Source organism: Poromitra crassiceps, assembly GCF_964638095.1.
Source record: "Poromitra crassiceps genome assembly, chromosome: 6".
Classification (NCBI taxonomy): domain Eukaryota; kingdom Metazoa; phylum Chordata; class Actinopteri; order Beryciformes; family Melamphaidae; genus Poromitra; species Poromitra crassiceps.
This window is the reverse complement of record NC_139627.1, coordinates 42690737-42762161: the sequence shown is the minus strand read 5'-3', so window position 1 is coordinate 42762161 and position 71425 is coordinate 42690737. Positions and strand designations below refer to the sequence as shown.

Here is a 71425-nt window from a genome sequence, read left to right as displayed (position 1 = left end):
GCTGTGCAGTGGAGACAGGTCAGTGAGGCTGTTTAGAGTGGTGTGTGATGCTGTGCAGGGGAGACAGGTCAGTGAGGCTGTTTAAAGTGGTGTGTGCTGTGCAGGGGAGACAGGTCAGTGAGGCTGTTTAGAGTGGTGTGTGATGCTGTGCAGGGGAGACAGGTCAGTGAGGCTGTTTAAAGTGGAGGGTGATGCTGTGCAGGGGAGACAGGTCAGTGAGGCTGTTTAGAGTGGTGTGTGATGCTGTGCAGGGGAGACAGGTCAGTGAGGCTGTTTAGAGTGGTGTGTGATGCTGTGCAGTGGAGACAGGTCAGTGAGGCTGTTTAAAGTGGAGGGTGATGCTGTGCAGTGGAGACAGGTCAGTGAGGCTGTTTAAAGTGGAGGGTGATGCTGTGCAGTGGAGACAGGTCAGTGAGGCTGTTTAAAGTGGAGGGTGATGCTGTGCAGGGGAGACAGGTCAGTGAGGCTGTTTAAAGTGGAGGGTGATGCTGTGCAGTGGAGACAGGTCAGTGAGGCTGTTTAAAGTGGTGTGTGATGCTGTGCAGTGGAGACAGGTCAGTGAGGCTGTTTAAAGTGGTGTGTGATGCTGTGCAGTGGAGACAGGTCAGTGAGGCTGTTTAAAGTGGTGTGTGATGCTGTGCAGTGGAGACAGGTCAGTGAGGCTGTTTAAAGTGGAGGGTGATGCTGTGCAGTGGAGACAGGTCAGTGAGGCTGTTTAAAGTGGTGTGTGATGCTGTGCAGTGGAGACAGGTCAGTGAGGCTGTTTAAAGTGGAGGGTGATGCTGTGCAGTGGAGACAGGTCAGTGAGGCTGTTTAAAGTGGTGTGTGATGCTGTGCAGTGGAGACAGGTCAGTGAGGCTGTTTAAAGTGGAGGGTGATGCTGTGCAGGGGAGACAGGTCAGTGAGGCTGTTTAAAGTGGAGGGTGATGCTGTGCAGTGGAGACAGGTCAGTGAGGCTGTTTAAAGTGGTGTGTGATGCTGTGCAGTGGAGACAGGTCAGTGAGGCTGTTTAAAGTGGTGTGTGATGCTGTGCAGTGGAGACAGGTCAGTGAGGCTGTTTAAAGTGGAGGGTGATGCTGTGCAGTGGAGACAGGTCAGTGAGGCTGTTTAAAGTGGTGTGTGCTGTGCAGTGGAGACAGGTCAGTGAGGCTGTTTAAAGTGGTGTGTGATGCTGTGCAGGGGAGACAGGTCAGTGAGGCTGTTTAAAGTGGTGTGTGATGCTGTGCAGTGGAGACAGGTCAGTGAGGCTGTTTAGAGTGGTGTGTGATGCTGTGCAGGGGAGACAGGTCAGTGAGGCTGTTTAGAGTGGTGTGTGATGCTGTGCACTGGAGACAGGTCAGTGAGGCTGTTTAGAGTGGTGTGTGATGCTGTGCAGTGGAGACAGGTCAGTGAGGCTGTTTAGAGTGGTGTGTGATGCTGTGCAGGGGAGACAGGTCAGTGAGGCTGTTTAAAGTGGTGTGTGATGCTGTGCAGGGGAGACAGGCGAGCGAAGTGTGTTATGGAACACACAGCAGAGACCGTTGCCTAGCAGACCAGACTTCATAGAAGTCATGAAAGTAAATAAATCAGTTCCTGCAGGTAGGCGCAGGTATTACGGCCCTTTATAGAGTGCCATTAAAGTTATCTCAGTGCTGCACTGGGATCAGTTTGGAGAGGAGCTTTGGAGTTTAGTTCATAAGGAATACTGAGTTCGGGTTAGACTTTTTAATTTAAAAGTCATTATATTGTTAACATCCTTTAAATTACATCTACTCCTTCTCCCTCATTATAAATTCCAGTCTATGAGCATGCAAACATGTACGTTATATCAGTTTTTCTGCTTGACGCAAGATGTCTCCTATCCATTCTCAGTGTATGTGCACTGGAGACTTCAAGTTCCACTCTCAGCAGATGAATGTGAACAGCCTTCTAGTCTTACACTCACACACACACCCATACATTCATTCATCAGTTCATATTCCACACTGACACCTTTAAAGACCGCAATGGAAATAAGCTTCTAGCTTTATTGCATTTATATCCTTTTGATAATGGTGTGTCTATGTATGTATTGTATATATGTTTTCATTATCAATAAAGATGTCAATCAATCAATCAAAAAAGTGTCAAACGGCACAGACATCATTCATCACCGAGAAGCTCAAGCAATCAACTGAAGGAACAAGAAGAAAAACATGTTTGACTTTAAGGGGTCTTTAATAAAAGGTTTTAATCCAAAATCGTTGGATGCCGTTGAATAGTCAATGTTTATTGGTTTTGCTGGGGAGTTTCAGTATGATGAGAGTCCTGAGGAAAACATGACCTTCTGTTTAAAGGGCCTGGGTGCTGATCCGTTACTCCTGTCAATAAGCACTCCGAAGCTGATCAGCTCTCGTGTGAAAAGGCACATCATCGCTGCGCTCCACAGCTCCCAATTACAGCCTCGCCTAAGCAGATGACGAGTTGACTGAAGCAGAAAGCGATGGGGACGCTTCCCGTTAAGCTCCATTTCTCAATCACTCAACTTGTCATCTACTGAGAGAGGAGCGCCCATGAGCTGCGAGGCAGGAGAGAAGATGACGGGATGGATGATGATGTTTCTCGACTGGTGTGAGTGAGCTCATTAATCACATCTCCTCTGGCTGGAAATGACAGAGCCAGAAGACATTAAGAAACATCTGAATTAGAGTTCGACTTTTTGAAGGGCAAAGCTAATATTTTGGGGCTGCAGCTGTCAATATCTTCTCATTAAAGTCTTTAGAATGAATTATGTTCATGAAAAAAAGCTGCAAGCAGCCTCGATAGGTATTATTCACACAGCAGTGATGTCATGATCACTGATGATGTCGCAATGGCTATGATGTGATAGGATAGTAGAGGTTGATTGTGTTCGTGTGGGTCTTCTTCTTCTTCTAATAGCTTTCCAGCAGACTGGATGCCTTGCGGCACATCGCTGCCTCTCAGAATATTCCACAAATTCCACCACCTCGCTCTCCTCTTCAACTGCCATGTTCCCGGACCTCTCAGCCCTCGTGCCAGCGCGCTGACCTCCCTCGCTGCTCAACGGCTCCCACTTTGAATCCTGCTCGACAGCCTTCGGTCACACCCTAAATGTGGGTCGGAATCCACCGAATTATAGATTTATGACATCACTGATCATGTCACAAGCATTTCCCAGCATTCGCTGTGAATACCTAATTCAATTTTATATACTACTACAACAATAAATAGCATTTTCCCAAGAATTCCCACACACACACACACACAGCGGTGTGGACCTGTTTTTGGGCTGTGTCAAGACAGCAACAATTACCAAGACTAGCAACGGAAATACCACAATTGACTTTGAGAATAAAGGTATTCAAATTCTCACCTTTGGAGAAAAGAGTATTATTCAACGAACGAAACAGCAAACCTTGACTGACCAAACGTTACAATAAGGATATAATAATTTCAATAAATAATGAAAATAGGAAAGAATGTATAGTTTCTTCTTTATCAAAGTTTTCATAACATAACCTCTCAGCTCAGTAAACTGTCTGGGCACTTCTCATTTGAATGTGCGTTTGTTTAAAGTCACTTGGTGTCCCGTTTGAGTGGCGTTTGGCGTGTTTAAGCATCGTGATCTGCTTGAAGGTCCAAACACCGCCCAGCCGGGAAACTAGAGGCCATCTCACAAAGCAACACTCCTATATTACTTACAGACAACAGCACGGCTGTATCTATTATTTGCCTTTACCCACTTAGTCTGTGGAAAATCCCCTCATTTAATATTCCTCCAACTGCCTTCACTGCTTCCCTTCACTGCTCTCTGGATGGGCGGAGCCGTAGAGCTAATATAGGCCCGTCAGATCACTGCTCTCTGGATGGGCGGAGCCGTAGAGCCAGTCAGATCACCTGTGGCAAATCCTTTTGCTGCAAACCATGGAGCACAAGCTGGCTGGCCTCCTCTGGGTTCTTCACCCTTATCACTGTTTTGCTGTGTAAATGATTAGTAAGTTTTCCTTTATTTGACTTTGCTTTGGTAATTTATGATTATTTGTTGCACTGCTTAAGTTCCTTTAATTGTAGAGTTATTCCTTCATTTTGGATATTATATAATTAGTAATTGGTTGGATTGTTTGGATTTACTTGTTACTTTTGTTGAATCACCATGGATTGACTTATGTTCTTCTTTTTCTCTATTACCAGCAAACCAGCAACAACATATGGTGTATAAATAAAAGACTGGTGTTGGAATCCAAGCCTCTGCTGTATTCTGTCCTGGCCGACAGGCCATTGTGTTGGGCCCCACCTGGAACCAGGCCTTAGACCTGTGCTGCACCCACCCTCACCACCATTCCTTATAGAAACATTTTACATAGTCATTATATCCACATTACTAATGATTATTTATCAAAAATCTCATTGTGTAAATATTTTGTGAAAGCACCAGCATTAGTCATCCCTACAATATTGTCGCAATATCAATCGATATTGATATAAATCGAGGTATTTGGTCAAAAATATTGTGAGATTTGATTTTGTCCATATCGCCTAGTCTTACCTGTGATATGTCACATGTGGCTAAAAGAATAGAAAATAGAAAATATAGATATAAATTATATTGTGTATCATTCAGCCTAAAAATACAGAGATATGATTTTTAGGCCATATCACCCTGCCCTCTGCTGTTCAATCCTTGCATCAGACTGTGGCTTCAGAAATGTTTACAAATACAAGCTGGAAATTGTAGGATTCCACCTGTGATGCTTCTTTATCATCAGTAGTTTGAACACTGTAAGCAAATAAGCTGATGAAGAAGACTGGGTGAAGTCTCTCTGACTCGGTTCGATTCCCGATCGAGGAGAAATGTTGTTCCTCAAACCGGTCTCCCATCTGGCTGGAAACACCCACCCAAGCCTCAGACATTTGAATGGCAAGAGCCAGAGGAAATAGTGAAAACCGCTGAGAAAACCAGTATTAAGAGGTCTGACCTCGTGGTATAGAGGGTTAACTTGCTGCCCCGCAGTATCGGGGCTGCAATCTCTTGAGGTCGTGGGTTCGAGTCTCAGGCAGTTTTGACAGCCAGAGGAAAGAGACAAAGGCGCCCAGAGATTAGCTATGTCCAAGTCCAAACAAGTCTATGTAACTATTTCTAAATCGACTAAAAGCTAAAATATAGCCTTTTCTAGATTTTGTCCTATAGCCAGACACTTCAAAAGTCATACAGTGAGAAATACAGCATCAGTGGCAGTGCCTTTGTGGTTCAATGTCTACGTCAGCTGCCTCCAGAGGGAGAGGTTGTGTGTCCTCAGCTGGAATGTGTACAGACTGAACTTATGTCTGTTTTTTGAGGGAGCAAAGTATTTGTATTTGAATAAAAGTGTAAATAGGTGTACAAATCTTCTTTTAGCTTTTATTACACTTCTAATTAATTTGAGGATATTAATTATATATATTTTTTAGATAATTTTTGGGGCATTTCGCCTTTATTTATTTTTATATAGGACAGTAGGCAGACAGGAAAGGTTCGAGTCGGCCGTGCGAAGGGCCGAGCCTTCGTGGTATGCGTACTAGCAGGACGCACGAGGATATTTAAGTGTTAAAATAAATGTTCTTCAATAAACTATACTGCAAATTTTTCTGAGACTTTATGACACAACTCGCCCCCCCACACACACACACCAGCTTTATGTTGATTGACAGCTGAAACATTTCTAAATCCAGACAGGTCAAACTTTTTACAGCGGGATTTTTGCCAAACAGCATTCTCTCTCTCTCTCTCACTGTCTCTCTATGTCGCTCACTCAAAGGAAAGCCAGGCTACCTTCAGGTAGCCTGGGTAAACCCAGCCTCCACGTGACCTCTATGTGCTATCAGTCACGAAGAAACTTATGCTACAGGCATAGCCTGTGACGTCATGTTGAAGGCTGGGTTTACCCAGGCTAACCTTCAGGTACAGTCAATTAAATTCAGCTTAGGGTGTGTAGTTTACCATGTAAGCTTCAGTCCTCCCACAGTAACCCTGGTACAAATCCAGCATGCAGGATTTTGTTGCATGTTCTTCTCTCTTCCTCTCTCTCTCTCTGTCTCTCCCACAAGCATAAAATGTCTGAAATAAAAAAAACATAAAGGAAGAGCTTTAAGAGACTTTATGACACCCCCCCCCCCCCCCACACACACACACCAGCTTTATGTTGATTGACAGCTGAAGTGTAACACAAAACCATAAAACCAGGTCAAACTTTTTACAGTGGGATTTTTGTCAAACTCCGTTCTCTCTCTCTCACACACTGTCTCTCTATGTTGCTCACTCAAAGGAAAGCCAGGCTACCTTCAGGTGAAACCAGGAAATTGTTATACTGTATTGTTGCTTTTAATCAATTTAGAAAGGTGATCTAGAGTCTAAATTGATGTTTGGAATTCCAGAAATTAATCTCTTGCCATAACTGAGTCTACTTAACTATTTCTAAATTGACTAAAAGCTAAAATATACAGTAGCCTTTTCCAGATTTTGACATAGCCAGGCACTTCAAAAGTCATATAGAGAAAAATACTGCATCAGTGGCACTGCCTTTGTGGTTCACTGTCTATGTCAGCTGCCTTCAGAGGGAGAGGTTGTGAGTTCTAATCTGGGATGTGCACAGACTGAACTTTCATCTGTGGTTTTTTAGGCAGCAAAGTTATTTGTATTTGAATTAAAGTGGAAATAGGCATAACAATATTCTTTTAGTTTTTATTACACTTCACTCAATTAATTTGAGGATATTAAAGGCTAAAGACAGGACGGTGCTGTAATATCCATCCGTCCATCGGGAATCAAACCGATAGCCCACCTGTCAGGTAGCAACACAGACACAGTGACTCAGCCTGCTGAGCTATGAGCTGTTTGGAGCTCACCTTCTGAATTCTACACATTGTGTTCACACTGACAACAACACAGCATAAATAGTGAGATAGATTGGAATTGAACAAGTGAGCAGCTGTTTATCTGACTGAGCTAGAGTCAGAGAATGATGAGACTCCTACATCAGCTTATTTCTATCAGTGTTCAAACTACTGATGATAAAAAAAAATAGCAACACTGGTGCTGTCTGAGGCAGGGTTGGAACAAAGAACCTTTGGATATCACACAACATACACATTTTTATCTGAGTGAGCTATAGCCCAATTCCTCTTACAATGCTTTCATATTGTAGCTTTAAACCTTGATCTGTGACTGTGGAAGTAGATCTGACAGGAAGGAGATAACAGAGGAATATGAGCGTGCGATTTGAAAAAGAAAGTTGCGCTTCACAATTAGGAAGTTCTTTACTTCGGACTTAAGAGCCTGAAAATCTTCTGTAAATATCCTGCAGTCTCTTTTTTAAAGATGATTTTTGGGGGGCATTTCTGCCTTTATTTAGATAGGACAGTAGGCAGACAGGAAAGGTGCTCCTGCAGTCTTTGATATGTCACCTGGACCAGATCTTTCCAGGTACTAAATCGGCTGGGATCCTGTAGATCTGGATGCTGATTGATCTGTGTGAGGCCACCAAACAGGTTTCCTCAAGTCAGGGAGTGGTGTGTGTGTGTGTGGTGAACAGGCCATTGTTCAGAGGGCAAAAGCTCTGTTCCATCTGTGAGCTTCTGTCAGCTGTTTTTACTCTGGTGGTTTTGGCTCCAGTTTGGATCTTCTTATCAGTTTCTCATCTTGCTGCTGATTCCTCTGATCCATGTCCACTGCCAAGGCTATAAAGACCATGTGCTAAAACTGAGGGACTGCTGGTTACACTTCAAGCCATGGCAATGTTTCAAGGGTGTAGTTGATGTGCAGATGATTGAATGGCAAATGATGACGGTTTTATGATGGCTTTTAGACACTTAACAAAAATATTTTCTCTAGTGGCAAATAAATAAGAAGTTACCCTGGCCCAGCAATCAAATCACCTGGCCTAATGGACAAGGTGTATGATTTTGGATCAGAAGACCGAGGGTTTTAGTCCCTTTGTGGTAAACTTTCTAGTTCAGCAATTCCAGAAGTTTCTTTTAGAGCTTCAGGCATTATACTCTGATTGGTAGTAGGCCTAGTTGTCAGTTTGTGACATGGTTTTTCTACGAAAAAGGTGCACATAATGCTTAAAGCTGGGGGAGCGCGAGACGAGAGAGACAAACAACATTACATCATATTTGTCTGTCATGCATTCAAATTAAAGTAACTAGCCTGTTTTGAAAATGTAAGGAGAGAAAGTAGATATTTGTGTTAAATTGTATGGAGTAAAAGTAAAAAGTTGTCAGAAAAATAAATACTCAGTAAAGTACAGATACTTGAAAATCCTACTCAAGTACAGTAACAAAGTATAGTGTACTTAGTTACTTCCCATCTCTGGGTTTAGGCATGAGGAGTGATGATTGGTTAGGTTAATATCAGGGTAAGAAAAAGCCCACAATGGAAAGAAGCCTTTTGATTGATTGACTTTATTCATAGTTATAGAGACAAGATCCAAGGGATAGCATGTAAAAGTGTAAACACTCCAACATGGTCCCTGATGTTTTATTGTGTTCTCAACCTCAATTTTTTTTTTTAATGTACTGTATGTATTCCTGCTGGGCAGTTGTATATGTATCTTTTTATCAATTACCAAATAAATTCAATCAATCAACCATTCAAAGGGCTTATTTCCATTGTGTACTTTTTCTTACCCTGATATTAACCTAACCAATCATCACTCCTCATTCCTAAACCTAACCAATCATCACTCATCACGCCTAAAACCCAACTAATCATCACGCCTAAACCTAACCAATCACTCCTCATGCCTAAACCTTTGCATGTGAAAGTTTTTGCCATTGCCTTGTGGTCACTTGTGTATATATATACATACCAAATCTATGTCTATCTATATCTATTTATATTCTTTGGCCAAATTAATTAAAAAACTTCATTTATTTTGAATGTGCTAACATGCTGCATGCCATATCTGGTTTTATTTGGGGGGGGGGGGGACTCATGAAAATCGACTATTTTCTTAGCACCCCCACATAATGGTCTAGCCTCCCCCAAGCCCCCCCCCTGGAGTTGTGCCTGTTGCTTTAATTTTATTGCCCAAAATTGTAGTTTGTAGTTTGAGTAGTTAAACTACACAAAAAATACCAAAAATTAGTTTAACTACTTGACTCACACCAATGCACTTAGAAAATGTATAACTATCTGGGTGACGGGTGACTCACCCGGCTGGCTTCCCATAGACCCCTTGAGTGAGATCCCAGGTATATCGTTTACAAGAACATAAGAACCTTAGGTGGCTGGCGGCACCACTTCGTAATGTTGATTATATTTTTTGTTTTGTTTTTCATTTCTTTCCCCTGTGTCTGAGCCCGTTTGTCTGTTTTGTCTTGTTTGTTTCTATAAAAATTTAAAATGTGAAAATAAAATAAAATAAACTACTTGACTCACTACGCAAATATGAATGTAGTTGAACTACCAGCAAACTACTGAAAAATGTAGTTAAACTACGTAGTTCAACTACATGTAGTTCACTACTCCCCAACACTGCTTATGGGTTGGCCTACAAACATGTCATTCCTGTGGTACTCTATATGATTCTACAATACAATAAATATGAACTCAAACAAGCCGCATTATAGTCATCACACTGAGTGGGCGATATCCGATTTTTTATAAACGCCCATATCGGTAAACCTTCATCTGAATGCAGCTGCATGAACTCATTGAAATGCGGAGGATTTGCAGTATGTTTCCAGATGCTCCATAGACCTCAAACAGCGGATGCATCCCTCGCAAAGTCCAAATCAGTCAAAGCTCTTCCCAGTGGTTTTGTATTCAAGATCAGCTATGACGGTTCCAGTCCTGTTAATCTGCTCCATCAACCAGCACCACCAGCGTGCCCCATACTGAGACCATTACTCCCCGTCCACCCACTCAATGCTTTTGGAACAAATAAATACGACAAGTTTATACAAAACATATGATTCCAACAACCCAAATCTGAATGTCCTTCAGTTCTTTTTTGTTTATTACCGTTAAAAAGCTTCACAGCGAAATGCTCTCTTCCTCTTTGCACATGAGACACCCATTAAGGCCAGTGGCAAACATGAGACGCATTTCATAACAGGTTTTATATCACGGTGCAGAGACAAGACATCAGCTTAGCACTGAGGAACATGAAAACAGACGGCTAACAAAGTACAAAACACATGTGAGGTTCAAAAAGGACTTTGGACAGATTAAAGAACTGAAAGAAAAAAATACATATGATTGTATAAATAAAGTGTGCGTCTGCATGTGTGAGTTGACGTTGAGCAGGATGGAGCTGCTGCCTTAAAGTGCTGTTGGAGATATGGCAATTAACGAGTTCAGCACACAATGACCCCAACAATGTGGAAAAGAGGAATGGGAAAGTGGGAATTTTCCATTTATTATACATCACACCAGGAGCATTCAAGTACGTGACCAGCTTTATTTAAAGGGCCATTTTGCCTATTTTCAACCAGCTTGTGTATCATTACAAAATCGGTAGTATAAATGTTCAACTTCCCTCCATCTCGCAGAACTTCCTGGTCCAAAAATGTCATAATGATGTCATTTGCTCCAGGAAGTTGTGTGAATAAAGGTAGAGAGAGCAATAATGATATTGATGTTGATGGTGACAGTAATGGTGACACCATGGCAAAACTGCTCTGAATGACATCATTATGACATCATTTGGACCAGGAAGTTCTGTGAATGAAGGGGGAGCTCTCAGTCCAGGCAAGACAGAGGAAAGTGAAAGATTGTTCATTTGCATATATACTACTGATTTTGTAATGATATAAAGCTGGTTGAAAATAAGCAAAGTGGCCCTTTAAAACTTCCGTCAGAATTCAGAGGTTTGGGGAGGATCTGGAAGGCATCGTGAGCCTTGTGAGGCAAGAGTGTGTGAGGTCATTTGAGGTTGAGCAGGATAGACCTGAGGTTGAGGCAGAGGAACGTGTGTGTGTGGCTGGTTTGGTGTTGGAGCTCCTGGATCTGCAGGTGGAGGGAGGAGGTCTCAAACAGACAACGGTTCTTCCTGAACAAAATGACAGAAGACAACACATTAACAACCACCTGTTAGTCCAAGGACATGACATTAGAAATGTAGATGGCAGACAGAGGGCCTTTTTGGCTGAATCTAGGGCCATATGAAATTGGTTTTATTTTTTTCCCAAATCTGTTTTCTTTTCCCCAATTCAATTTTTTCCATTTGAATTTGAATTTAGGGGTTAGGATTTATTTTTATTTTTATGACTTTGTTCTCTCAAACAGCCATCCAAAGTGAAAACAAAGCTGTGAAGTGATGTAAGATTCATCTCACCCCAATGAAAAACAGAATTATTTCTTTAGACCTATTTTACAATTATGAAACCATTTAGCTTACTACAATAATTAAGTTTACTTTTGATTTTGATAATTAGGTCTACATTTGATCAATTTCAGACAAATTATGGAAAATTCTACAATATCCCATGTTTTATAGTTGATTCCATTTTTATTACCAAATTCCATGATTCCATCAATTTTTTCCATTTTGTGAAAATCATATGCCCCTAGCTGAATTTTGCATAAGGGTATAAAGTGTTTTTTATTGACCCAAAATATAGTCTGTGGCCCCTATCGTTGCATCGGCGTTGTTTCTAGGCCGAGCGCCTGGCGCAGCGCAAATCAGTGGGCGTGGACCAGCGCACTTGATATCGTCGTGCTGGCGCTAAACGCAGCCTAAAGCATTACAACCACGCCTTTTAAGCGTAAAATTATGCACCGTCATGCTCATTGGATAAGTGCAATAAACGAATCGCACGCTTGCCTTTTTAGCTCCAATTCCAGTGGTCCCGCAAAACCTGACGAAAGCCAAGCGCTCTGCCCCCCCCCCCCCTCCCTTCATCCAGTCTGTCTGTCTCCATTATAGGCTATTATTCCATATTATTATGCTTCTCAAACCAATCTAACTGCAGTTTAAATACTGCAAGCATGTAAATACGCTACACTATAGCAAGATCAAAGTGAAAAGAATGTTCTAAAGGCATCAGCTAGAAAAATATAGCCTATCCCTATATGATGAGATTAATTTTATATTGGTGAAAGTTTGTCCAGAACGATATCGTTTTCTCTCCCCTGCTGCAGGTAGAATGATGCACATAAATATACCCTACATTATGTAAAGTCATTGCATAAATGTGTTTTTATTGTAAAACTAAATGTGAAGTAGGGCCAAGTTATTGGAGCGGACATCACAGTATAGCACATGACAGTAGAAAGCGTTCCGCAGCGCGTTCCGCTGTCACTTATCTAAATCACGTTAAATCGACAAGAGATATATATAGGCCCAGGAGGACATGTATGTTTCACATAGGGTGGTGTATTCATTTCGATGTTTCATTTGGTCCAATATTGAAATGTGTACAATTGCAGGTTGTGTTACCATTACACATTAATTTAGATCGACCTTTTATATCTATTTAGCCTCATTTGGTTGCTATTTAGTAGCGAAATGGAGAAGCACAATGCATGCTGGGACAGGCCAGACAACTTACAACTTATTTTTCCTATATGGGAAGTGTGTTGTGCCTGTCTAAGCGAGGGAGTCAGAGAGAGAGAGAGAAGGGTGACAGAGAAGAGGCAGAAGAGCACTGGCGCACTGAATAGGCCTGGTTTCAGAGAGAGACAGAGAAGGGTGACAGGGGAGAGGCAGAAGAGCACTGGCGCACTGAATAGGCCTGGTTTTCAAAGGCGCAAAGCGCTAAATTTACGCCAGGTGCGAAGATATCAGTACGCCGAGATTTAAGGCCGACACGCCCACTTTGGCCCATTCTGGGACTGCGCCAAGCCCATTCGGCCTAAAGCGCATTTGGCAGCGTAAAGCCATATTGATATCGTCCCAAAACAGGCGCAAGGCATGTTTTTTTGCGGTTAAGGCCCGTTTTAGCGCCGAAGGCCTGTGGGAGAATAGGGCCCTGTATACCTTGCTTCATAAAACCACCTGCTGACCAGCTGTCAGCCTTGAGCAATTTTCATTACAGGGGGTATTATGTGTGAACATACCTCTCGATTACAAAAATGTGATGAGCAAATCTTTTAATTAACCCTATTAGACAATACTAGGGGTCGACCGATATCAGTTTTTCAGGGCCGATACCGATATCGATTATTGGTAATCAAAATGACCGATAGCCGATATTTGGAACCGATATACATTTGCAGTAAAAATACAAATCTTGGTGTCAAAATTTTAAATAACACAACTCGTTGTGGAAATGCATTTTCCTCAGTTTATCTAACTGCAATATTAATTGAAAATATTCACATTAAAGTGTTGATCTGTGTGTGTGTGTGTGTGTGTGTGTGTGTGTGTGTGTGTGTGTGTGTGTGTGTGTGTGTGTGTGTGTCACAACCTATAACCTGTTCCCATTTCCATGTGTATGCTCACTCTAGTGGAGACTTGGGAACATCAACTGTGGAGACAAGGGTGTATTCACACCTCTAGGTCGTTTGGCTTTGGTTGGATTCAGGGGCTTAATCTATACAATTGTTGCATTTGTGCCTTGGTTTGTTTGTGTTCACACAGCCACAAATCAAACCGGTAAATACAGTAAGAAAGCAACACATCTGACTACAGTGTGTAGGCTCCAATAAAACAGGACAGGTTGCTGATATGGGATGGGATTCATGGCTTCTGTTCAGATATGAAAGACGACATGTTTCCAACCATATAAAGTTAGTCAGACTTTTCTAGTAGAACAATGTAGCCTACTATATCTTATACTGAAGTAGAACCATACTGTAACTGTAGTAGCCTAGGCTACATTACAGGTTCATTTGAACAAAACATTAATTAGAGCAGCTTATGGAATTTATAAATGTCCTTTGTAGCAGTGTAGAGACTAAATATCTGCAAATGACATCTCAAAGACAGGATGCTGTTGAGAAATATTTGAGGCTGTCTTCAATTCTGCTAAAACAGCATTGGAGAGTTTTATGCTGTTGGTATCCTATTTTATGGTTAAGTAGCCTATATTTGCATGCCTACTCATGGCTGCAGACAGTAGTGTCACGAGCAGAGCCGTGATCCCAGTCTCATCTCTCTCTCTCACACAGCTGCAGATGGTTAAGTGACGTTAACGAGCAGGCAACTTTGTGCAAGCCGTGTGCCGTGTGCTCTCTCGTCTCTCTCTCTCTCCCTCTCTTTATCTATCTCTCCCTCTCTCTCTGCCTCGCGCAAATGCGGGACATCCTCTCAATTTGCGGGACGTGTGAAAAGTGTTGAAAATGCGGCGCAGTCCAGCACAAAGCGGGACAGATGGTCACTTATCACTGCAAGAAAGTGCATTCGGCGGATTTCAACTCACGCTTCTATCAAACCTACCATATCTCCACGCTTAATTTGCACTGCATGCCATGCAGCCAGGGAGCGCTTCATACGAATCATCTACTAATAAGAATGATAGATCAGACGATTGTGGTGTTTATGCAATGTCAGCCTAGATAACTATGATGTTTATTCACTTTATTGCAAGCTTGGCAGCCTGCTGCGGACTGCGGACTGTCAGTCAGTCCGCTGCGCTGCACAGACCCACACGGCACGCTGTTGAATGAAGGCACAAGGCAGCTCGGATTTCATCTGAGAAGCCCTCTGATAGGCTAATACTCACCAATCAGATAGCGCTGTGGGCAGGACATTTGCACAGCAGCAACACAGAGAAACACACAGGCTGTTAGAGCTGCATTCTGAGCCAATAGCGCATTTTTTAATTAATTTATTATATCGGCAAACAGCCAATGAAAATGCCGATACAGATAATCGGCAAAATGCTGAATATCGGCCATAATAATCGGCCAAACCGATAATCGGTCGACCCCTAGACAATACTGACCAAAAATCCAGATATTTTGTTAATAAAATGTCCAATCATAGTCCAATCACGTAGGAGGAATAGCGCATCGATTTTGCATGCACGTCAGCTAATCAGGGTCAGCAGTTTCACGGCAGAACGCATAGATACAGTCGCTCTGTGTGGGAACGCCCACAAAATGTTACTTCCGGTAGCGTTGTGTATATCACAATATATCACAATGATCTGACAGACCAGCAGAAGGCCCCGCAGATCCACAAGAAGTCCTTGAGGCACCCGGAGTCTCAGTGCATCCCCAATCGCCATCTCAGTCAACATGGTGAGTTCAAATAACATCACAAATAACATACGCAAGCACCTATGTCCCCTGTCTGCCTGGGCTGGGGTAGCAGCTAAATGCTAGCTGTGCTGCCTGGGGAAAACGGGAGGATTTCCCCCACGCTTTCCTCTATGACGAGACACCGCCTGAAAGTATAAAAGCAGCGGTCACAGTCAGTGACCAAGGAGTGGCAGGTCACCAGCTATGTGCTCCACCTGTGATCATGTAACCAGAGTTACAATGCGTAACCTTCATTATATTTCTCACAGGCTCCGCCCAGTAGCTCCATCTGCCTACTGGGGTGGAGCCCGATCAGTACACCTCTGATGCAACAACAGCACCACAACACTGCCGAGTCACCACAACACTGTAGAGTCACCACATTACTGCCGAGTCATCATAACACTAGTCTCGCTTTCCAGACTCTCACTCTTACAGCCATCCACCGAAAGTACCATGCAGGCTGGCTTCATTGCACAATCCACATCAATCGTTTCAGCATGTAGCAACGATCTAGCGGCTAGCGCTGCTGCTGTTGTTATTGTTGTTTCAAAGAGGCGCATGCATTTGAGATCGGCAGATTCAACACGCACAGCAGCGGAGGCATTTGAGATCGGCAGATTCAACACGCACAGCAGCGGAGGCATTTGAGATCCACAGATTTGACACGGAGGGAGCGGAAAGGAAATCTGTATATGGTAGAGCTTGGAGGGAGCGGAATGGGATTTCCATCCGGCACAGAGTTGAAAAAACGTAACAAAACACAATATATTAGCTTTTTTAAATCACAATAATATTGTATCATAAGTATCATGATAATATCGTATTGTGCGGATTCTGGTGATTCCCACCCCTAAAGTATATATGGCCTGCATTTATATAGCGCTTTTATCCAAAGCGCTTTACAATCAGTAGGTAGTCTACATTCACCCATTCATACACCGATGGCGGCAGGCTGCCACGCAGGGTGCCTACACACCATCGGGAGCAATTTGGGGTTCAGTATCTTGCCCAAGGACACTTCGACATGCAGACTGGAGGAGGCGGGAATCGAACCACCGACCTCTTTGATCCAAAGCGACTAGTGGACAACCCGCTCTACCTCCTGAGCTACAGCCGCCCGTATATATGCCGCCGTATATATGCAGTCACTTGGCAAATGTCACATTTGTCGAGAAATATTATCTAGATCCTTGAATATTATTTGTGTGTGTGTGTGTGTGTGTGTGTGTGTGTGTGTGTGTGTGTGTGTGTGTGTGCGCGCGTGTGTGTGTGCGCGTGCATCTACCTAATGCTGGAGAGTTTCTGGAGGAGGATGGAGAGCTTGTCCAGTGATGGGAGCTCTAGACGAGGGTTCTTCAGGAGCTGGGAGGCCGCGTAGAAAAACTCCTCGCAGCTACATGCCTCCAGGAAGGCAGCTAGGAAGCCCCCACACACACACACACACACACACACACACACACACACACACACAAGCACACACACAAGCACACACACACACACAAAAATGAGCGCATTTTAGTACATTTTCTATTTAAAAAGGCCATACTTATTTCAGACTATTTCTTAACTGGATTTTAAGATTTCAGCAAGAAATTCAATATGTTGTCTGCTGATAGTTTCACTGCAATATGACCGTTAACTAGACCAATATGCACATATCAGTATCGACAATCGGACAGTTCGGAATCGGAGGAGTTGGAAAATATTGGCGTATCAGATATCGACAAAAAGAAAACAAATCTATTATATAAATCTCCAGCAGCCCAGCACTGCCTGAGAGGCTCGCTAACCTTTGGAAAATAAATGTGTGGATAAAAGTATAATCTTGTCCAGAAAATAGAACTGCTGCGAAACAAATGTACATGTTGAGATAAATCGCCAGCCTGCTGAGCCAGCTCACTGGCAAACTGCTAGACTTTATTTATTTTTGGAGGTATTTTGGTCACTTCATCCCCTTCATACGTGAATACGACATGAGTCGTATATTCACAACATGTTAAGTGGAAACTTTCTGATAGTTTCCAGTTCACGACTTGTGACGTGTCTTTCTTAAGTCTCATATTTTTTCCTCTGTCATTATGCCTTCGCATTTCCTGCATTAACGTAGAGCCGCTCACTAGCTAGCGTTAGCTAAGTAGTTAGCCTCGGTGGCTTCTAGTCAATTGCGCATGCTCTCACGTCATGACCACTTGAATGCCAAGCATGTCGCGTACAGTGTACGCCGTACACGACTTCCGGTCTCGTAAACACGAGTTCACGACTTCGAAATGAAGGCCGCATTTATTTGACAGGACAGTAGTAGGACAGGAAAGATAGGGAGAGAGAAGAGGGACATGACATGCGGCAAAGGGCCACGGCTCGGATTCGAACCCGTCCGGCCGCGGGAAGATAAGCATTTATGGTACGTGCTCTGCCAGGTGAGCCCTGGGGCGCCCCAACTGCCAGACTTTATTTTAAAATGGTACAATTCTTCTCAGTTGCTTAACGTAGCCCTGAAAGCTGCTGAGATGACTGGATTTATAGGCTGCCTTTACTCTCACTATTTACCTTGATTTATACCAGTGCCTCCCACCACATGACTCCTATGAAATCCACATGTGAGCAGTAATGGCTTGTCCGAGCTAGCATCAATCATTGGGAGCGGGGCGGGGCGGGGCGAGGGTGAATGTTAGAGGCGGTCAGAATGGCGGACTTGGATAAAAAAAAAAACCCCACCTCCACAGCCCCCCTCTGGATCTTTAACACATTAAGTGCCAGAGACGGACTAATTCGTCTTACATAATCCAGCGCTTAAGTGCCAAGGACGGACTAACTCGTCTTACATAAAGATTTTTTTTTTTTGACAGTGGGACATCAATCAACCCCTTTTACATCTTCGAGATAAGTATTTGCAGCAAGAGCATGTGTGTAATCTATTTTACCGACCACTAAGTGGCGACAGAGACCGAGAGAAGTCACAGCCACGGGACCCAAAAGCCACAAAAGCAGCCGCCTCGCCCGGACACACACACACAGAACGGACAGAGATCCCTTCCCCCCAGAGCCGCGCAGCAACGCGCGAACACACACACACACACACACACACACACACACACACACACACACACACACACACACACACACACCGCGGAAGCAAGCCATTCAAGGAAATGGCGACGCGATTTTACAGTAATCCATATCCATTTCAGACTCGTCTTGCCCGACAGGCAAGCAGGCAGGCAGGCACGCAGACAGACAGGCAGGCAGCACAACGCGCTTCTGACACGCCCGCTGAAGCCAGGAGGAAGGAGGAGAAGACACACGGAGGGAGGAGTTTGAATGAGAGGGGTGTTTCCTGTTGTTATGGAGGAAATTACTGTTCAAAACTATTGTTTAGAATGTCTGACGGTCTTACTGATGCCAAAAATGAATGGTTAAAGTGACTGTTTCACAAAAAGCCATTTATCTCTGAATAAATTTCCAGACGCTGAAACCATGCTGTACTCAACGGCTAATATCTACATAACTACTAACTCTGCAAACTAACTCTTTTAGACAGAGAAAGCACACATTCTATTAGTTATTTTTAGATGATTGATGTTCATGAATTCTTAACAGAAAATAATCCTCGGCTGTTCTAAAATGAGCCAGAATCGTCAAAAACACCCCTGGCACAACTTACCTACAGGAATGAAAACATGGCTGGCACCCAATGTGTTAATAGGAGGCCAAACGAGGCGCTGGAGCTGGACGAGGAGCAGAGCATAGCTGCAGTCTGTTCCCACGGAAAGCCCAGGCCATGGCAAGGTTACGAGCCGTATCATTGAAGGCTTGGCGTGCGCCGATACACAGCAGAGCCATGTGCCAGAGGCGGCCGTGCCAGGGGGGGGGGGGGGGGGTGTCTTGGATGTGTTTCTAGGGGACTATATGTCCGTTAGGCCGGCTGATTACTGGGTTTTACGGGCCAGTAATGAGGGGAGAGGGGAGAGGGGAGAGAGAGGGGGGGAGAGTCACACCTGAAGGTCACCCATAAAAAAGAGAGAGGGAAAAAGGTTGTACACAACGTTCACACGCTCATACTGTCCGCACTCATACTGTCATAACTAGGCTGCATGGATAATGTACAGGCACACGCCACTTTCATGGGTAATGTTCAGTCACACATGCAGTTGGCTGCCTGAGGTTATTATAGTCTTGCATTTTTCATAAATTTTAATTTTAATTTCGTTTTGACTTTAGTTTTTATTAGTCTCAGTGGTAGTTTGAGTCTCTCTTTTTTTAATATGGGCTATTTGTCATGGGCAAGATTAAAAAAGGTCAGAAAAACTACTATTATTAATAAAAACTCAACACAACAATAACCATTAAACAATATATAATGTATATTAACTTAAGACAGATGAACAAACTTAAAACAAAAGACTATAAAAGATGTGTGTCAGTCAGTGTGTCATTAACCAGAATCCAGCCAAAATGCTAAAATACTAATACTACTGTAGGCTTATGTATGAAATATTAACACTACTGTAGGCTTATGTATGAAATACATACTAAGACTACTGTAGGCTTATGTATGAAATAAATACTAATACTACTGTAGGCTTATGTATGAAATATTAATACTACTGTAGGCTTATGTATGAAATATTAACACTACTGTAGGCTTATGTATGAAATACATACTAAGACTACTGTAGGCTTATGTATGAAATATTAATACTACTGTAGGCTTATGTATGAAATATGAATACTACTGTAGGCTTATGTATGAAATACATACTAAGACTACTGTAGGTTTATGTATGAAATAAATACTAATACTACTGTAGGCTTATGTATGAAATACATACTAATACTAGTGTAGGCTTATGTATGAAATACATACTAATACTAGTGTAGGCTTATGTATGAAATACATTGACAAAATACTAATACTACTGTAGGCTTATGTATGAAATACTAAAACTACTGTAGGCTTATGTATGAAATACTAAAACTACTGTAGGCTTATGTATGAAATACTAAAACTACTGTAGGCTTATGTATGAAATACTAAAACTACTATAGGCGTATGTATGAAATACTAAAGCTACTGTAGGCTTATGTATGAAATACTAAAACTACTGTAGGCTTATGTATGAAATATATTGACAAAACATTAATACTACTGTAGGCTTATGTATGAAATACTAAAACTACTGTAGGCTTATGTATGAAATACATTGACAAAGTCAAAAACTACAGACATTTTCTCTATAATTTTACCTAGTTGGAATAGTTTCTAGCTGAAACAGTTTCAGTTAGTTATTGTTTTTTGTAAAGCCTCTAATTTGTTTGATTTCAGCTCACAATCTTTTTTAACATCTAGTTTTCGTTATTTCATTCGTTTTGGTTAGTTTTCATAAACGATAAACTCGCACACACGCAAGTTCCCCCTCAACAGCGGTATGTTTTACTGGCCCTGACCACTGTCTGGTGTGCAGTGGGTCTGTTAACTACCAAACTCCTTCATAGAGATTCAGCTTCCAAGGTCACATATGGACCTACTTTCTGTCTGAATGTATATTTGTGTGCCGGCCTCTCTCTGTCCCCGCCCTGTGTTAAGTCCCAGGCCAGAGAGAGGTGCCTTTTTTTCCTGGGGTGTCACTGTAAAGAACCCCCCCGTAAATCACGGTGCGGACGAGGACCGCTCACCCCTCTGCTCCCTACTGTTTGAAGTCTCCCTCAAGGCCAACATACTCCTTTACGGAACCTCCAGGAAACAGATGGCTGTCCGTCTGTGTTTGTCGAGCCACATGTGTGTCAAATCTCCTGCACATAAAAAGGATGAGACTACCCATCAGATCACAGGCCAGTGGTGCTGAAACCTCTTTTTGGCTCCAGGTTACATTTTTCCTTTAACAGCCTGAGGGGGGGCTTTCTGTGAAGCAGGTAAGGTGTAAATGGGGACCAGTCGCAAGCCAAGAAGCTATGCCAGTAATGTTCATGGAGTTATGTCAGACATGGCCCACCCTTTCCACAACGATACCATGGTCATTTTGAAAGGATTCCCATGCAGGTCTGTCAAAGTATGGAAAATGAAATTGAATTTTTTTTGTAAAATCTGGAAAAATTAATGAAACCCATTGTTGGTCTGGTACACATAGACTGTAGTTTTACGTCACTTCCATGTCACTGCACTATTAATTGAGTTCTAGTGAAGGTTAGTCTCACATAGCTAGACCTATCCTCACCAGTGTTGGGGGTAACTCATTACAAAAGTAACATATTACATGTAATATATTACTTTTAGCAGTAACTCAGTAATATAACTTATTACTTATAGGATTTCAGTAATATTATACCAGTTACTTTGTCAAGTAACTCAAGTTACAAATTGAGTTACATTTGATTAAATCAAAGCACATATTTCAAAAAGATACAATCATTTCCTAATCAAACTGTGTGTTTTTATGCAAATAACCACTATAGATGACAATAAGAAAGGAAAATAATAACATTTAGAATTTTGGACTGTTTACACTGATTTCAAGGTGGTTGAAATTATTTTTCGGGATGGTTCCGGGGCGGTAATGTCATTCTGCTGCTGCTGTTATTTTGGTGAAAGTAATGCAAAAGTAGTGTAATAAGTAATGAGTTACTCTACACAGAAAGTAATATTGTAAAGTAACTTATTACTTTCAAATGAAAGTAACTAGTAATATGTAGTATATTACATTTTGAAAGTAACTTGCCCAACACTGATCCTCACACTGTTTTAGCGCTGGAGAAAGGTCTGGCTGAACCCATATCATTCCGTTATATTATTTCATGGCATGGTGAGTACACGGGTCACAGCATGTACCGTACATGTGAGTGTTTCTGGTGCTGTTGGAATGTGTCTTTTGGGCGGGGATAGGCAGCTGTTCCATAGACTGCCATTGTAGCGCTAAGCTAAGTAGCAGAGAGAGCTCTACCGCTGATTCTCTGCACGCAGAGTGAAAATGAAGGCATGTACATTCTAGTTTTAATATCGGCAATATGGCAAATGGCCTAAACTCTCCTTTTAAATAATACAAGGTAAGGTACAGCCACTGTAGCTGGGTTTGCATTCAAGTATGATATAGCAAATAGCAGAGCTGAGTGAACACAGCAAAATGTGTCATTCTTCAGTAGTTTTTTCTTTATTTTTTGTGACCTGTCAAATGTTTGCGTAACATTCATTTGATAGTATGTTAACTTGTCAATGGAGCTGCTCTAGGATTTCTTTTCATTTAATGGCATCACCAAGAAGTCTTCCGTCTCTAATTTCTTAGTTGGGTAGACTCGTCCGTATTCACAGAAATAGGAGGATAACATGAGTGGTGTTTTTCTTTTTCTGTTACTCTTAGGTGAGGTTATATTTTTGCTGAGAATGATTGACCACACACACACACACACACACACACACACACACACACACACACACACACACACACACACACACACACACACACACACACACACACACACACTATTCTATCCTGTTTTATCCTCAGCTACCTTTCCTATTGAGTCTTATCTTATCCTATTCTTTGTTGTCCTGTTATGCGATGATTAAGCAAGCAGAAGCACTGGCCAATCAGAGAGCTTCACTCACCCTAATGCTAACCATGGTTTAAGAGTTCATTTTCCAAAGAGTCGTTTTAGCAGGAATGCGTCTTTAGCAGAAACAAATGTTTGTCCTAACTAGGAACCGACTCATTTTTTTTTGGACTACAGAAGGTCCACGTTTTATTTTATTGACTAAAAAAGTATGCGGCTTCCATGTGTGTGGCTCGATGCTTTGGTCTTTCCTACGTTTCATCTCCCTGTGTGTTGTGTTTTGTGTGGTTGTGTGATATCAGATTTTGATGTAGGGAGGGCCAGAGTTCAGTTAACATTCACATGGAATCATCACACAAACACTCTCACCAGCATCTGTGTCCCTGTTCCTGGGATCCTTGTGTGTGTGTGTGTGTGTGTGTGTGTGTGTGTGTGTGTCCATCCGTGCGTGTGTGTGTGTCCGTCCGTGCGTGTGTGTGTGTGTATCTGTCTGTGCATGCGTGTCTTTTAAGTTTGAATTCCTATGCAAATCTGAAGAATGGAACATGAAGCAATTAAGGCAGGGGTTCCCAAACTTCAGAACGCCGCGGCCCACTCTGAAATCTGAAAATCTTCCGGGGCCCACCCAACTCTGATCAACACACGAGACTAAGATGATGTATTGCCCTATAACGCTATATTTTTTGTGAACTTGGACATACGGCAAATTAATAATCCATACACATACAAAGATTCAGGCAAAATAGCCACACACACACACACACACACACACACTCATCAGAAGTAGGCTATTTGTGTACATAAACAAACTCACACAGATTCATAGTTTCTTTGATGTGTGTATTCACCAGGGTGGGAATTACAGAGGCCATGGATGGCATGGCCTCCGTTGCCCCTCCCACTGGCCGTGATGCCCTGAGATCCCTAAGGCCACCTTGGCAGTGCCCTGCTACCAGCCTGCTACTGTCAGTTGCTTTAAAATCAGTGGTCTCAGTTTAATGTAGCCTGCCAAGTCAAGTCTATTTGTACAGCCCTAATTCACAAGCATGTCTCAGAGGGCTTCACAGAGAATATGTCTAGCTAAATCTAGCTGACACAACAATAACAATTACAGTAAAAATAATAATAACATGGTTGAACAATCTTATGATAGAGAGAGACAGAGGGAAAGGGGAAAAGGGGGGAGAGAAAGTGGGGGAGGAGAGAGCAGGGAAAGGGGGGAGGTGGGGAGGGAGAGAGGTCAGAGGTCATCCTTTGCCCTATGCAAAGGATGTGTTGGCTCATTTTAACACACATTTCAGAGAAATCGCTCTTCACGATATCAATAGAGCAATGGCCGCCTGTGTGCCCTGGCATGTGGGCATGTGAGCCATAAGCACCGCCCACTTCAAACCCTTCAGCAGCAAACAGTGATAACGGGGAAATGGCAATATTTAGGATTTGGGTTGAAACTAATGTCTCATACTTTTTGAGGCTTACAATTGTGCACATAAGACCCTAAATGACATAGTTAGAAGGTTTGTGTGGATTTTGGTTGCCAGGGTCTTTAAAATAACATTTCAACAAACCGACAATTACAAAAGAAATGCCATGATGTAAACAAACTCATTTAAAGGGTTAGAATTCTGAGTAGGGATGAAATGTTGATCCACATGATGAGGGCTGAACCTACTGATGCATTCCAGGCATTTCACACATTCAACTGTACACAATGTGTGCAAGCCTTTTTTCAGTTAAGGTCATTTTACCAGGGCACAAAGGTTAAACACCCCTTTAACACGTTCACTGCCATTGACTTTGATTTTTTTTTTTTTGACGGTGCTACGTGGATCAATGCCCCCCGCGTCTCCTATGGAGATATTGGAAGTATTGAATGTGTATAATCTATTTTACCGACCAGCTAGGTGGCGACGGTCCTCTCCCGACAGAGAGAAAGTCAACCAAAAGCAGCCGCCTCCCGCGGCTGCTTCCTCCATTCTCAAGGAAATGGCTTGGCGATTTTACAGTCAGAAACGAACGAGCCTCATTCTCATACTGTAGGCGGGGACGCTTTCGCGCTGCTGCGGTGGGGGGTTCCAGAAATGGACTGGGTGGGCAGCATAAAGCCTAGAGTCGCACGGGGCTTCATCGGGGCTCTCAAACCCAAGAGACGAGTGAGACCTATCCACACTCGCTGCCAGGGAGGGAGGCTGCTCAAACTCGCTGCCAGGGAGGGAGGCTGCTCAAACTCGCAGCAGCAGCAGCAGCAGCAGAGCACTCGCTTGTGACAAACGCAGGCTGAAAGCCACTAGACACGCCCACGGAGGGAGGAGTTGAAGGAGAGGGCGTTCGGAACTATATTGTTTGGATGTCTGATCTCTCACTGATGCCAAAAATAAATGGTTAAAGTGACTGTTCTGCCTGTTTGATTGAATTTCACAAAACTGCGATTATCTCAGCTTTCACTCTCAGACGCTAAAACCATGCTGTACTCAACGGCTAATATCTACATAACTACTAACTCTACAAACTAACTCTTTTAGACAGAGAAAGCACACATTCTATTAGTACTTTTGTGAACTTTGTGTTGACAAACTCCAAGCAGAAAAGAATCCTCGGCTCTTGTAAAATGAGCCAGAATCCTCAAAAAACGGCTTGGCAAAAGCTACCTACAGCAAAAAAAAAAACGGCTGGCAGTCAATGTGTTAATAAATAATACATACATATTTGGGAAACCCCCCAAATATTTATACTTTAAGACTAAAATATCTCCAAAACTAAAGACATGTTGTTGAGTTAGCTAACTGCTAGTCTCAACGCCAGACCCATGAGAGTTCTTACGCTGATACACTACGTTACTGCATGCTGCAGACAGATCTCTCTCTGGGTCTGATACACTACATTACTGCCTGCTGCTGGAATCTGGATCAGAACATGGATCGGTGACGTCAGTCCGATATTCGATATGTGAATTATGTCAGTATATTCGACACCTGATCCTGATATCCCCTCTCTAGTCTGATTCTACTTACGGGACTGTTGTGTGAGCTGCATCAGAATGTCTATGTGTGTGTGTGGGGCTCCTCGGCCGGCCCGCAACATCCACAGCAGCACACACACTCCTCCATACTGGACGAACAGACTTCGACTCTCCTCACACACCAGCTCGCTGCGGAGGCTGTCCATCACCTGGGCCAGAACATCAGCTACACACCAGACAGACAGACAGACAGACAGACAGACAGACACACACACAAGTTTTGGTTGCTTCAAGTTGAGTCTTAACGTTCTCACAGTGGAATAGTCTTTTAAAGTGAGAAACAGAGTTTGCTAGGTTGTTACATTGTATAGGTCTGGTTCGTCTCACATTGCCGAATATCAAGCGGACTTATAGAGAGGCAAAGTGACCGCCTACTTCCTGCTTCAGCACTGTATCAGAGATTTTCATCCGCCATTTATTTTCCCATAGACATTTTGTAAAATGCTTATAAAAATAGTTTTACTTGTTCAAACCAAATGGTTCAGATGTATTTAGAAACAGGAGAGACCACATAACATTTAACTCAAAACGACCAAAAACGCAAAAAAGTTGCGGATTTAAAGAAAATATATTTTTTAGTTTTGGTCAGAGTGAAATGTTCTATGGTCTCTCCCGATTCTAAATATACCCGAACCATTTGGTTTGACCAAGCACAACTATTTTTATGAGCATTTTTACGAAATGTCTATGGGAAAATAAATTGCGGAAGAAAATCTCTGGTACAGTGCTGAAGCAGGAAGTGACGTTCACTTTGCCTCTCTGTAGGACAGATGTTTTGGTGGGAGTACAAAAAAGCAAAGGAGAACGGCACTCAAGAGGTTTCACATTGTAATTCTCTGTGATGGGTCGAACGTACTTCTGCTCTGGCTTAAGATCTATAGTGTTTCCACTACCATTGCCTTGGGACCGGATCCCCCGCCCCCCTGAAGGGGGTGTTTCAAATAAATAAGATATTCGTCAATATTGCGATATTCAATATAACCGAAAATCAGCCCGAGCCTAATTGGTCACCTGACAATAGAGTGAACTGGGGTGGGGCATATATCAATGATTTAATTTTCAATTGAATGGGGTCATTAGACAGTCATCATCTCCATTGTTCAGTCAACAAGGTTTGGTTTCTGGTTATTTCCCCACATCTCAACTGCTCATCCCCTATCCCCAACACATGCTATGGACATGCTAATTTGGCTATCCACATCTTTTGTTTTGCAAAAAACAAACAAAAAAAACAAACATCTCAACTGTGCTGTTACACATCAAGTAATGTTTTTCCAAAATAACCTCAATTTCTATTTTTGCACAAAATATATAAATTCAAGCCATTTCAATGACCCATGCCTATTTTCAAAAACGTTCAAGGGCTTGATCCCCCCCCCCCCTCCCCTCAAATTCACAAACCGATGGGAACCCTGCCCTCTCTTTTGGCCATAAAACATGCCGTTCTTCTCTGGTCCACTCTCAATCTGCTCCAAAACCCATTTGGCCTGTCAGAATACAAACGTTAGTCTGTGATCATCTCCGCTACAACTTCTGGGAAACTGTTTATCAAATGCCCAGATGGGCCGCTTTTATTCAACCTGACGTGCGATAAAAGCGTTCTTTTCTTGTGTTGGAGGCAGTCTGGTTAGTTCTGTCTGGAAATGGTACCCATGCCCTGCAAATGTGCAGTACGGGGGAAGAATCATCTCTCCATTATGCTCAATCCAGTTTCACGTCAATCCACAGAAGGTGGGTGAGCCAAGATGGCAAGCGGACTGACAGAAGAGTTTATAGAGAGATATACTGAGAGAGAGCCCTAAAGGGTTATGGGCAGTTTGAAGGCCATTCATTTTATCAGTGGAAAGCCTCATGGGATCTGTCAGGATATGTAGGCTCCACCCACTGACGGTGTTCAGATTTAGGGCTATAGGGAACGGAACTTGGATCCAGCTAAAAGCTCCAAGCCCGATGCTGGCTCTGATAAGCCACGCCCTGTCCTGGCTCTGATAAGCCACGCCCTGTCCTGGCTCTGATAAGCCACGCCCTGTCCTGGCTCTGATAAGCCACGCCCTGTCCTGTCCTGGCTCTGATAAGCCACGCCCTGTCCTGGCTCTGATAAGCCACGCCCTGTCCTGTCCTGGCTCTGATAAGCCACGCCCTGTCCTGGCTCTGATAAGCCACGCCCTGTCCTGGCTCTGATAAGCCACGCCCTGTCCTGGCTCTGATAAGCCACGCCCTGTCCTGGCTGTGATAAGCTGACATCTTCGCTGTCCAGCACTACTCCATCATCAGCTGTGACAGATGGTGTAGTACACAGGCCAAGTCAGTGCAATACATGCACATTTCAGCTTTGTTTGACCCTGTTTTGCAGTTCGAAAACCCATCTATATCAGACTAGATTAGCAGTTAAATGGAAATATGAATTTATTAAGTTTCAACTGCATGCATACAGTGGGTTTTCCATTTCGCCCGATTGCGATTGGCTTTTGTTGTTGTGCGAGAAGTCAGAGTATACACACACGCACATCTCTTCTTCAGGTGCTGATCTGAAATATCGTTTTAATGTAGGATAGAGTAAGCAAAATATTGGGAGCTGCCACAGTGTCGCGAGTCTTTCTGAATTGCACGATTGCCAGTTTTTTTAACAGTGTGATTGTCCCAGGACTGATTGAGATTATGCATTTTACCCAGACTTTCTACTACCAGTGGAGCATCATGTAAAAGTGCAAAGCAAGTATAAATAGTAAAATCAGTATCAGAATCAGTATCCCTGAACCCCTCCCTACAACCAGTGTAGTATTGATCAAGTCTACAATAAATGTTATATATATATATATATAAAGATCCAGAGATCAAGGACGCCTGTGTTTGTTTGTGTGTGTGCACTGTGTATACATGCACTATTAATACCTTGTGTGATGGTGCGGAGGATGATGAGGGTGGAGAGCATGCGGGTGTGAGGACAGGGGCTCCGATAAAGAGGCCAGCTCCTGGGGGGTCCACCCCCACCTTCAGCCCAAGACCTCCTGGGGGGTCCACCCCCACTTTCAGCCAAAGACCTGGGCAGAGTGTCTGGATCTTCACACTCTGACTTGGCTGGGGACTTGGATACCTCCTCCCCTATACGTCTAAGGGTGGAGGACAATGCTACATGCTGTACACAAGCAAGCAAGCAAACACACACACACACACACACATGCACAATGGTGATGGCATAAAATACGTTAACTGTGCCTGCAGTGAGTTACTATTGTTATATAACTGTCAAAAATAAGAGTGATATGCCTACAAGGATCTTCGTAAAATACCAGTGTACAAAATACCACAAGTTGATGTTTTACTGTTCTAAGAGGCTTTTATCTGCTGGGGCCTTCTCCAAACAAATAAAGGAGCTTATAAATCAGCGCAGAGTGAACTGCAGCTACTATGGGAGATTTATCTGTTTCCAAAGCTGTGCAGAGAGTGTGGTTTTTCTAACTCACTATCTCCCTCCCTCCAAAGTCTCCAGCGCCTCCATAGGGACCCGAGCCTCTGGATTTATCTCACTGTGTTTATGCCTCCTGGCCTGGTGCTGGTGCTTTTTGCCTTTTCAAACTGAGCACATGTTGCAGCAATAAGGGAGCATGTGATTTCAGTTGAACATCAAGCGTGTCAGCGGGCCCACATGACATGAGCTGACAAACAAACATGGAGGGGCCAAGCTCCCTGCAGCAGGCCTGCAGGAGAGGTGATGGGGGTTAGGACCGCCGGGCCGGAGACTAGGGGCCGGAGCTATCGGGTGTTGTCATATAGTGCTTGGTTTTCCCTTTTTTACAGTCTATAGTTTTCACACAACCTGAGAGAATAAGTAATGATAATTAATGTTGATGCATAACGAATAATGTTGGATTACTATTTAAAATTTTCCGAAGAAAAACGAAGCATTCGAAATACTGTTTTGATAATCCCCAAAGTATAAGCGGGTTATTGCCGTTACCTCCTAAATACAGAGGAGATTATTCATTATGCTGAGCTGTTGTCAAGGCAAAGGGCAGCTACTTTAAAGAATCTAAAATATCAGATAGTTTTGACGACTTGTGACGTATCTTGTGACATTTTCACAAAATCGGATTCATGACAGCACACACGGCATATAACTGTGCAATGTCTGAAATATATCTGTATTTAAGCCTTTGTCTACAACGTCCACTTTTTCAGAATGTACATTCTTTCATATATATGTACTTTAATTTTGCTAATGTCTAAATGTACCCGTTTGCCTTGCCTGTTTTAACGTTCTTCTTTTCTTCTTTCGCTCGGAGCCATGTCATGTTACTGCTGAGTTGATGAAAGCATTTCCTGCTGCTACTCATTCCTATTAAAAGTGTTCCACTGACAAACTAACAGAAGGCATTTATTTTGAAGGACTTAAAGAGAAATGCATGTTTATCCACCATTTCAGCTGTGACTTTTGACACAACCATATCGATGCTGCAACTCATGACAAGCGCGTCATTAAAGACACCTTCAAGTGGGAAGCCCTGTTATCGAGGCTCGCATCTCTGCATGCCTCAAAGACATCGGTGCCTGGATGTCTGCCCACCACCTCAAGCTCAATCTTGGTAAGACAGAGCTACTCTTCCTCCCAGGGAAAGACTGCCCTCTCACTGACCTCTCCATCTCCATTGACGACACTACTGTGTTACCCTCTCAAACAGCTAGAACCTCAGGGTGATCCTTGACAACCAGCTGTCCAGCTCGGCCTGCATCGCAGCGACTGCCCGCTCCTGTAGGTTCTTCCTGTACAACATCTGCAAAATCCGTCCGTTTCTCACGAGGGAAGAGACACAACTCCTGGTCTAGGGCACTTGTCATCTCCCGCCTGGACTACTGCAACATCCTTCTGGCTGGGCTACCTGCCTCGGCCATCTGATAGCTACAGCTCATGTCAGTCCCCTCTTCTGGGACCTTCACTGGCTTCCCATCTCGGAATACGGCACGAATCAAATTCAAGACACTGGTACTGGCCTACAGGGCGGTCCACCAGACAGCTCCTCCCTATCTGCAATCTATGGTTGGTCTATGGTTTCCAAACCTCACACCGCTCCCTCCGCTCCTCCACCCGTCCAGATCGTCTCGCCCCTCCTCTGCAAAAGTCGCTCGTCCCGATCGCGACTCTTCTCGTTCCTGCCGCCACAATGGTGGAACGAGCTCCTTCCTTTGGTCAGGATGGCTGAATCTCTGCCCCTCTTTCGGCGGAGACTAAACACACACAGGCTCCACCTGGGCCCGTCTTGAACTAACATCTTTCTCCCTCTTCTAAAAAAAAAATGCTTATTCCTTTTCAAACTGCTTTGAAACTGCTCAAAGTGCTACTCTATCTATTCCATCAAAAGGTCTTAGCTGTCATTGACTGGGTTGCATAGTTGATTTCTCTACTGATGACAAAATGTGATATTGTAAGTCACTTTGGATAAAAACGTCTGCTAAATGACATATTGTAATATAATGTTATAATGTAAACCGGCTTTTTGTATGGAAAAAGGCCATAGGGGTTAGGGACTGGAGACTAGGGGCTGGGAGCTATCTATGAGTTGGAGCCAGGGAATAGGAGATGTGTTAGTGGCTGACTCTAGCGGCTAAGGATTGGAGATTGCAATATTTTCAATGCATTTACGTTCAGTCATGTGAAGAAAAGTTTTGTATGCCAGTACTCACACACACAATCATGAGAACAAGACAGTATCAACGGGGAACTTGAACCTGTGTCAGTCAGTGACAAAGGACACGCGCACGCACGCACGCACGCGCACACACACACACACACACACACACACACACACACACACACACACACACACACACACACACACACACACACACACACACACACACACACACACACACACACACACACACACACACACACACACACACACACACACACACACTTATCAAAGCCAAAAAGAAGGGCAGCCTGCCCTGATGTCTAGACTCTGTCCAGGCAGGCAGGCAGACAGGCAGACAGGCAGACAGACAGGCAGACAGACAGACAGGCAGGCAGACAGACAGACAGACAGGCAGACAGACAGACAGACAGACATGCAGACAGACAGGCAGACAGACAGGGTGTGTGGCTTCCACACATGTCGGCCATCTTGCTGTGAGGGGAGATAGAGTGATAGTGATAGAGTGGATATGTCCTGCTTAAAATAGATGTGTACCATGGTCAGAAATTAGCGGGGGGCTCGGGGCAAAATGCCCATAAATCTTTTTTTAATTGCCCTTGGGATTGGAATGATGGGGGCTTTTAAATGGGCCTGTAAAATAAAGTTACCTTTCTGTATTTTAAAGTTACAAGAAAAAGGACAAATTAAGTGACTTTTCACACAGTGACAGCGAGGATGACAACAGTTTGTGTTGGGGGGTCTTTGTTTTGTGCTGTACGACTGTACTAGCAGTGTATATTGTCCCACATTTTAATGCTGTAATCGTTCACATATTGCTTTTATCATGCTCTCACAATTGTATCATTGTTAGACACTGCACATTTATTAGCTCTGCCAACGGAGTTGGCCAGGACGTCATGTTTTTGCCCCCGTTTGCCTATCTGTCCGTCCGTCCGTCCGTTTGTTTGTTTGTCGGCAGGATATCTCATATAATTATGAACAGATTTACACACATTTTCTCTTTTTTTTAAGTAGGTCATGGGCTAAGTTAAGAAATTATTAACTTTCCACGCCCACTAGCTAAAAGGGGGCATGACAATAGGTGTGACCGGTCACAAAAAGGCACCTAAAGGTGGGCAGAGGTATGCACTCTAACCAGTGCCCTCTAGTTGACCCCCCCCCCACACACACACATACACTTTTTTAAATGTACAAACTTCACATTGTCTGACTGTCTGTCTATGTTCTGCTGCTTAATGCTGGATTCCATACTTGTTTGGCACCTTTTCATTAACCCATTTCCACTTAATATGTCAAGAGTTTTGGAATTGCCAGTTGAGTGATACAGATGCTCTATGATGTATCATGTAACTACTCAATGTCCCCTAATGGACTGTGTACCTGTGTGCTGCTGTCCATGTGTCTCAGAGCCCAGTGGACGAGGCGCAGGAGGCTGAGGAGGAGCTCGGCTTCTGAACAAGGAGTCCGATGAAGCTGATCTGCCAACAACGGCAACACCTGAGGAAGCAAGTAGAATAACACTTCAATCAATCCATCAATCAGCCAGCTTTATTATCAGAATCAGAGTCCATTAAAAACATACATACAACATTATAAACACACAAACACAATAACATCCCTAAAAAATAAAGAGGAAAACCATTGCTACTTGCTATAAAAGGCAATTATACCAATGTTTCCATGATATGTGACTGGTATCTCACAGCACTAAACAGGAGAATGATAGTGACATTCTGAGAATCATTCAAACGGCAAATTAACTTATACATGAGATTTCTCAACATGGCCTGGAAATCGCCTTGCATTGCAAGTCACTCGCACTACTCCACCTGGGTTTGTTAAGAACAATCTGCATACAGTCATAATAGTTAGAGAATTTTAGCAAAATGCTTGGACCATCTGTGAAAAAATTTACTACCAATAGCTTTCTTCACCAATGTGTTCTTATAGGTGTCTAGAATCACCTCTCAATTAGTGCAAACCCAAATCCTCGTGGAAAATCCTGGAGAGCCAATCAAAGTTAAGGTGCCCCGAGGGCTTGGGTGAAAAATATGATAAAAATTAAAAGTCTAAAATGAACTTGTGGGGTGTCTAACTAGGGGTTTTCAGGGGTGCTGAATCCATTCCAAACATTATTTTTGAGTAAAAATGTCTCCCTGACCATATGATATTGGTATATTGGTTATTGTTATGTAAAGCATAGTGTATAATCAATCAGGATTTTCCACGAGGATTTGAGTTTGCACTAATTGAGAGGTGATTCTAGACACCTATAAGAACACATTGGTGAAGAAAGCTATTGGTAGTAAATTTTTTCACAGATGGTCCAAGCATTTTGCTAAAATTCTCTAACTATAAGAAACCTGAAGCTTGTGGACCCTCGCCTTTTTAAACTTCACCCACAAGGGGGCAGTATAAAGCAGTATAAAGGAGTACAATAAGCTCCAAAAAGATTAATCTGAACATAAATAGAATCTCCTTACCAACATGTTAGCTTGTGCATATAATATACAATACATGCATCATTCATCATCAGACATTATTTGTGATTTTGATCTTAGGAGACCAGACAGGAGTTAAAATAGAATCAAAGTCAAACTCCAAACCCTAGAACAAGCCACCTTGAGGCATCTCTCGTTGAGCAAGATCTCCGGAGGCAAACGCTGGCCTACATCAGTCCCTGCTGCTGGTGAGAACTTCTGTCCATCGAGCACCCAGTCCAACAGCAGGGCCAGGAGCTTTAGGGGGGCGGGCGTTGAGCTACCCTGAGGGGAGAGGGGTGAGAAATCTATTAGCGTTTATACTCACCAGCTAGTTTGGTCATCATTTTATTAACAGATCTACACATGAAAAACGTATTCCCTCACACATGCTATGCTATCTATCCCGCACGCGCATGAGCACAAAGTGTCCATTTAAGGTAGGGCCCTATAGTTTCTCACAATTCACGAATGGACTAAGAGCTATGACACAGCTTCCATAGACAGAATTAAGCAAAAATTAAGAAAATATATATCTTAAAAATACATTAGAAAATAAAACCTCGATGCTTAGGCCTGGTGGAGGGGCGGGGACAATGTTGGCACAGTGGGCCACTGGGCTTGCATTATATGTTCAATCTTTACATTCACATACCAACTCAGCTATTGTTGATGTGCCCTTGAGCAAGGCACTAAGCCCCAGTAGCCAGAAGACTGGGTGTACCAGGTAGCTCCCAGGGGCCAAACTCACCGAATGCGAGCACACTCAAAAGTCGAGTTGCATTAAGGTGCAGGGCCACACAAAGTCACAAGGGTTATAGAAGAAGTAGGCCAGCTCCCAGGGGCCGCCAGCAAAATACTGTAGTTGTACTGTCTGGGAAGCATGGGTATTGATGTGTGAATGTGAAGTGGGGGAAAACAGCTTGCAGCTCAGTCAGCTTTCTCTGAATAAAGGTTCCAAAAAAATCACAAAAATCAAATGGCTACTGTAACATTAGCTACCAAGTTTAGCATCATCACATGGCTATTGTTACATTGCCACTGAGGTTAGCATCTGTCATGTTAGTGACCGAACTTAGCATCTGTAACATTAGCCACCGAGCTTAGCATCTGTAACATTAGCCACCAAGCTTAGCATCTGTAACGTTAGCCATCGAGCTTAGCATCTGTAACATTAGCCACCAAGCTTAGCATCTGTAACGTTAGCCATCGAGCTTAGCATCTGTAACGTTAGCCACTGAGCTTAGCATCATTACAATCCATCATCATCAACACCACCGACGACAGCAATAATGATAACAACAACACAATACCAAACTAGGCTCTACCATGCCAGCTGGCAGAGGGCTGGGTTGTGGAGTGTTGCACTAATTTTTCCAGCCTGGGTATGTGTGAATTGTGTTTGTGTTTGTCAATGTGTGTGTGTGTGTGTGTGTGTGTGTGTGTGTGTGTGTGTGTGTGTGTGTGTGTGTGTGTGAGGGGGGGGGCGGGGGGGCAGGCTAAATGATGTGTGCAGCGCTTTCTCAACACACACATTAAGAATAAATGAGGCCATGTAGCCCTAATTAGAGCAAATCCCACTGATTAGAATAATAGTCAAACACAAGCACCCATCACACTCAAATTACACACACACAGACACACCAAGCTCCAACATTCAGTTCTGAAAAATGAGGCCAACATGGAAGTACCAAGAACTGCAGTTCCTCGAATGGCCACTTGAAGCTGGCTCCAAAAGGGAGTCATTACCCATTCTCCACAATGTTAAAGCAGCTGTGAGGAACTTTCATTTTGTGTTGATTTTAGCGGCCCCTCTGGGAAAAAAAGCGGTAGTGTTCTCCCAGAACGAAGATTGGCATTTCCTGAACACCGAGTCTCCTCCCCCTGTGACCAGGTCGGCTGCGGCTTCTTCTCCCCCGCTGTTTAATTTACTGCAGAAGCACCAGGCAGGAAGCTCAGGCTTTTACAGTGAAGCCGCAGAACTGACACTGAATGCTGTAGTTCCGCGAATGGCCACTTGAGGCTGGCTCCAAAAGGGAGTCATTCTCCGTTCACCCCCATGTTAAAATGCCCATCTTTAAAACAGGATTAAACATGTTTACAGCCTGGTCCAAAACACGGTTTGGGTCTATAGAGCTAATTTCACCTTTCATAACAACTGTACCGGCCGGGGTGAATTTTTATATAACTCACCTGCTTAGAGTAAAATAGATGATCGAAAAGACTATGTTTTGGGCGTGATCGACAGCTCACCTGTCCATGATCACACAGCTTGCCGATCATGGACCAATAGCAGGTGGAGCTACGGCTCTGGAAAACCCCTGGTCTGTGCCATCTTGCGTGAGCTGCGCAAGAACCACAAGATGGCGACGCCCACACTAGGCTTCAAAACGGGAACCCTAAAACTAATGGGTGACGTCATGCTGACTCTGTCCATATTTTTAGACAGTCAAAGGACGTGCACACAACCCACGCACACGCACAGGCATTTAGAAAAACTATATAGAAATTGCCGATCTCCTCGCTGATGGTGTCATTTGCTGATGTAGGTACAATGTGAGGCATACATTTAGACTGTTTCATAACCAGTTAAAAGTTCCTCGTAACTGCAAATACAGTCACTTCTGGCTCCAAGAAAAGCAAGATGGCAACGGTCACAATGCGAAATTCGAGGCTTCAAATCATGACGTCACGATGGCTATGTCCATATTTCTATACACTCTATGGTCAGACACACTCATACAGTATGGCTGCATTTGTTTCCCTCTCCAGCAGGGCTCTGGGAGTACCTTGGTGCTGTGTTTTGCGGTGGCAGCAGGTTTGGACCGCCTCGTGCACACTGTGTTTTTAACACACACATCCTGACGGCCTCTCCATGCCGTGCTGCTCAGCTCATATTTCCTCTGCAAAAATAAAGCAAAATCACCTGTCAAATAAACAGGAGGCTTTCACATGGCTTTATGAAGGCACGTAGATACTTTTGCATTGAAGCTGCTGATAGCCAACATCAAAATAAATAAATCTGTGAACCATTTCCCAAATTACAAGGATTCCTGGTTTCCGCTAGAATTTGTTCTTTCTTGTGAGGGTAGAAAACAGCAGAATATTAGCCTGGTTAAAACAATCCGGATCCATGAACTCACATAATGTTTCCTTCTGCGATTCCGTCTGGACTCCAAGCTGTGCACAGTCATTTCAGTGGGTGGGAGACGAGTACTTGCCTTGACAGACAACTCCTTCAGCCAATCAGCGGTGCCAAATCCAGTCCTTAAATCAATCAGCATCTAATCCAGTCCAATCCAAATCCACTCGGAAGAATGGCGAAAAAATTTATTTTCTGCTGAGAAATTCCGCTGTTGCATCCTGCTGTTCTTGTTGAATTGTTGTTATTGAGTCTATTTCTGCAATAACTGTACTTATACAGTAGCTGTGCAAACACGACTAACGTGTCGTTGACGTTACTGCTCGAGCTGCAAAGCCATGGGAGCAGCCATTACTGCTTTGTATGTGGCGTCCCTGATTGATTACGATGTCAACTATGAGGCAGGTCCCTGATTGGACTGTGCCCTTTCTCATTTCTGAAAAGGCCCGCCCCGGCCTGGAGGCCAGACGGTCCCGCAAAACCAAACAGAATGTGAGTTCACGTGATGGGATGGTTTACCAGGTTAGCAGAATATAGCATCATGGGACACTAAAACTCTCCACTGAAACTACGGACAATAATAATACAAGAACATATCCATGCATATGACTGCACTTGTCTGGAATCTAATAAAAATATCACATTAGAATTAGGGATGCACTATCGGCACTAGGGATGTTCATCAATTATCGAAAATCGATAATCGATCGTTAAGGATTGGAATCGATCCTGTGGCATTTGGATCGATTTTTTAATTATTAAAAAAAAAAATTTTTTTTTTTTTGACTAGGTTTGGGTGGAATTCGTTCCTCCTCGCCCCACTCCATTGCACAGCCGACTAACGTGAGGTGGAGCTTCATATAGTCTCTAGTTTTCTGGCTGGGCACGGGCCTTTGTGCCAACAAAACTGTTTTAAACATGGGAAATTCACACCGGCATGCGCCGGGGACAGCAGTGTTGGAGAGGAGACACATTGAAATAAAGAGTTCATTGAGGAGAACACGTTGTCTTTCGTATTTTCTGCCATAGGCATTCATTTTGTAAAAAAAAAAAAAAAAAAAAATTTTTTAAATTTAAATATTGAAAATTTTCTAAGTATTAATAAAATCGATGATCGATAATTGATCGTTAATATTCACCGATTATCGATTTTGGAAAATTTTCAAAATGAACATCCCTAATCGGCACATCACCAGTATCGGCCGATAAAGGCTTTAAAGTCGAGGTTAACCCGTTCCTCACGTGCATCTGAGTCCGTTTCAGACTGAAAACAAATTGAGAGGCGGACCATATACGGTGTCGATGATTTGATTTGACAATTCTGTCGACTGGCTTTGGCATTGGTCAATCATGGCGTGTTCCACCCCCAAATCGAGTGGGATTCAGCCTGTTGTTGTGCTACGCGAGTGGGATCCGCAGAGTACCAGGCAGCCAGCTGCTTCGTGCGGAGCGAGCGGACAATCCGATGCATGGGTGCTGCCCGCCCGCCTGGAATCTCCGAGAGACGACCCCTGACTACCACGCTCTCAAGCGCGCGCCATTCACGCTATTTCTGTAAATACGATATTCCTGGAATGCGTGTTTTAACGAGCCAGTTACATTTCTTTGCATTCTTAGAGATTATAGTTTTTGTTTTTTGTTCATGTTTCATACAATTGGCCAAGTTAGTAGTTAGTTTATGGGATAGGAATTCTGCCAGATGACAGGCACTAGGCGCCATTTTCTACTTCATTTGGAAGAGAAAATTATCCTGAAATGAAGATTTGATTGACAGCTGCATGTCGTGATATGATTGGTTGAAATGGGGTAGAAATTTGATAGTACTAGGTGACGTCAGCAAACTGTAGATTGCTGTTATCAATGAAATCTTGAAAAATGAACTTTTGATGTGAAAAAGTGTGAAAAACTAAAGAAATTATATTGTTGTGATTTTTTTGGGCATACATTATTAAATAGGTGCACTGCATACCCAGGTATTTGAACTAAGAGAAAAGAAAAGTCATTTTTGGGTTCAGCTCGACTTTAAACTGAAATATCGCATCGGCCTGAAATGAACATTTCTGCCGATACGACAGGCCGATAGAATGACACTTTAAGTATGCCCAAATGCTTGATGCTTGAAGAAGAAAATGTTACATAAATAACAAAGAAAAGGCATGCTTGACATAACCTAAGTTGAAGTAGTTTTCTTATTTTGCCCAGTGAATGTGAACATTTTGAGGACACTGACACTCAGGTGGGGGGGAAATTGCGCATATCGGCAATCGGCCAAAAGAGTTGGAAAAATATAGGATATCGGGAAAAGAAATCCAATATTGTGGATCCCTAATTAGAATCCCTGAAGGTCTTTGCATAGACAAACAGTATAGTATTGATCGGTTTTACAATTAATATGTAAATAAACAAACTGCATCATATCCGTCATATCAGAAGTACAATAACTGGCTGATATCATTTTTTTTGTAAAAGGCCAATATTATCAAACTGATATATCAGTTTACCGCTATTCACTATTAAATAGTATATAAGCAGGGAACCTCTGCTAAAATACATGAGATAATAAGTCATGATTTTAGGGGAAATAGAATGGAAAACAGCAAACACCTGTCCAGCATCCTTCTAAACCGTTAAATGTAAACTGCCCGTAGGTATTAAAACATCATCTATACACAGGCTTATGTGCCGTTACTGTATGTATGCCATTACCTGCAGGTTGTCAAGTCGAGCCTGCACCCTCCTGGACTGGCTTTCCAACTTCTTATTCTGCTCACTGATCTCATTCAACTGTAGATTTAAAAAACATGGACAGTCAGCTCACCACGTGACAAGAGAGTCTAGAAAAGCATTCCCTGTATTGTTTAACTTCATAATGAAAGTCTTTGTGTGCTTTTGTAGTGCTGAGGGCTTCAATCAAAAGCAGCAGAAACAGAAGAAGCTCCCAGCAGACAGTAATATTTCACATCCGAACAGGCTTATGTCAGAGCGCCCTCCTGTGGTGAAAGCTACTAAATGTTGAGTCCTTTACTCGTTTACCCATGAAGTAAGGTGATTGGATGGGTCACAGTGTCTGGCTGATGGCTTACTAGCCACAGTCTGATTGGATGGGTCACATTGTCTGGCTGATGGCTTACTAGCCACTGTCTCCGTTTTGGATGAGACTTTGAAACGTGAAGAATAAAAAACACACACTAAATGTTCAGGCCCCTCTGGACTTTTTCCTGAATGTGGAAAATGAAAAACTGTAGACTTGAAAAATCAGAATATGGGCGTGCCTCTCACTGGGCAAAATAAATAATTAACGTTTGTGTTAAGTGTAGATAATACGATTTAATACATCTTAAGAGTTGCTCAAGACCTGCAGACACCCTGGAGTTAAGTTAACGCCGTCGGTGAGAGAAACCACTCTGATTAGCTGGTCAGCTGGTAGTGATTGAAGCAGTGCAGGAGAAGAGAGGGCACGCACAAAACGGGGCAACGCCAGTGCCATTTGCAACTGCGAGAGGGGTGTGAAAATGGTAGGTCAACACTGCTTTGTTTCATGGATCATAACAACGGTATGTATATCCGCAGTCCTACTGTAGGTCTCACGCAACATGTGCATGCTAGTTGACCGTCGGCTGTAGTCTTTGCGTGTGTTCAAGAGCAACTAGTTATTTGACGTTCGTTGAACTAATTGGAAACAGAGACAATTACCTGTTTCTTCATGCTGTCGTTCAGCTCCTTGATAGTGTCAAAGCTGGACCTGAGCCTCCTGTTCTCCTTGCTCCGCTCTTTGAGCAGCTCCTGCAGCTGGCTCATCTCCTGTTTGTGTTTCTGCTTACACACGCACGCACACACAATCCTTGAACATCAACAGGCATCAGAGTGAAGGCTCCACAGATCAGTGTCGTCAACCTTTGATATGATGGCGATTCCTCTGTGTTCACTGCTAGTCGATATGTTTTCTATTACTATTTTGATATCAGATGTCACATCTGATCTGACATCAGATGTGACATCTGATCCGACATCTAACAGCTGTTTGACTCTGTAAACCCTGTCATGAAACCTGTCACTCTGCATGGCATTCCCATACCTGCCAAGTTCCAACATTAGGCTGTGAAGAAGAGGGAGATTTAAGACATAAGCCACTTTATTGTCATTGTACTTTTACATACAACGAAATTAGGTTGTATGTTTCTGGGGTATGGGCAACTACTAAAAATAAATGATAGCTACTGTGTACAGAATAACAAAATATATAACTTTTTACAGTCAATTGGTGACACGGACTCCATACTTTCCACCATTTTGTAGTCCCAAAACCTCACACAACGTCACAATTTGGAAACTTGGGTATCATCGAAATTTCCAAAATTCCCACTCGTAAATACGATATATCCGAGGAGCACATGAACGCAGCATCTGTCTGAGGTTTCGGAACCAAACTCCACAGCTCCGGGAGAGACCTGAACGAGCTGCGACTTGGTTAAAAAACAAACAGACAAACAAAAAAACTGAAGAAATGAATGTGAAATGAATGATCATGAACTGCTTGTTTTTGGGACTGTGAACTTAGTTAAAAATTAAAAATTATGAACTAGTTGCACAACACTGTACCAGATACTTCACTCTGGCTTTAAAACTCCCGGCGCGCATGCTTCACCCGCACTGGTACAACTGCATCCTAGGGGAAACACTGAGATCTGTCTTTCAGTGGTATCATATCGTGAGGATATGAAAATTGGCAGGTAATTATAATATACGATAATTATAATTGGATTACTAAACGTGACTTTGCTTACATCATATACATTGGTATCAAAACTGACCCCTGTGATTATCGTGATATTGATTTCACCTGTATTGCCCAGTATACCCTGTTTTTCTCTTCATCTTCTCCCCCTCCCCCCATTCTCTCCCCTTCCCCCCTTCCTCTCTCTCTCTCTCTAATATAAGATTGTTCCATCCTGTTTTATCGATAGCGCTTAGCTAGATTTAGTTAGACATACTCTGTAAAGCCCTCTGAGACATGCTTGTGAATTAGGGCTATACAAATAAACATAACTTGACTTCACTAGATGAACGTGTCTCTGACCTCCTCTGTGTGCAGCAGCTCCTCCGGCCCAGCCAGCCTCTCCAGGCCCAGAGCCGCCTCCCTCTGCTGCAGGCTGCTCTCTCTCTCCTGCAGCTCCTCCTCCCACTGCTGCTGGCCTAAACGCTCTGCCTACACACACACACATGCAGGCACACACACACACACACACACACACACACACACACACACACACACACACACACACACACACACACACACACACACACAAAATTGTGTTGTAATGTTCTCTGCATATGAATTATGTTTTTTTTAAGTTATCCTTTATTGTCCCTGCGGAGAAATTCATCCTCTGCATTTGACCTCCCCTCTACAGGGCTGTCAAACATACAGCCAGGGGGCCAGAAGCAGCCTGCCAAAGGGTCCAATCCGGCCCACAGGATGCAAAGTGTGAAAATTGCACTGAGAAGTCCTTCAATCCAATTTTTCAAGCTCAGGATTTGACACCTAATATTGATACACTTGTGAAGGCTAAGATGTACAGTACCATGTTTCAGGAGCAAGTTACAATATTAACACGTTCACTGCCATTGACGAGATATCTCGGCTTACAAAATCCAACGGTTGACTGCCAATGACGAGATATCTCGGCTTAAAAAAAAAAAAAAAAAATTTGACGGTGGGACGTGGATCAACGCTCCCCACGTCTCCTATAAAAATATTGGAGCCACCGAACGTGTACAACCCATTCCACCGACCCACTAAGTGGCGACAGTGTTCTCCAGACTAGAGGAAGGCAAGCAAAAAGCAGTGTGAGGAAGCCATTCTCATGAAAATGGATTGGCGAAAACGCTTTCACTTTCGCGCTTGGGAGCTGGCGGTGGGGTTTTGCAAATTTGCATAATAGATTACAGGTGGAACACACTTTGAAACACGCAGCATAAATAAGACCAGAATCGCAAAAGCTTCATCAAAGCTCTCAACACAAACCCCAAGAAACGAGCGAGCCCATCCAGACTTGCCCAGCGGCCGCCAGCAGACAGGCACAGCAGCAGCAAAGCAGTGAGCCTGGTGACGCGAGGTTACAGCAGCAACAGAAACGAGCTTGTGACACGCCCGCTGCAGCCAAGAAGAACACACACGGAGGGAGGAGTTTGAAGGAGAGGGGTGTTTCCTGCTGTTATGGAGGAAATTACTGTTCAAAACTATTGTTTAGATGTCTGACGTCTTACTGATGCCAAAAATGAATGGTTAAAGTGACTGTTCTATCGAATTTCACAAAAAGCCGTTTATCTCAGAATAAATTTTCAGACGCTGAAACCATGCTGTATTCAACTGCTAATGCTTACATAACTACAAACTCTACAAACTAACTCTTTTAGACAGAGAAAGCACACATTCTATTAGTTCTTTTGAGATATTGTGTGTTCACAAAATCCTAACAGAAACGAATCCTCGGCTCTTGAAAGATGAGCCAGAATCCTCAAAAAAAACCTTGGCAGAAGCTAACTACAGTATTGAAAAACGGCTGGCAGTGAATGTGTTAAGTAGCCTATACATGTTTTCTGTATTCATCACTAAATTGTAAAGTATTTTCATTGGCCTTGAAAATAGAGAAGAATTGCACAGCTGGAGCCTCACCGATAGGACGTAGCACGTCGGAAGATCATGCTATTCCAACCAGTTCCCTTCCCTCTGAACAGACGCCTCGGCCGACCAGAGGAGGCGCTAGTGCAGCGACCAGGACAAATACCCTCAAACCAGCTTCCCTCCTGCAGACACGAGCCAATTGTGCCTGTATGGACGCCCGACCAAGCCGGAGGTAACGCAAGGATGCGAACCTGTGCCGTTGGTAGGCAGGGACTTTACGGCTACACTACCCGACTACACGACGCCCCCTAACCCGGGATATTCTTGCTGTGTACAGCAGTGCTAACCACTGAGCCACTGTTATTTTGCAGACATTACATACATGGTGTAAATACATACATGGTCCTGTCATCTCACCTTTAGTTGTTCGTAGATAGTCATCATCTGCTGGTAAACTATTCCTAGCACTGAGGGAGAGGAGTGGCCGGAGTTGGAGAGCTGGTGACCCCTCCTCAACTCCCTGTGGGCCTCAGTGTCCCGGGACGCCAGGGTGCCATCCAGACAGGAGGGCAAGGTCACATCTGGACAAATAGGAGGTAAAGCTCGGGGTTAGCAAATTAGACACTTCTAGCACAGAGTGTCTGAGAAGTCTGGAATCATCAGGATAAGAGCAACATCATATCTTCTTCCGCTTACACACATTTGTTATCAGGTTATCAGTCTCCTTGCTTATCCTTAACAGACAGCCAGAGTCCCCAGACAGTCAGACTGTCTGTCTGACAGACAGACAGACAGTCAGACTGACCCCAGCAAAATGAGTACAATTGTGTGATTTCACTATGATTTCAAGGATTCTGTAAAGAACACCTGAAAGTCAGACACAAATACCCGTTTCTGTGAAGAACACCTGAAAGTCAGACACAAATACCTGTCTCTGTGAAGAACACCTGAGAGTCAGACACACATACCTGTCTCTGTGAAGAACACCTGAGAGTCAGACACACACATACCTGTTTCTGTGAAGAACACCTGCGAGTTAAGACACCTATTTCTGTAAAGAACACCAGAGAGTCAGACACACATACCTGTTTCTGTGAAGAACACCTGAGAGTCCTGCAGTGGAACATTTGCGCAGTCCCCACTCAGGTCATCATTGCTGCCACGCAGACTACAATCACTGCTTAACCTGAAAAACATCCTGTTTGGCTCACGCAAAAATCTAATAAATAAATAAATAAATAAAAAATCCACTAATGCTACTTATTCCTTCTTAAAACAACGTTCTACAAATGCTACTCTATTCCTTAAAGAAAGTCTGACATAGACTGTGTTGCACAGTTGATTTCACTACTGTTGACAAAATGTTTTATTGTAACTTAAATCGCTTTGGATAAAAGCGTCTGTTAAATGACCTTATGTAATGTAACTGCATAATGTGCGTCACACACATACAAGCTATGCAGTGTTGGGGAGTAGTTAACTACTGTACATAATAGTTTAACAACAATTTGCAGTGGTGGTAGTTTAGTACCGTACATTTAAATCTCAGTAGCTTTTTCATGAGTTAACTACGGTACTTTAGGCCATGGAGTTTAGGTAGTAAATTACAAACTATATATTCATAGTATTCTCACAATGGTTTTTGCCATGCAATATATGGCACAATGCCACACCTCATTGGCCATGGCCACCTGCTATTTGATTAAAATAACCTATGTCTGCAATTGAAGACTATGAATCTCCCTATAAATTTAGCATTTTCCAGATTCAACCTCCCTACAGCAGTGGTTCTCAAACTTTTTTGGCTTCAGTAGCCGCTTTCGCTGATTTCTGAATCCAAGTACCCCCCTTTACCCAACTACAACATTTTGCTTAGAAAACTGCCAGAGAAAACTATAGAATATGATGCAATGAACAATTATGACAACATTATGAGATTCCACACTCAGATTCCACACTCAGAATTCCACACTCAGGTTGCATACTGTGGCAATAAAAGTGATTCGGATTCTGTATTCTGTAGTTAAGATGTACTTTAACTACTTTTCATTGCGATATATATATAGCTAGTAATTTGGTAAACTACAGTTTCAAAGTAATTTTCCCCAATAATACTGAAGCTAGGTCATGGGACTTACCGGTGAGGAGGGTTGGTGACAGCTTGGAACAGCTCATGTAAAGCTTTGTTGTAGCCCTGAATCTCATTGCTCGGCCATTTGGAGCTGGGAGGCAGCGTGGGCCTTTGTACTGCTTCTGAAACAGTACACATAGAAGACTGAAGGCAAGAGTCGACGCTGCTGCTTTTTTGGAAACAGCGCTGCTGCCATTTTGGCCTGAAAAACGCCTCATTGCGCCAATGGGACAACAGCAGAACCAGAACCAATCAAAGGTAGCCTAGTCTCTCCAAAATGGCGGATTTGCTGTATACTGATGTTGCAATGGAACAACATATTGACTGTCACTTCTTAGCAATGCAAGTTATTTGCACATACTGTAAGCATTGAAAAAGGAGGGAGACACGCACATCCAAAACCCAAAGTTGGGGCAGGTGCTGAGCTGAGCTAGAACAGTGAGACAAAAATAATAAAAACTACTCGCACACCGCAGAGCTCCTTTTCTCCAGATTTATTTGTGGTAACGCGTTTCGAGCTACATGGTCTGATGAAGAGCATGAAGAGCATGTAGCTCGAAACGCCTTACCACAAATACATCTGGAGAAAAGGAGCTCTGCGGTGTGCGAGTAGTTTTTATTCTTTTTGACATACTGTAAGCATGCCTCCATTTACTTCATGTCAAGGACTGCCAAATAGATCAGCATTAGACCCCAGACCCTGAGAAGAGTTCTATAAAACCAGGGTTCGCACACAGTTTCATGGATAACATTTCAAAACGTTTCCATTACTTTTCAAGGATCCATAACAGAATTTCCATGTACCGGTAATGTGAGGCAGTGACTCTGAAAGCACCACTAATATAAACCACGTTATTACGTTACGTCAACAGCTACAGAAAATAAATACACAAATCCATGTAATGTAACATTACGTGCATTTGTGGAAGGTTATCCATGTAAGATTACTGTAACAATTAATTTCATTACACACAACAAAATTCCTTTTGACTTTTCCAAAACTTTCAACGATTTTACTAATTCCATTACTTTTCTGGGCCTGGAAAAAGAGATTTTGAAACTCCCTGACTTTTCCAGGTTTTCCATGACTGTGGGAACCCTGTAAAAATTGGTAACAGTGGAAAGTGCCAAAGCTATGATCAAAATAGTCATCTTAAGAAATTCTCCCACTGTGCTGATTTCTAAGGAGTGAAATAATGGTGAATTGAAATGACTGAATTTTGTCAGAGACTCTCTGGAACTGCAGGCAACTCACCAGCACTGTGTGTGTGGCCGGTACTCAAGGTATCCTCCTCTGAAGGCGGCAACTAGAAAACAGACAATCTTTGAGTGAAAGAAAAGACAGCTACACGCTTCCACACTTTCTTTAACATCAAATTCAATTACTTTACAAGGACTTTCAAGGGCCAATTCCCCAAATTCAAGGACCGAACATGGCATAGTTTGAGATGGACTGAGGTTAATTAGCCTACTATTACAACACAGATTTTTTTATAATGAAAATTAGCACAAGCTCACAGACAATTAAAGAGAGAGGCTTGAACTTCTCAACTGTGCTCTTAGTTCCAATGCAAATAATGATAAACCCACCGACTCCAACACCAGAAAAACATTTTGTTTTCATTTGCTGAAAGCTGAAGACAGAGCACATGTCTATTTTCAAAAATGTTTAATGGCTTGATTTATTTATTTATTTTTCAAATTCACAAACTTTGAAGGATTTCAAGGACCCATGGGAACCCTGCAGCTAGTCCTAGTACTGTATGTTCCATTCTGTTCTTGTCTGGAGAGAGAACATTACCCAAAACTGTATTCAAAAACCTTTGAGCACAAATGATGTTGCCCTGCTTGTTGGCGAATGATAGTAGCTGAACACATTAACCCTTTTACTAATTGTTAGGGGCCAGTCTTCAATTGGGCATTATCATAAAACACAATTTCTCTAAATTACATTATTATTATTTATTTACCGTAAATTCCGGACTATAAGGCCCACCGGTGTATAAGCCGCACCTTCAAAGTTGACTATTTTTTTCTTATATAAGCCGCACCGGACTATAAGCCGCGGGTGTTTTAACTCATTGAGTGCCAGCCACTTTTGGAGAACGGACGCTCCCAGTGCCAGAGTTTTCAGAGCGTTTTCAGTGATTTCTCGAGGCCCACAGAATATTGTGTGATATTACTATGTAAACACCGAACACGCAAAAAGAACAAGGAGACTCTATTGTATCATCAGCAAAAAAAAGTTTATTGATACCATTTTCCGTTCTTTAGTTATGAGCCGGAGAAGATAGGTTGTTTTCAGCGTTTTCAGGCATTTCAAATTATAAGCTGAGATATTCAGCCTTTTGTGAAATGCAGCATTTCAAGCACATTCACTGACTCTAGATACGGTAATATTTTCTGATGTAGTGATGTGGTGTAGTTGTGTCCTGCCCTGCGTGCCCCACCCCCCCTCCCCCCCCCCCTCAGCTGAAAACTCCTCCCCACACTAGTAACACACAGCCTCGCACCAAGCGTCTAGGAAGCCTGGGAAGCGCCGCCTCCCAGGCAGCGCAACATGGAGAAGTCACACGCGGACTGCAGTGAAAGGTTTGGCTTTTCAGTGTCGCGCTGCTGCTTTTCTAGCGGCTAATCATGTGGAGAAACTATGCTGACAGACAGACAGAGGCAGAAGGACTCAGTTGTGTGCGCGGATTGACTGTGTTCGCACGCACCGTCAGTTGCAGCCAGAACAATCTACATGGCTTTGGACTGCAGCATGAGCGGGTTCTCTTTCATCAAGGCTATTTCAGGCTGTGTATTCCTGACATGTCTGTAATCTGGAGAGCACTGTCGCCACCTAAGGGTTCTGTAAAATAGGTTATAGACCTCCAATAGCTACTATAGTTGTACAGGAGCTGCGGAAGGCTTTGATCGACGTCCCACCGTCAAAAAACGCATTGGACGTCGAAGGACGTCCGTGGCACTCTACGTCACTATTTAATTGGACGTCGAAGGACGTCCATGGCATTCAATGAGTTAATGGTATTTTTTTTTATTTTTTTTTATTGTGTTTTAATGTTTAATTACCATATGTAATGCTCCCATTTATTAACATTTCATCAAAACAACATAACACAACACCACCTGTGTTGTTATTTACAGTGCACACAGTGTCATACAGTGTCATACAGTGTGGTGAAAAGAGGGCAAGAGAGGAAATTAAAACAGAAGTGGATTTATAGTTAGAAAGAGTGCTAAAAAAGAGAGATTTTTTTTTTTTTTTTTTGAAAAAATCCATAGATAAGCCGCACCGTTATATAAGCCGCAGGGGCCAAAAAAGGCCAAAAAACGGGAAAAAAGGTGCGGCTTATAGTCCGGAATTTACGGTATTTTATTTTTCTGAAAATTTCCCCCCATTTTCTCCCCAATTGTACTTAGACAATTTCCTTGCTGTTCCATCCCCTCTCTCGATCTGGGGAGAGCGGTAGACTAGCACCATGCTTCCTCCGACACATGCGCAGTTGCCAGTCGCTTCTTTTCACCTGACAGAGGGGAGCAGTTGGCTCCCCTCTGTTTCCAAAGAAATACAAGCTCACCAGCAGGACGTAGCACGTGGGAGGATCACGATATTCCCACCAGTTCCCTTCCACCCCGAACAGGCGCCCCGACCGACCAGAGGAGCAACCAGGACACATGCCCTTAATCCAGCTTCCCACCCGCAGACACAGCCAATCGTGCCTGTATGGACACCCGACCAAGCCGGAGGTAACATGGGGGCGCGAACCTGCGACCCTCGTGTTGGCAGGTAGGCAGGGAATCTACCGCACTTTTATCACAGTTTTGATATAGGAGTACGACTAGTCTGGAGCCCTTTTCACTGCTTCTGGACCTGGGGGCGTAAACCAAGGAACCGGAACCTGTTTACCGGATACATGTGCGCCAAAAAAATCTTCCGTGTAGCTAACGTTAGCTAGCTAGAGCCTGATAACACGTTAAAAAGGTACATAGTACATAAAACAAAACGTTGATGCAATATGGCATCGCCACCTGTTCGTGGTGACTAGCTATTCAATGGGGGAAGTTGGGGAACGATAAAAATGTGGCACATACATCGGGTTTACATGTTCCGGTGCCGGTGTCTGGGCGGAAAGAGTAAATCTATGTTTTTCACAAGAAATGGGTGCCCGTGACGTGAGGTTAGGCGTGCTCTACTAAATACACTGGAGGGCGGTAGTGGGAAATGTGGGAAGTCATATTTGGGAAGTAACCTGTGCTAGTCGCTGAGGGAGCTGGGAGAGGAAATGGCGTCGAACCGTGATACAGAGAGTGAGAGTCAAATTGAAATTGATGAAGATCCGAGAGGGCTGGAGAATAAACGAAAAAGTTTCAGTAGTGTATCGAGTGACAATAGTCAGCAAGTGAAGAAAGTGAAGTCTGGTCCTTTTAGTGTTGGTATGAAAGCAGTAACAAAGGATGATGGAATTTTCAGTAATCCACACGACGTGGGAAAGTTTATTAAAAAGAAAGTGGGAATGGTTAAATCTGTCAGGGTGACTAGAAGTGGAATGGTAATCATAGATTGTGTGTCGAAGGCTCAGGGTTTGAAAGTCATTGAGATAAAAAAAAATAAAAAATAAATGCATATTGTAGGGTAGAGTGTTTTGCTCTTGGAAAAGAGCCCATGAAAAAAGGAGTGGTGAGTGGTGTAATGTGTTCCAATTGATGTTGACGTGGACACGTTTGACGATGTAGACGGTGTGTTTGAGGCAAGAAGAATGACAAGGTTTGTAGAAGGTAAGAAGGAGAACAGCCTGTGTGTTTGACTTTCAAAGCAGGAGTTCCCGAAAGAGTGTTTGTTGATTGTGTGAGCTATAGGGTGAGGCCGTTTGAGAGAGCGCCTCTTCGGTGTTTTTGTTGTCAAGGATATGGTCATGTAGCTGCAGTGTGCAGAAGAGATAAAATATGTGGGCGATGTGGGAAAGATGAATGCAAAGTTGAGGGGTGTAAAGGGCAGGTTAAATGCCTGCATTGTGGGGGGTCGCATCATGCAGGGTCAAAACAGTGTCCAAAAAGGATTAGAGAGGTGAAAGTGAACAAGGTAGGCCTAAGAGAAGAGAAAGGAATATCGTATGCTGAGGAAGTTAAAAGTGTGGAAAGGAAACATGAGATAGTGGAAGTACGAAAGGAACAGGAGAAGAGTGGTGCTGGTGAATCTGGAAACAATTTCTGTGTGGACAAGAAAGCCTTTTTGGCTTTCGTGGCGATGGTGATCAACTGTGCTCTGGAGATAGAAAGCTTGAGAGGATGAAGATGGTGGTGGACGCTGCCAGGAAATTTTTGGATATTGAGGACATTTCGGGAGATGACTTGATGCAAACGCTGAATGAAGCGTTTGCTTCAGCCTAGTCGACTGGTCTGGGCCACAGTATGGATATTGGGGTGAATGGGCGCATTTTGGGTGGACACTTTTTATTGATATTGTATTTGCACTATTAGTTTTAGCAATACAGTAGGTGGCGGTAATGCACCATTTAAGGATGCCAACTGCCATAAAAACTTCATAGAAGAAGAAGAAGAAGTGGGAAATGTGTGAAGTTGTTCAAAAACTTGGCAAGTTGGCATTGTAAAGCTAACGTTAAATGGAGTACTGCTTGCTGTAACGTTAATAAATGCATGCTGAATAAAGAGTACCTGATCAACCTAACGACTTGTCAATGTCAAATGTCTTCAGTTATACGTAGCTAACGTAGTGTTTAGCGAGGCTGGTGATGATGTTAACAATCACATGGCCACACAGGATGGACAAACATGTTAATTTCGCTAAGCTACTTTAACGGCGTTGCAGTTTTATCAGGCGAAACGGTTAATGTTAAAATCCAACCTGTTTCCTCTTCTCCAAATATTTTCGCTGAAGCTTCTCCACTGTATCGTCCACGTCGGTGTCTGAAGACATATTGAAGCTTAACTGCTCTAGCTAACCTCTCTCTCTCTCTCTCTCTCTCTCAGTCTGTCTGTTTGTTGACACTGGAAACTCATCTAAACTTGGCGGATGAGGAATGACGAACGGTCACGTTCTTCTTCTTCTTCTTCTTCTTCTTCTTTCTATTTCCGGCAGTTTAAACGCAACATGGCGTATTACTGCCCTCCTCAGTTCTATACTTCAACTACTCCCACAATTGGAAAAAATAAATAAACAAAAATAAATAAATAAATAAACACTATATCCTCTGATACAACTCTGATTCATGCAGAAATGTCAGCACTGCCTCTGTGATCAGCTGGTGGTTCTTATTCTTCAGGCCAAAGAAAGATTTTAGAGAGAAAGAAGAAACTCCTACTACTGTTAACCTCTTATAAAAGATTTCCCTTTCTTTCCTATACCTTCTACATTCTAGGAAAACATGCTTCACAGTTTCAGGCTCTCCACACTCACACCGCCCATCTGGATGTTTTCCCACAATGAACAAGGTACTATTTAACCCACAATGACCAAGCCTCAGTCTACATATCTTGACCCTATCGCTCCTAGACCCATATCCAGCCAAGTTGATTTTGACCTGAGGCTGCAGAGAGAAATAATGTTCTTCTTCTTCTTCTTCTTCTGTTTAGTTTTACGGCGGTTGGCATCCAAAATGTTGCATTACCGCCTCCCTCTGGACTAATACATCCACTGTTCCCTATTCCATTACAGTCTTTTTAACAGTCCAGTTCCTCTCAAAAAACTGACCACTATTTTCTTCCCCTCCACTACTCCCACACATCCCATTATACCCTTCACACTGGCCTCTATTTGTCCCAGTCTCTGCAGTCCAGTCATCATGATCACCCTCTCTGCTTCATATCTCCTGCATGAGATCAGAACATGCTCCACCGTCTCCCTTACTTCACACTGACTACAATGCCCAGTTGGATGCTTCCCTATTAAACTAAGTGTTCCATTTAAGTTGCTGTGACCAATTCTCAATCTACCTATGACTCTCTGTTCACTCCTATTAGCCCCACTATTCCCCACCACTCCCACTTTATTTTGTATACTATGCAGATGTCTCCCTTTTATTGCCCTGTCCCACTGCTGTTGCCACTGTTTAACTATTTCCCTCCATACTATGCTCTTCCCCTCTGATTTTGAAAGTTTGACATCAATGTCCACCTGTTCTCTCCTGATCGCCTCCTTTGCTGCCCTGTCTGCTTTCTCATTACCTGAGATTCCTACATGAGCTGGCACCCACATGAACTTTATAATTTTCCCCTGCCTATCTAACCTTGAATTAACAAACAACAGTTCATATACTAACTCTTGATGACTTTTCCCTGCTCCATTTTTAATACTTACTAACGCTGCCACTGAATCACTACAAATTATTACTTTATTTTCCACCCCTTCCTCCACCCACTCTAACGCTAACAAAATTGCCACTAACTCAACTGCATAAACACTTAAATAATCTGATGTTATTTTACTGATATCTATCCTCTTACTGGGAATCACCACCCCCACCCCCACCCCTGTTACCTGTGTCTGTGGATCCTTAGACCCATCTGTGAAAATCTGCACGTAGTTCCCATACTCCCTGTTCATATGACTATAGAATTCCTGCACTAAATCTACCTGTCTACTCCTGCTCTTTATTTCCAAAATGCCCATGTCCACCCTCGCCTCCTTCAAAACCCACGCCGGTCTCACTGGCCACAACACCGTTGGTGAACGGTCACGTGCTCGTGGTTCTTCTTCTTCTTCTTCTTTTTCTTCTTCGTCTTCTTCGTCTTCTTCTTCGTCTTCTTCGTCTTCTTCTTCTTCTTCTTCTTCTTCAAGGTCTATCCTCTGCAACTTCAAGTTACCAGCCAGGAACGGAAGAAAGGATACTTTGCCTTCAAAATAAAGGCATCACGTTTGTACGTCTAATAAAAAATACTGTAATAATCCAATACTGAATAATCTGTTTGTGGAAATTTGACAGTTTAGTGGGAATCTTGCAGAAACTCAAGCACTCTTTTTTACATTAGCCCTTAGGCACATGAACCACATAGAATACGGATAATAATGAATAATTTGCAATGGCTTCTGTGTGCTCTAGACTCGTGCCGAATCGTTATTTTATTTTTGAAAAACGGCCACCGGAAATGCTTTCAGCCCAGGCCATGAGGCAGCTTGACACTAATGGAAAAGGCAACATGGCGACGAACACAGGTGGAGTGACCATGGATAGAGGAGACATGATGCGATATGCCGAATATACACCGAAAACAACAGTGAGGAGTGAAGCAGAGATAGACAGACGGCTGGTCAGTACATGTGTGTTTTATACAGTCTGTCTATAGACATTTGGAGACAGCTAGGACTCGGAGACAAGTTGACAACCCCTCCTTGCTAAAACGGAAGAAACTAAACGTGAGGTGACCGCTAACTGTGAGCCAGGGTTATTGCGTCACAGCCGTCACTGCCGGTAGCGTTAAATATGGAATTGAATTGCCTGCAACTGCAAGCGGTTAATTTATGGCGTTTTGACATACACTGATGATGTCATCAGTGAATTTATGACATCACTGGTAGGTTGAGGCGATGTCTCGTCATAGCTACTTTCACATGCCGCCGAGCGTTTCATGGTGTGTACGAGCCGTCAGCCTGGCTGGGGGCGTGGTCAGGGTGGGGTTAAATCCCTCGTTCTATCCATTCAGCTAAGAATAGCACAACTTCTTTACTTCGTGAAATTAGTACAGCTTCTTTATTTCCTGTCCTACACTATTGGATGAACTGATTAATCAGGTGTGCCTGATCATTGTTGTGACTGCAGCACACCTGACATTAATCAGTTCATCCAATAGAGGGTATGCACACCCACTGGAACACGCCCCCTCAATCGGGAATGAGTGTCAAAATGAGTGTCAAGTTCCTCCCTGAGCAGCAGGTGTCGGTTATCTAGGCTGATTACTGCATTCAAGCTCAGTCTTGCTGTGACTCAGTGGGCGTGACCCCACAGTGACTTCTGCCTCTGTGACATCACATGCATACCCTCTGATGACAGGAAATAAAGAAGCTGTACTAATTTCAGGAAGTACCGATGATGATGTTTGGAGCGTTATTTAGCCCCCTTACCGACAAGCTAGTGTAACCGAGTTGAATCAGCGCGGATTCCTCGTGAGTCCCGAGTGGTAGCGAGTCCACCCCTGGGCAAGCCCTTAACATGGGTTGTTGCAAGTACCACCTACACAACGCCATTACACTAGCATGCTTGGTACCAAGTGGAAGAAGTGGAAATTCAAATTGTCTGGGTTAATCAACTGTATTAACGACCGATGTCACTCAGTCTGGTAACAGTAGGATGTTTTGTGTTGGTCACACAGGGTGGGACTCTGATTGCAGTTGGACTTGGTGTGGCTGCTGCAGGCTTTGCAGGTAACTTAAGAATAGAGTAACTGAGCTGCAATGATTAGTCGATTAATCGATTAGTTGATCGACAGAAAATTAATCGGTAACTATTTTTATAATCGCTAGATTAATCTTAGACGAATTGTTAAGAAAAATTCGCTTTTTACTCAGAGTCCAGGCCAACTCTGCAGTGGAGAACTGGCACTTTATTTCAGTACAACAGTGAACATAATGCACGGCCTCTCGGTGACGTTGTCGTAATTGCAGGTGACATCCAAACAGTGTTGCATCATCTGTGACACCACAGACACCCAGTTCATAAATGCTGCAATACTGAAACTGCAAAGGTAGTGTTTCCCATACATTGATCCTTTTGTGGCGCACTGCCACGACAGGATTTTGACCACCACATACCCCCCCCCCCCCTCTCTCTCTGCCTGTTATTCTCATAAGGTGCATAACGTAAGGTTAGCACTTAGCAGCTCAGAACAGCTCGTTAAGAGCTGATGATGGCGGCGTCTCGTTTGTGCTCGATAGCTGACCCACGGCACGGTGGCTCAGTGGTTAGCACTGTTGCCTCACAGCAAGAAGGTCATGGGTTCGAACCCCAGTCCATCCCAGGTCCTTTCTGTGTGGAGTTTGCATGTTCTCCCTGTGTTTGTGTGGGTTTCCACCGGGTGCTCAGGTTTCCTCCCACCACCACTGGCAAAAGAACTGGAGTTGGTCCCCGGGCGCTGCACTGCGGCTGCCCACTGCTCCTAGTTCTAGGAAGGTTTAGTAGCGGATGGGTCAAATGCAGAGGATGAATTTCCCCATGGGGATAAATAAAGGATAACTTAAATTAACTTTAACTTGAACTTTAACTTAATTTAATTGTTACTTTCGTCGCTCTGCTGTTTGCTCTCCTTTCAGCCTGGATAGCCTGCTAACTGGTAGCCTGTTCTGTCACTTCCTGCTAATGCAGTAGCCTGTTCTGTCACTTCTGCTCCTATGTGTGCACTTCCAGAAAAAGTCTGTGTGTTGCTTCCGCGGCACGTTACTTTCGTTCCGGAGCGCTATTCTTCTTATGAAATAGATTTTCTCTTATGAAATTAACACCAGGGATTGTCCAACCGAGGAGAATTTGTCAGTTTGTCATTTGAAGTTGTCAGTCCTACTACAGACGCTGGACAAAAGCTTGGTTGATGAAAGATCAGATATGTGTTTGATGAGTTTGTGTCGTGTCATCCACAGGCCGCTATGCTTTCCAGCTGTGGAAGCCTCTAGGACAAGTCTTCTCTGAGACTGTTAAGAAGATGCCCACATCAGTGAGTAAAGAGTTAACCACCCCGCCCCTAAGTCTGCTCCAGCCCGACCAATATATCGTTTGACCGATATCAATGGCAGATATTGGCTTATCACAGATATATCAGTATCGGCGTATATGTTGTCCGATATACGCTGATATATATATATATATATATATATATATATATATATATAGGCAGCATTTTATGTACATTTGATCCTTTTTATTAATTTAATTTAATTAATTAATATATATTTGTTCTATTTGTTTTTTTTTATTAATAGTTATTTAGAATTATAAAATTTCCAGTCAAGTTTATCAGTGTACTCATTTTGGACAACAAAGTTTATTGTTAAACTGTATCTTGCCTCCATTATTACATCATTACACACACACACACACACAAAGTTAATCTATGTATATATAAAGAATATTGGCCGATATTTCAATATCAGATTTTTTTTTACTCCCTAATATCGGTATTGGCATTGGCCACAATAATCCAGTATAGGTCAGGCTCTTTTTTCAAATCTGTCTGACCTTTCTCTGGCTTGGTACAGGACTCATTGGCAGATGTGCCTGTAAGTCATTGTTAAGTGAGTGGCCGTGCACGTCTACACCTTTTTCAAATGTCTCTGCATTCTCCACTGTCCCTCCAGGCTTTCTCATCATATTACAAAGGAGGCTTTGAGCAGAAGATGACCAAACGTGAGGCCAGCCTCATCCTGGGCATCGGGTAAGAGGAAGGATTAACATTGTAATAAATGTCAGGCACGACTCTTAGTATTCTGCTCCATTGTTGGCAGTGTGGTCCTTCTGTAGTTGTGTGTGCATGGCTCAGTGCTCAGAGGTGATTGGTGGTTTTGATCACATGGATGTATTCTGTGTTTTATGGCCAGCCCAACCAGTGCTAAGGCCAAGGTACGAGAGGCCCACCGGAGGATCATGGTCCTAAACCACCCAGACAAAGGCAAGCTGAACCCTGCATCCCCTCTCTATTTAACATGACCCTCTGTGTTGCATCCCCTCTCTTTTTAACATTACCCTCTGTGTTGCATCCCCTCTCCATTTAACATTACCCTCTGTGTTGCATCCCCTCTCTATTTAACATTACCCTCTGTGCACCCTGCATCCCCTCTCTATTTAACATTACCCTCTGTGCACCCTGCATCCCCTCTCTATTTAACATTACCCTCTGTGCACCCTGCATCCCCTCTCCATTTAACATTACCCTCTGTGCACCCTGCATCTCCTCTCTATTTAACATTACCCTCTGTGCACCCTGCATCCCCTCTCTATTTAACATTACCCTCTGTGCACCCTGCATCCCCTCTCTATTTAACATTACCCTCTGTGCACCCTGCATCCCCTCTCTATTTAACATTACCCTCTGTGCACCCTGCATCCCCTCTCTATTTAACATTACCCTCTGTGCACCCTGCATCCCCTCTCTATTTAACATTACCCTCTGTGTGTTGCATCTTCTGAATCTAAACAGGGGACAAGACCCCAAACCACATTTTGTGCAATTTATACATTTAGCCTCAGACTGTCTCCGTTTTGTTTTATTTAACTTTACATTAGTAACTGTCATGTGACAGCCAAAGTGACAAACAAAAACATTGGCATGTGTCAAATAAAGTGTTGAACTGTTGTTATTTTAGTGGCAGCAGCTTGGAGGTTTTAGCTCGAAAATAAAATGCACTTCAGCGAACTGCACTGGGTTGGACCAGCCTGAATGTAAAGTAAAGTCTCACTAAGTCCGAGTTTACACATGACTAAAATGTTAACGGTTGCACTACCTGAGATAGTTCCAACGTAGGCATTAATTTGAGCTGTTTAACCTCCGCTATTGCGTAGCAAAGTACAGGAGAGACTTGTCTTTACACACACTTATTGACCATGACAGGTTGTAGCCTACAAAATAATGCTGCATTAAAAGGTAAATGGCCTGCATTTATATAGCGCTTTTATCCAAAGCGCTTTACAGTCAGTAGGTACATTCACCCATTCACACACCGATGGCGGCAGGTTACCACGCAGGGTGCTGGCACACCAACGGAGCAATTTGGGGTTCAGTGTCTTGCTCAAGGACACTTCGACATGCAGACTGGAGGAGCCGGGAATCGAACCACCGACCTCTTTTATCCAAAGCGATTAGTGGACGACCCGCTCTACCTCCTGAGCTACAGCCGCATTAAAAACAACACCGAACACAGTGATCGACAACACAAGTAGCATACTTTATTTTCTGAGAGGATCATAACGTGGTGAATCACAATGCAATGATGATAAGTGCTCACTGCTCACCACAGATGTAACAATCTATGAACCTAACAAATAGCAATAATGTGATCATTTGGTTACTGTTAATGAAATATGAAAGCCCTAATTTGTGTTTGGCAACATGGCCCAGATTGTCAGCCAGACTGTTTTCATTCTGCTTAATTTGACAACGGTAATAAACACCGTTTTCACCGTGCTTTTCACTGATTGGCCGCAGAAAGTGAAAACGTCATTTTCTGCAACAATATTTTGGGTAGTGTGGACTACTACTTACTTACGATGTAGCTTAAGCAAAGATGGTGCAACTACTAAACAAAGACAGCTTTAGTGTCAAACGAACTAGTTTCAACGTATTAGACGAAGACTTTACACCCTAATTTAATTGATTGTGTGTGTGTGTGTGTGTGTGTGTGTGTGTGTGTGTGTGTGTGTGTGTGTGTGTGCGCGCGTGCGCGTGCGCGTGTGTGTGTGTGTGCGCGTGCGTGCGTGCGTGCGTGCGTGCAGGTGGTTCTCCGTACCTTGCTGCAAAGATCAACCAGGCCAAAGACCTTTTGGACAAGGAGAACAAACGATGAGCCGAACCCATCACCCCGTCCCGGACCTCAGTCCATGCCTGGACCTCTGTTCGGTTCCAATCACATCCATAGAAGAATTCCCTTCTTAACCTGATGACTCTGCTAACCTAGATTTAGAGAAACCTGCTTAAGATGCCCCACATTCACGGGGTGTGTTCTAACCTGGTTTGTTCATGGCAACACGGAGCCTCAACTACAGGGGATCAATGGTTCATGTAAAGGACTTGAATGTGAACCTAATCAGAGTAGAGACACTGGCCAGGTCATTATGTCGGGAACACGTAGCCCTTGTCCCTACCTCCAGCCCCTTCAGCCCCCTCTTTTACTTGGATCCATGCATGTGTTGCTGTGGGCCCCTGGGGACCCGGTCTCTTAGACCAGGGGTTCCCAACCTTTTTTGTGCCAAGGACCGGTAGATACATGGGAAAAAAAGTTGCGGACCAGTTGTCAATTTTAATGGTTTTAGTTACATATATATTTACTCACCAGGTGAGTAAAGCGTCTTTGAGTCCTAGAAAAGCGCTATAAAAAAAACATGTTTATTATATTATTATTATTATTACTATGTTTATCTTCTTTTTCTTTTTTTTTGGGACCGGCTCGCGGCCCGGTACCGGTCCGCGGCCCGGTGGTTGGGGACCACTGTCTTAGACAACGGTTTCTGCATAAAACGGCAAACTGTCGTTGCGTTCTGGCCTTTGATTCCTCATGTATACGACAGCGCTGTGATAACGATTCGCGTGCAGACCAGAGCCACAAATCTAAGTAATGGTAATTGTGATACTACCGGTAGTTGGGTTTTTTAATCTTCATAGATGACAAATAAAGTGAGAAACGAACCTCCGCTTTCCGTCGTCACTGAATTGCTGCAGATAACCCAACTATACACCGCTGCAGATTGGTTGCATTAAATAAAAATTGTTTTCTTTGCAGCACTTGGCAGAGGAAATCGATTTATCTGGGCGTGAGTTTGAGCGTCTGTATTGTGCTGTAACGTTAATGTATGGTAATTAATTAATATGTACCAATGTTAATAGTGGCACTTATCGCACATTATGTATTTATAGCACCTCATTTGGCTCGTTATCAGACTCTGATGTCATGAACGCTATATTATTGATCATGTTAAATAAATGCCCTTTGCTTTCATTCGGGTAAATCCTATTTACATGTGCTATTTACATCCTTCGATGCACAAAGTGTCATCACACTTTTTTGCGTTTTCAGGCCCCAATAATGCTGTTGTCGTGGAAACGGAAAGCCCAAACGCAACAAAAGTTTGCTGCTTTATGCAGGGAGTGTTGTCGTGGAAACGAGGCCTTAATAAGAAAGAACCAATCTGTATGCAGGGATGCTGGAAGTCAAGTCAGAGTTCGGGGTGCTGAGAGAAAGTCTAGAATCTAGATAATGACATTAAATGCTGGGGTTGATAGCATTTGTTACACAGATTTGGCACAAGATTTAATCATTTTTGATGACTTGAGAATTGATTAAAGGGGAAAAAAAGAGAAACATTCCCCCACACACCACCTGAAGACCTCATGACCTTGAAAAACACCTTAGAAAATGTAATGCTGTGATGCAGTATCAATAACATTTGAAAAGTGAAGATTTTGTGGGATATTGATATATTTGATTGGATGACGAGCACTATTTTCTGAAAATGGTTCAGAAAAACCCACTTATCTTCGGTGTAGCTGGACATCACATGCATTTTCTGAAATTCGTATGTCTCTAGTTTGTGGTTGTAAAGTTTCATGAGGCTGTGATGACCCTAGAGCAGTGATTCCCAACCTGTGGGCCGCGGCCCCCTGGTGGGCCGCGAAGGTATTGCAAGTGGGCCGCCAAATCATTTCCAAAAAAGTATGATTTTTGAAAAAAAAAAAAAAAAAAAAAATTTTTTTGAAAGATTTTGAAAAATCAAACTTGAAAAAGTATGATTTTTGTTTCTTTGATGTTATTGCTTTTGCTTGAATTGAAGTTTCATCTTTACATCATCTTTATATTGGGTTTGTGTTTATTTGTAACCCTATCGATTTAATGGGCTTTCTTCTGATATTTGGATTTTGTTTGGATCTGATATTGGATGTCAAATTGTTATGAGAATGCATTTTTCCATTGTTGAAGGATACCGTTATTTATTAATCATTTGTTAATTAGCCTGTTACAGACAGCCCCTTGCTTGTCATTTCTGACATCTGTGTGGTGCTGATGGACAGCTCCTTGAATGATTGGTGTGTGTGTGTGTGTGTGTGTGTGTGTGTGTGTGTGTGTGTGCGTGTGTGTGTGTATGTGTGTGTGTGTGTGTGTGGACAGCTCCTTGAAAACTGTAATACTGAAGGTGTTGCAACATGTTACAGGTGCTGTGTTAGTGACTGTGGAGCTTCCAACATGTTTCTCCTGTATTCAGTTCAGTCCTTTATGTTCAATTTTCAATAAAAAAGTGCTCTGAGAATGCATTATATGGCCTTTGTATTTATGGGGTCGGAGGTGGGCCGCAAACATTTTTGAGACATAAAAGTGGGCCCTGAGTTGGAAAAGGTTGGGAACCACTGCCCTAGAGGTTACAGTAGGTCATTTTATACAGTGAGGTCAAGTTTGGAAAAATACTCCCTACAATGAAATGGCTATGGGAACTAACATCACACATGAAGACAATTGGCTCATTTAATCCACATACCCAATGTATGCAATCCCAAGACTGTTTAGGGACCCCAGTATGCAGAAATATTCAAATAGGAGAACATTTTTATTTATTTTTTAATCAGGGACAGTGCACATTATTCAACATCAATATCAATGTAAATGTTAATGTGCCAGGGTTAGCTTAAGAGCTAATTTGCACCTGTAGTCCCTGAGCAGGTGAAAATACTCTGGCTGTATGGTTACAAAAGTGGCATGTACTGGCTTTATGTTTTGTAATTGGTCTTATCCCAGGTAGAGAATGAGTAACATATTTGTTTTATTTATCTTTCATCAGCTTGTAAAGTATGAAATGCATATACTACTGTATGTAGAAGCATATAATAACAAATTCAAGTGTCTAAAGATGAATGAAGCATCCCCGTGGATGTGGAGAAATTGGAAATAATTAAACAGAAAAATTAATGTGCACCTGATTGTGTGGACATGCAGCTTATTAGGGGTGGGTGGTAAGATTGATCTGCTTGTTGCGGCATAACGGGGTGATGTCATCACGTCAACAAGTCGGACTATTGCCAGTATCAATACTGTATATCACAATACGAATTACGATAAATACAATCAATCTGAAGAAGTTTGTTTTTATTGACATATCAGTGGATAGCAGACCGTTTTAACCAAACCAGGCAGGAGGTTAATCTGGCCATCAAGTCCCTGTACTTACAGTATATACGAGTTTGGCTGTGGTGAAAAAGAAACGATAAGCAAACAAAAAACATAAACCAGACTTTCAATCCAGTCACTCAGTTTAAATACTGTACAATAAATACAAATCAAGTAAAACAGTGGGAGTGTGAAATCCACCAGAAAATCCCTTATGTCTGGATTGGAACATAAAAAATATATATATACGTCTGCCTTATTTATCAATGCCCCAGTCAGTCAAAATGTAAAAGTAGTTTGTCCACCATCTCCAGTGTTTGACCACCTGTCTGGATTAATTTTGTTCCACTCACCGAACACACTGATGAGGAACACCATACTAACACTGCGTAGGTATCAGCTTTCAGCTCGGTGTCAACCGCCTACCAAAGTCACAGGGTCTCCAGGTCCCACATGTTGCATCCTGAGATGCTTTTCTGCTCAGCAGTTATAACATAGGGGTTATATCGGAGTTACTCTATACAATTGATATATAGGTTTATCTACACACAATTAAACCTCCACAGCCATGGTTTCAGATGTTGATCTAAAATGAGCAACCAAGCACAATGTCTTATAATACATAAGGCTCAGAGGTATAGCGAAGTGAGAACATCTTTAAAAAAGTAACACCGGCCAAGCTGTGTGGCCAGCCCTCCACTTAAGGCAGGTGAACACACACTGCATAAAACAATATCGTTAGTAACTCTGACAATCCTAAACAAAGACTACAAGTCTTTTACTGTTGCTACATATTGGCACACAAATGAAAGTGACAGCAAAATATTGAAAACAATTAAAACAACCAAATTCACAGTGAAAATAAATATCAAAGCTTTAACAGTAAATCGCTTAGCTGCTTTTCAACAGGTCAACACAAAGTCAAGCCAGGTCTTTTTTGATCAGTCGGGGGGGGGGGGGGGGGGATCTAAAGTCAGAATTCTGAGGGGGAAAAGTTAGCATTCTGATTTCAATGTCAGAATTCTGTGTAAAAAAACAAAAACAAAAAAAACAGTATAAATAGTATTACAAACTATTAAATTAATTTTAGCAGCAACAACAACAAAATGTCTGGAGTCCCTAGAGACTGTCTTATGCTCAAGTTCTATAGGTTGGGGACCATTTAATTGATTCCTATGCAGCAGGCAGACAGTCAGTCAAGATATTCAAATTTTTTAAGATATGTGACATGACTTAACAAAACAAAACAAAACAAAATGTACACAGGACAGACAACACAGTGCAGATTTCCCTTTTTACCAAGCCATCACCATCTCAAGTGCTGATTACAGTAGCTTATCCACACATAGATTCCCTTCAAACATGAATGTGTACAGAGCTAGTCCATTGGACTGAAGGAGGGGATGGGCCTAAGTCTAGATACTAGGACTGTTTTAGCAGAGATTTAAGTTTTAAGTTTATTTAAGTTTTATTTTGTTAAGACTTAACTTATATTAGCCAGGCAGGCTGCACTGAGCCATACTGCTCTCTGACAGAGGCTTAACTACATTTAGTAGCAGTACTAAAACAGTAGCTGGGTTGCCATCCAAGTGTGTAGCAAATTATGTAACAAATTTGAAGGGATGAATGAAAACTGCAACATACAACAGGGATGTTTTTTTGTCATTGCAAAATAAACTGATAAATTGCAATGGAAATACCTTTGCATTCAAAAGTGGTGTTGGAAATGTTGAAATGTCTGTGAAATATCAGTCCATCATTAGAATATATTGCCTCAGTACATTTCTTTGATTTCATCAGCACAAATGGCATAAACATCCACTTGGACTCTAGGATTTACTACTAATTAGATTTTAGTGGTCAAAGGTCAAGGTCACTGTGACCTCACCATCGCCCCGTTTCATGCTCGTTAATGCGATATCTCAGGAACGCCTTGAGGGAATTTCTTCAATTCAAAAATGTGGCTCAAACTTCCACTTGGACTCAAGGATGAACTGATTCGATTTTGGTGGTCAAAGTTGAACGTCACAGTGACCTCATGTCCACCCGTTCCATCGAGGAAGGGGGTGGGGCTAGGTGAATAAAATGGGCTATAGCTAGGTATAGGAAAGTCATAGAGTTGGGGTTCGAGGGGTGGCTAGGGGGATGTGGGTGGTATGAGGGGGCATGGTGGGGCTAGGGGGATGTGGGTGGTATGAGGGGGCATGGTGGGGCTAGGGGGATGTGGGTGGTATGAGGGGGCATGGTGGGGCTAGGGGAAAGGGGCCATAGCTACAGATAAGAAGGTCGTAGAGAGTCAGGGTTCGAGGGGTGGGTAGGGGGGAGTGGCTAGGCGGGATGGGGGTGGTGGGAGGGTAGGGTTAGGTGTAAGAGCATTTTCCATGTTGAAACCAATTAGCTGTGTTGTTGAGGTACCCCCAAACATGATTGTGATGAACGTTAATGCTTTTCAACAGATAAACTGGGAGTTAAGTCTACTACGCAGTGTGCGGACTCTACTGTTTGAGCTGCTACTGATCATCTGTTGTCCTGCACCTGCAACGCTGAGTGGATGTGCCTAAAGTGGCGTAAGGCTGAATGTCCACACCACTGCGTCATGGCTTTCAAGGTATTTGTGCGGCGAAGGCGGTTATTTTCTTCTAGTTTACATTTAGAGGGCCCATTTATTCACTTCAAGCCAGCTGATGGAAACGCACCCATTTTTGTATTACATTTCGAAAGTTGCAGTCAAATTCTCTCTCCAGATGGATGGAAACAAACAGTTTAGATAGAGTGAGAAGCAGTGCTACAGACCTCTACACAGGGAAGTGTTGGGTTAAAGGCTGTCTAAGTTGCATAGGGAAGATACTAAAAGCTAAAGCTGCTCTCTTGTTGACTTTGCTCTCTTCTTTGCATGAAGAAGTCGACTCACAGAGGAGAGGAGGGAGAAGGCAAACAACAAAAGAATAAGTTTGATTAATGATTATTGCAAATGTTATTGTACAGTTCAAGTAATGGGAAAAAAACGGGTTAGACTCACAAATGCGCGCACACACAAACACACAGACATACTCCCATTTAAAAGGCCATTGATAACGCAATTAAAATTTCATTTAAAGGGTCACTGATCAAATCTGTGAGAGCGGTGAGTTAAAAAAAGACTTCTTTCATTCCACGTCCAGGGGTCAAATACTCCGGTCCGTGGTTTGACACCCTTCCACATGCGTGTGTGTGTGTCTCAGATGTGTTGGTAGGGCAGGTGGTAGCACCCGGGGCTGTCGTCGTGGTCGGGGGACCAGAAGGAGGAGGGTGGCCTCTTGTGGTGGAGCTCTCGGCGGACACAGCGCGGACACGGCTGGGCTTTCTGACCACACTCTGCATGGAAGACCGCCCCGCAGCCCTCACACCTACACACACAGCAAGGCAACAGTCAACATGTCATCCTGCACTAGGGATGCACCATGGTATCGGCACATCATGTGTCAATAAAGGCTTAAAATCAGGTGTTCCCAACCTTTTTTTGGCTTGTGACCCCACTTTGATGTCACAAAAATCGAGATATTCAAATTTCGGTACTCTAATAGAAGATTTTATTTGCAAAAACATATCTCCGTTTGTCATTTTTATGGTTTCATATTATTGATGAGTTTATATTGTAATTATTTCATTTGTTGTATATTTTTATTATCAATCATACTTAAAACACATTCATCTGATAATCTTCACATAAATCACCTCAGTAAAGTTTTTTTTATGTATACTCCAGGGAGTATCAAACGTGTTGTTTATTCATTTTAAGAATGGCATTTACCTGTTTTTGCAAATGAACTCTTTGCTCAATGTCGTCACATGTAAAATGTAAAAAATTCTGACTTCAATCTGAGAATTCTGACGTTAATGTTAGAATTCGTACTTTGTGCTCTTTTTAATTAACGCGGCCCTAATCCTCTTCAGTAGTTTTAAATTGTGTGTGGTGTAAAAAAATATATAATAATAATAATAATAATAATAATAATAATAATAATAATAATAATAATAATAATAATAATATAATAATAATAATAATAATAATAATAAATTAATGCGACCCCATTTGAATTCCAGGCGACCCCACTTGCGGTCGTGACGCCAAGGTTGGGCCCAAACCCAAATGTTTGGTGAAGCCTGACGGCTAATGGTGAAAAATAGGGTTGTGATGGCCTTCTCTTATTGGCTGGTCTCTTTCCTCTGTAGCCGTTTTCCCACATGCGTACCGGAAAATTACCTGTAAGTCAATATCGGACATTTCCCTTCACACCTCTCCTCTGGCATGTGGGAATCTATCAGCGAAATTGCCTGTATGTGGGGGGGGGGCGGCACTGCAGAGCGGGTGGGGAGTGACGTGTCGGCAAAACTCCGAATGGTGAAATAAGTTTGCTTGTTTATCCGTTCACCTGCATCGCGTTGAAGCACTTTTTACAGACTGGCTTCATTTGATGTGTCCGGGCTTGCCTTGGCTGTCGGCAACGTTGCTTAGTCCCTGTCGGGCTGTGACTGAACGAGGAGGACGGACTGTGGCCAGAGAGCGAGCAGAGAGGAGAGGGGAAAATCAGCACACACACACATGAAGCTGACATAGGCTACTGCTCTTATTATCACAAGATCATTTCGCCAGTTTGCTTTAATGTGCGCTAATGATTAGATTATGCCCGCTGGAACATTAAGCAACGTGTGTACACCTCGCCCATGAGAGTGTCGCGCAGAATATGAAGATAGACTAAACCGGGGACAGATCATGACAGTGTTATGTACCTCTGCGCTGCTGCGTGAGACTAGAGCCGTCTGGAAGCGAGAGAGACCAGGAGGGAATTTATTTTGGGAAGATGCTCTGAACAATTTTGACGACGTGGAATGGAAGCGTCATTTTCGCATGTCCCGGTATTACGTGCTGAGTCTGGTCCGACCCGCACGCAAGATCACCCGGTGGCGAAAACCACTGGAAGCGCGTTTGCGACTGGCAATAGTCCTTTGGTGGTACGCAACACCAGGGGAATATCGAACAATCAGCTGTGTATTTGGTGTTGGACTGTCTACTGTGTGCAACCTGGTCCACGAAGTCACAGCCCACTGATAGCGGAAAATGACTGGACCCCTTTCTCACCTGTCTGTCTATCGCGGCATACCGTTCTTCTGACTAGCTCAAAACTGGTGAAATGGCCGCGACGACGGGGTCGCGCTTTTACCGGCACGGCGCCTTTCCCACATGCAGGCATTTGACCACGTTCCGGTCATTTTGCGGTACAAAGCGCATGTGGGAAAAGGGCTTCTGACGTCACCCTCTATATAACTAGAAGAGGTGGTGACATCACAGAGGAAAGAGACCAGCCAATAAGAGAAGGTCAGTTCAATACCTTATTTTTCATTATTAGGTGTCAAGCTTCAGCAAAAAAATTGGATTTAGTTAAGTGTAGTTCCACGGCATCGGCCCGAAATGAACATTTCTGCTGATATGACAGGCAAATCAAATGACGCTTTAATTATGCCCAAATGTTATAGTTTTGTTAAAGTAAGATATGGCATGCTTTACATAATCTAAGTTGAAGTAGTTTTCTTAGTTTGCCCAATGAATGTGTACATTTTGCCAGTGGGCCATCACGATAAGAGGCATAATAATGTGTTACTTCCACTACATGAGAGATTATCTGAAATTAGGTGGGAAAAATGTGTGCATACTCTATACTGTATATCGGTATCAGCAATTGGCCCAAAATATCGGCATATCTGATAGAAAAGATCAGCATATCGGAGGGATAAATCCAATATTGTGCATCCCATCAACATCCCCTTCCTGCAGAGTAGACCCCCACTGGGCCATTCATTCATTTCCTCTAGGGCTGTGCGATTAATCGATTTTGAATCGTAATCGAATTAATTAGTTAGGACGATGTTAAAAAAATGAAAATCGTAAAATCGTTTTTTTTTTTTTTTTTAATTTAATTTTCACTTTAACTAGGGTAAGTACGTTACGCGGGGCGGCTCTCTCTCATGTACGCATGCTGCTACTTGTGTAAAGTCTCTCTAGAGGCTGTGATACTGGCTACTAAAAACAGCAGCACAATGGACTTATTTCAACACCTCCGACCAAAAAGCAGCTTGTTGCACTGCAGGCTGTAGCCTACAAGATAACGATTGCCACAACACACTCACGCGCGCACACGAACACAGACATTATCACCGGACGATGAAACGTTGCCAGTTCACATAATAACAAAACAACACGTGAGGCCACCGAGTACTAATAGATTGGCTGTATTCATGGCTGCCTCAGCTGACTCACCTGTCCCTGTGTGTCTGAATTTCCCCCTAACTGCTATCGCAGTTCCACGCATTCCTGTTGTGACTTTGTGTTATTCTAGTACAGATATAACTCCGAGCACGGGTGGTCGCTTAGACACTAATATAATTATCTCACGGAGGAACACGCAAATCCACCAGTGTCAAGTTAGCAAGCAACAGCCAGGAAGTTAAGCATAGCAGCGGCAAGCTAAAACAGGAAGTTGAGTTGTTCTACCTTCAGAGTAAAAGCGTAAATTGTCAATTATGGAAAAAAGGGGGGAAAAGAGCTCTGCAGGGCAACAAATGTTTAGAGAAGTATAATAGTATAATAAATCGAAATCGAAATCGAAAATCGAGTTTTGAGAGAAAAAATCGTCAATTTTAGTTTTAGGCAAAATCGCACAGCCCTAATTTCCTCCACCTCCATCTTTGCACGTCATCTGATTCTGTGCCAAAGAACTTACATTGATAAGAACCGAAGGTTAATAGGTCCCACTGCAACATCATGGCCCCAGCGCTGTTGTCAAAAAAAGCTCTTGCCTACAATACTCTGTCCGCGGCGCGCTGCAGCCTGCAACTGGCGTAACGTTAGCTTAGCTGCAAGCCGCAATATTGCATACAGCTCAACAACTGGCCAACGGATTTCAAAGCTGATGCCCCCGTTGGAAAGAGCGTGACTCAAACTGGTAAAACCCTTTGTCATTCAGTGGCGTTTTGAGCCCGGCGAAGTGGTTACAACAGCAGGCAGTGCGCTTAGCTAACAGCTAGTTAACATGCCAGCTTGTCGCACTAGCGCCTCCTCTGGTCGGTCGGGGTACCTGGTCGGGGTGATAGGGAACTGGTGGGAATAGCCCCCTGTCAGGTGAAAATAAGAGGCTGGCAAGTGCGCATGTGTCGGAGAAAGCATGGTGCTAGTCTCGGCTCTCCCCAGATCGGCAGAGGGTGGAGCAGCGACTGGAGCAACAGGGAGGAAATTGGCCAAGTACAATTGGGGGGAAATCAGGAAAAAACAAACAAAAAACATGCCAGCTCGTCCTCAGTCAGAATCGAACTGACATGCTGTATCACTATGGCGTTCCATTGAGTCATACGCCATGGTTCCATTTTAGCAACAGCTTTTTTTTTTTTTTTTTTTTTACTTTGAGCACAAAAGTACGGTAGGTTATTTGTCAAAAATATATGGCGAACAGTATGGCTGATCAACATTGTCAGGACATGACTCACAGACATTATGAAATATCTTAAAAGTGATTTAATACTCTGGAGGCTGTGTTAAAGCTTGTCAGGGTGGTGGAGGAATGTATGCCAGCATACATACAGATATGGATTGGTTCCTCTTACACTTGGAATGCAAGCTGTACATACTTTGCCTTAAAGGGATACACCACTTTTTTGGAAGTTTAGCTCATTTGCCACATCCCCCCAACATAACCAAGATACACCATGCCTTACCGGCACTGTCCGCTCAGTTTACAGTGAGCTACAGTCGTGAAGTTAGTAATTATCGCCATAGAATGGAGGCTAATGGTACAGCTGTTAAAAATCTGCCAAAACACACATCTCACGGCGCCAAAATAAATGTTGTGCTTCGGGTACTCACCACACGATGAAATATTAATCCAAAATGCACATAATCTGTCTTTTTGGAAGGAAAAGAGGTCGGCGGCCATGTTTGGAAAGTAGTGCCGGCTACCTCTTTTCCTTCCAAAAAGACCAATAAACTTGCAAAAAAGTGGTGTATCCCTTTAAGACAAGTCAAGTGGTGGTAAAGAGAAAGCTGTCTATAGGAGGATCTGTTTCAATAATGACAAATATATGTAATAAAAATAAACAGAAATATAAATGGAAAAATGTACAGTTGAAGTTGGGAGTAAGTAATTTTTCCAACAATCTTTTAAAAATGATTTCACTTTTTCACAATTATTGGAAAAATGACTTGCTTACTATATTATCTGTGGAGTGGTTAAAAAACAGTTTTAATTACTAAGTCCTAAGTGTATGTAAACATACAACTTCAACTGTACATTACTACTTTCTTTCTGATGGTTTGTAAGCGACTCAAAATGAGGAGACCATAACAAACTGCATTGTTCTTAATGGCACTGTCAAATCAAATTGTATTGTATCGGATATATCAAATCAAAAATGAAAGTAATCAGATCCAGTCATCACTAAGCACAGAGAGATCTCTTTCCTGTCTGAGTGGCTTTTGTATCGTATTGAGATGGAGCGGGCTTGTGTGGTGACTCTGTACCTCTTTGTGGCGCTCTCCTGGAAGGGGTAGACAACCTGCTCGTTGTGGCAGAGCTCACAGATGAAGCCTTTCTCTCGACACAAGCTGCAGCTGAAAACGTGGGAACTGGCAAACTTGATCACCTTGGACAGGAAGGGAGCCAGCTTCCCATCAATCACCTGAGGAGGAGGAGGAGGAGGAGAGAATGAGTGTGTGTGTGTGTGTGTGTGTGTGTGTGTGTGTGTGTGTGTGTGTGTGTGTGTGTGTGTGTGTGTGTGTGTGTGTGTGCACCTGCTGCAGATCGGCCATGGAGTAGAGGTGGATGTGCTGTAGCAGGTATTCCCGGGGGA

General features: G+C 43.1%; 3 protein-coding genes across 3 annotated transcripts in view; 1 reads left to right on the top strand and 2 right to left on the bottom strand.

The window, feature by feature from the left end:
• Positions 1-10693: 10693 nt before the first annotated feature.
• Positions 10694-44784, bottom strand: ccdc138 (coiled-coil domain containing 138). The gene is made up of 12 exons (XM_083639533.1): positions 44696-44784; positions 44028-44191; positions 42063-42191; positions 40679-40798; positions 39692-39769; positions 36633-36746; positions 33985-34128; positions 32744-32860; positions 28605-28848; positions 25705-25878; positions 16437-16566; positions 10694-11012 (listed from the first exon to the last, which is right to left on the bottom strand). The coding sequence occupies exons 2-12, from the start codon at positions 44052-44054 to the stop codon at positions 10886-10888; spliced, it is 1404 nt and encodes a 467-aa protein (XP_083495659.1). The 5' UTR covers positions 44055-44191; positions 44696-44784; the 3' UTR covers positions 10694-10885.
• Positions 44785-53906: 9122 nt separating this feature from the next.
• dnajc15 (DnaJ (Hsp40) homolog, subfamily C, member 15) lies at positions 53907-62372 on the top strand. Its single transcript, XM_083638466.1, has 6 exons — positions 53907-54009; positions 55069-55120; positions 56327-56400; positions 57041-57117; positions 57281-57351; positions 59172-62372. The coding sequence occupies exons 1-6, from the start codon at positions 53926-53928 to the stop codon at positions 59240-59242; spliced, it is 429 nt and encodes a 142-aa protein (XP_083494592.1). The 5' UTR covers positions 53907-53925; the 3' UTR covers positions 59243-62372.
• A 3393-nt stretch (positions 62373-65765) lies between these two features.
• Positions 65766-71425, bottom strand: part of plekhm3 (pleckstrin homology domain containing, family M, member 3) — a gene marked incomplete at both ends in the record, with an annotated part of 12992 nt that continues 7332 nt past the window's right edge. The window contains 3 exons of the mRNA XM_083638248.1: positions 65766-65934; positions 71097-71254; positions 71367-71425. The exon at positions 71367-71425 is cut by the window's right edge and continues 5 nt beyond it. Of these exons, the coding sequence (XP_083494374.1) occupies positions 65766-65934; positions 71097-71254; positions 71367-71425 (386 nt within the window). The remainder of the gene's footprint in view (positions 65935-71096; positions 71255-71366) is intronic.

Excerpts from the sequence above, each read along its gene's own strand:
- ccdc138 (XM_083639533.1), bottom strand. The coding sequence starts at position 44,054 with ATGATGACTATCTACGAACAACTAAAG. Across the intron at positions 40,799-42,062 it reads AGCTGCTGCACACAGAGGAG|AAACACAAACAGGAGATGAG; the intron begins GTCAGAGACACG and ends GTGTGTAAGCAG. Across the intron at positions 16,567-25,704 it reads GCAGCTCACACAACAGTCCC|CTGCCTTCCTGGAGGCATGT; the intron begins GTAAGTAGAATC and ends GGGGCTTCCTAG.
- dnajc15 (XM_083638466.1), top strand. The coding sequence starts at position 53,926 with ATGGATAGAGGAGACATGATGCGATATGCCGAATATACACCGAAAACA. Across the intron at positions 54,010-55,068 it reads CAGAGATAGACAGACGGCTG|GGTGGGACTCTGATTGCAGT; the intron begins GTCAGTACATGT and ends TTGGTCACACAG. Across the intron at positions 56,401-57,040 it reads TTAAGAAGATGCCCACATCA|GCTTTCTCATCATATTACAA; the intron begins GTGAGTAAAGAG and ends CTGTCCCTCCAG.